This window comes from Monodon monoceros, unplaced genomic scaffold, assembly GCF_005190385.1.
Source record: "Monodon monoceros isolate NGI ecotype Baffin Bay Population unplaced genomic scaffold, NGI_Narwhal_1 Super_Scaffold_19, whole genome shotgun sequence".
NCBI lineage: Eukaryota > Metazoa > Chordata > Mammalia > Artiodactyla > Monodontidae > Monodon > Monodon monoceros.
Genome location: NW_021703775.1, coordinates 34589149 through 34661237, shown reverse-complemented (window position 1 = coordinate 34661237; position 72089 = coordinate 34589149). Strand labels below are relative to the sequence as shown.

General features: G+C 45.1%; 2 long non-coding RNA genes across 2 annotated transcripts in view; both read right to left on the bottom strand.

Annotated features, from left to right (window-relative positions):
- LOC114900516 overlaps positions 1–8521 on the bottom strand; it is a 73990-nt gene extending 65469 nt beyond the window's left edge. Inside the window, exons 1-2 of the long non-coding RNA XR_003794856.1 lie at positions 8458–8521; positions 2745–2841 (exon numbers count right to left, since the gene is read on the bottom strand). This is a non-coding gene — a long non-coding RNA (uncharacterized LOC114900516). The remainder of the gene's footprint in view (positions 1–2744; positions 2842–8457) is intronic.
- Positions 8522–18628: 10107 nt separating this feature from the next.
- Positions 18629–57095, bottom strand: LOC114900517. The gene is made up of 4 exons (XR_003794857.1): positions 56928–57095; positions 48629–48770; positions 26681–26742; positions 18629–18687 (listed from the first exon to the last, which is right to left on the bottom strand). It is a non-coding gene; the product is annotated as an uncharacterized LOC114900517 (long non-coding RNA).
- Positions 57096–72089: the final 14994 nt, after the last annotated feature.

Sequence of the window (72089 nt, the reverse complement as noted above, 5' to 3'; positions counted from 1 at the left end):
GAGGGAGGAGGCCAAGGGTGTTTGAAAGTTTCAGCATTAGTCCTTCAGGTCAAACATCTGTGTTTCGGCTCTTGGGAGAGAGGGAGGAAGCGTGAAATCGCTAATTCTTAAACTTTGTGGGGTCACATTACCCGTATGAAAATTCGAGACTGTCTCCTCAGAAAAATGCATGTACACACCAAAATCCACAAATATCTTGGAAAGTTCACGGACCAACTTAATTAAATTGTGTTATCATTTGGCTTGAAGTCCCAAATGGTCACTGTGGTTTCTTAACATTTTATGAGAGAGCATTATCAAGCTTAAAGAAGTCCTCCAAGGCCCTAAGCTCATTAAGGGCCAGGCTTAATAGAGGCCAGTCGTAGACTGATGTCACAGCTTGTAGGCTCCATTTTCTTTCTCTTTTTTTTTTTTTTGGATTTCTTTGTTTCTGGGAATATGAGGATCTCCTACTCTAGAATGACGCCCCAGGGATAAAAGCAGCCACATCCACCAGGGCTGAGAAAATACCCGAAGGTTCAGCCAGAAGCACAAATTACCCAGATTGGAAGATAGGGAAATGAAAATGCATGAGGCTCAACTGCACAAACTTTCAAACGAGAAAATAAAATTCCTGATTTGAAATCTCCTTGGGGAGCAGAGTTCTTTGCTCTCTGATGGGAACAAAAGGTTACCGCCTTGCATAGTGGATGTTTTCTCCTTAGAGCGTGGGCGGCTTGTTGAGAGGCTTCCTGAGGCCTCTTGGCTCAAGTGCAGGGAGCGAAGCGTGAGTGGAAGGTGGAGTGAAGCGTGGAGGGGCCCCACATGCAGAGACTGGATTGTTAGGATGTGTGCTGTCACGCGAGGCTGCCATCTATGACACTCTTAACCCTTTCTGCTTTGCCCAGAGCTGCAGCTCCCGGGGCAGCTGGTGTTCATTGTCTCAGAAGCTCTGCCCCTTAAATCAGTGGTTCTCAGCCCTAGCTGCGCATTAGGACCCCCTGGAGAACTTTAAAACTACTGCTGCCCAGACACCGCCATTTGACTGGTCTGGAGTGGGTCCCAAGAGTCCCTGGAAATAAAAGCTCCCCGGGTGATTCCAATGCACACCTAGGGCACAGAATCATCACTTTAAAGTGTTGCTTGAAACTATCAAAAGTTTTCTGAGGAGCTGTAGAGAATTTAGAAACTTAATAATCAGAGAAAAGCTAAAAGGACTGTTCCTTTAACAAACATGACTGCCTTAGAGATGGGAAAACCATGTCATCAGAGAAGCCTGACCAGGAAAATGGGCTTGTGGGTCTGACATTCATCCTCCTTTCAGTCCTTAAATAACAGATTCTGATCAGCTTCAGTAATGAAACTGAAGTTCTGTTAAATACTTAATAAGATGAGAGTTTCCAGAGAGAATTAATTAAGAATGAGTTTAATACTATTCCAATTAGGTGTGGGCTAAATAATGCACTGCATGATAATTCAAACCAGAGATCAAGTAGGCTATGGGAGTCCCTCTGGTCAGGGAGGGGGTTACTGACAGCTCAAAGGTGGGGAAGTTTGGCTGTGCACATTACTTGGCAATAAAATCTAGTGAATTTGCACTTTGACAGGGTTTAATACTATTCCAACGAGGCTAAATGTCACTATTCTTCCAACTAGATTATTCTTGTTTTTAGGAAGCAGATAGAAGATTAAGGGTGACCCCTGGGGACTGTTCAGTCATATGTCAGAGCAATCAGTAAGTTGGAGGTTTTAGTTTGGGTTCCCACAGACTCGTGCTCCAAAACAAGGATTCCAGGACAAGTAGTTCATTTGGAAGGTGATCCCAGGAAACATTGGAAGGGCAATGGAGAAGGGATACAGGGAAGGAAAGAAAGGCTATAAAGGATACGTAATTAGGTAGTTACCACTGAGGGCAACATGCAAACATGCCTCGGTCACCCCAACTGAGATGCAAGGAAACTGGGCTTGTTATCCACCAAGTCCCTATCCACCATGGGTTGAGGGCTACTTCTAGAACATTAACTCTCCTCTTCTGGCTCCCAGGCCTAATGTGCTCCCCTGGCCAGGCAAAGGCTCTCAGAGACAGAGTGGCAGGTATGCGAAATAAGCAGCCTTTGGTGTGTAAAGACAATATGGGCAAGGCACTGACAGTGTCTGCTGCAGTGGATGAATACTGAGAGTAAAGCTGTTATTCATCCATCGATCCATCCATCCATCCATCAACCCATCCAACAGAGTCATAATCAAATGGTAGACATATACAATTCAGAATAAGGGCTGGTCACATAAACTCTTACAGATTTCTGTACAGTGGTCTTGTGGAGAAGAGCCAGGAGGGTATACCAGTCCACCACATTTCTTTTCAACTGCCTGCCAGTCTCCCAGCCCACCTGATCATTAAATCCAGGAAGAATTGTTTCCTCTGACTCTCCAAAAATCTGGTGTGCCTAAAACTTCTTCCTTCTATCACCCACTCCCATTCCAATGCTCAAAACTCAATGACAGGGTAGCAGGTGGGATACCATTAGATCTGGCCCATCAGAGATAAAGGGAGAAAAGTCACTTGGTAAGAGCCACCGACACTAAAGGAGATGAGAATTGCCTGACTGAGCTGGGGCTGGGTCCCCTGACCTTCTTGCCATTATTAACTGCTCTGCTCCTGTCAAAGCAGCCTTTTGCCGTGACCTCCAGACCCAACTAAAAGCATGAATTCTTTAACAGCTATCTGATATTTCTTTCTACTAACTGAGTAAAGTGATTCTTACCAGTAAGAAGCCAGAAGTGAGGCAGAATCCAGGGTCATTGCAGGCAGAGGGGAGGAACCATCTCGGGTGAGTGAAATTCAAATGCAGTCATTTTATCCTTTAACAGAGCCAAACAGAAACACCTACTAAATCTTCAGGCTTTAAAAAGTAACAAATGCTGTGCAGAATCAAATAATCTCACTCCATCCAAGGTCTTCCTTTCTGCAGGGCAGGGTTTGGGGTGAGGCAGGGGATAGGGAAGGATGCAGTGGAGGAAAGTGAGGGCCAAGAAAGGGGGAGCTTAAAGGGGGAAGGGCTGGCACCACCTGGCACAGAGAACCAGGCTCCTGTGTTTGCTCTGCTCATCTCAGGAGGTGCCATCAGTCAGACAGACAGCAATTACCCCTTCTCTGAGAGTTCGCTCATATCTTAATGGTCCGCCTCTCAAATTCTCTGCTCCATCCCTTAAAGGTAACAACACACTGTTGTGTGGGGGACAATGAGGACCTTTAAACCATAACATTATCTCTTTTTCTTACTTCAGAATGCCCAGAAAAACGTCAATTAAATTTCTAAGGTTTTAAAAAATACTTTCTATTAAAGACATACATTAAATACATTACGCTTCCTCCCAACTTATGATTTTTTTAGAGACAAAACTAATGTAGCCCTAGAGTCTTACCCAGTTCTGGCAGACTTTAAAAATTCTCTTTATGGCCTTTTCTGGTTATAAAAATAATTCACCTCATAAAAATTCAAACCAAACAGAGATCAAGAAGACTGTGGGAGTCCCTCAGGGTCAGGGTTGGGGGTTATGAACAGCACAAAGCCGGGAGTGTCTGCTGTGTGTGTCACTTGGCAATAAAACCTCGAGACTTTGCACTTTGACGGGGCACTAATGTCAAAATGGCTTCATCACACAGGCCTCTTTCAAATGTCCCACCTCCTGGGGATGGTGAGGTGGAGGCAGCAGGCTGCTGGCCCGTCCTATTATACAAATCATGTCTTCTATTAAAGACATACACAGAACACGGTTCCACCCGTGTTCACTGAGTCCCCAGCAACGAGAAGGCATTGATGAGCAGGGCAGACAGGAGACAGATTTCTCCAAGATCTCGCCTCTCCACGGCCGGTGGTGAAGGGAGATAGACCTAAATAAAATAGCCACACTCTTCATGCACAATTGTAATCAGTGACAAGAAGTGCTGAGGAAAGGAACTTGGTTCTAAGAGAACATGTAACAGAGGACTCTGCCCTAGATGGGGGTTAAGGAAGACTCCCCTGACGAAATAATGCTGAGATTAGAAGGAGGCGGCATTAACTAGAGGAAGGGGTGGGGCAGTAGGATGAGGAGCCCTAGGCATTGCAGATGGCAGCAGTGCAAAAGCCCTGTGGTAGGAGGGGATCTCTGCATTTCTAGGGACTGAAGGAAGGCTTGTGAGGAAGAAAGTGGTGGATAATGCAGTGGAATCAGGCAGTGTTTGCTAGTCAGGCTAGGGGTCTGCGAAAACTCAGGAGGGTTTAAGCAGGATTTGCGAGCATGTGGGCCAGTGGGGGATAGAGGCATGCTCACGCTAGTTGCAGTTGGAAAGTGGACGGGGCAGGGCAAGAGAAGTGGCAGCGTTGTTGATGGGTGTAACCCCAGCTGGTGGGCTATTGCAGTTCTCCTGGCCAAAGCAGCCGGACATATGCCTCCAAACCCTCTTATAGCCAGAAACACAGCATTATTGCTTCTGCGACTGGCTTCCAGACACCAGTCCACCTCGCCAGCCCAACTGCATCAGCTCCCCCGAGGGAGCTTCCTGAGCTCCTGTAACATATCGATTCTTATTTAGTAGGTCTCAGGAAGGCCTGGGAATCTGGAGTTTTAAAGCTTCTCCAGGTGACTCAGATGTGCGTCCACAGTTTTTCAAGTTTTCTCCGCAAAGATTTGCTTGGGAAGATGGTGTTGAACCCTGAACTGAGCACTGGATGCTAGTTCAATTCCACCACTCCTAACAGTGTGACCTCAAACAAACGGCTTCACCTCATGAATCTCAATTTCATCATCTATAAAATGGGGGTGATCATTTTCTTCTTGTGTGCCTGGTGGGTAAGGGGTGTTTTGAGGATCTAATGAGATGATGAATTTGAAAGCATAACACAAATACCTGATACTCCCTACCTGCAAACAAACAATAGTTTTCAGTGTGGAAAAGGCATTCAGATTTTATTATTTGGTGCTTTGGCCCTTTTTTTCTCTGGCTACCTTGTGTAGGGGAGGGCTGTCTAATGGTGCTTCGTTCCAAATGCCCCCTCCCAATTCACTGAGGAGGGGGTGCATCTCCCTCCCCCTTCCTTAAGGATCTGCCCTCCTTCTAGGCAATGGCCACTGTGTCCCCTTTCACATGCCCATACGCTCGTCCCCGCAGCAGCCAGTATTGCTGTTCCCACTGCCTTTGGCAGTACATCAGCTAACGGTTGCTACGTGCCAGGCACTGAACTAAACTCTGTACACATATTATTAAAAATTGTCCCTATCACCCCCCTTAAAAGACGAGGAAACTGAGCTGTAAAGAGGTCAAGTAATTTACCGAAGGTCATGTGGCCAGGAAAGCAAGGAGCTATTTGAACCGATTAAACAATCTGTTGTACCATCATTTGTAGGAGGGGTCTGACCATTAGGCTCAAACTTCACCTTTGCCTTTCTTCCAGAGGAATAGAATGCTATCAGGCAATGGTGACTCCTGGGGTGAGTGTAGATCCAACCTTGAGCCTCATTAAGCAATGGAAATGCTCATAAGGTTGTGAGCCCCCTGGGGGCAAGGACACCCTCATTCATCTTTGTGTGAATGGCACAAAGCAGGTGTTTGGTAAAGTTTGTTGATGAATGAAGCATTGGCAAGATGACTATGGGGGAAGAAAAGCATTTATCAGTGTACTGCTAGCTTCCAACACTTGGTGTTGAATCTGGAACAATAACAATGTTAACTTAAAAGGTAAGTGGTACTTTACAGTTTACACAATGTAGCAACATAATATTTATCCCGTGAGATGATTTTTATCCCCATTAGAAAGAAGACAAAAGTGAGGCTCGGGAGGTTAAATGACTTGCAAGGCTACAGTGTGAATTGCTGCAGAGAGCACCAGCATGGAAGTCAGGCAGACGGATTATAGCCTCGATTGCCCTAGTTACCATGTGGCTATGTGGCACTGAACTATGTATTCATGCCCTAGAATCCCCACATTACTCATAGGTAAAATGGAGATGTTTATAGCATCATTTACATAGTATTTTCTTGAAGATTAAATGCGATCATGCATAAAAGCACCAGGCGCATAGTAAGTGTTCAGTAAAACTAGCTCTTGCTAGTGGAGATAGAACTGGTGAACTCTGGTCATCTGACTTCAGTTGAATGTTCTTTGCCCCAGATTTGAAGTTTGTGGCCAGTATGTTTATATTGAACAAATACATGGCAGAATATTATAGAGAATTTATGAAAATATTTACCAAAAGAGGTGGCATTTGCATTGATGAAAACCAAAGTAGTAGGACCCTCAGGACTGACCAGTGCTGGGTATCTTTGACAAACTTGGGTCCTTATTTTGAAACTAAAAAAGATGGTCCCCTCTGCTTATAACTACAGTGGCCAGCACAGTGACCCTGGCTCATCGTTACCAACTAATTTCAGTAGTTACATGAGGCATCACTTGAGAATGGAATATCATTCATTCATTCAACAAACATTTATTGGGCACCTATTGTGTGCCAGCCACTGTGCTGGGAGTCAGGATGCGATGGTGAACATAAGAGGCCAAGTCTGCAACTGCATGAAGTTCACAGTCTAGTACGAACACTGGAGAGGTTGCTCTTAGCCCTGGAGAATCTTGGGACCCAAAGAGCCACACCCCTGGTGGAACACGGGACCTCTTGAGCAGGCGGTGACCAGGGTATGTTATGATCCATCTTCTCTTAGTGGTAAAGCTGTGAGCAAGTCTCAAAGCCCATTTCTTTTTGGAGGAAGCACAGGTAAGAACTGGTTATAGAAATAAAGCAGAGAGGAGAGGGCCTTCTTTGAGTGGGGTCCCAGGACCCATGAAAACCTCTTCTGATGGCAGATATCCTCTGGCTGGAGAGAAAATCCCATGCCTTATCCTGATCTAATCTGACTGTCCTTTTTTTTTTGCGGTACGCGGGCCTCTTACTGTTGTGGCCTCTCCCGTTGCAGAGCACAGGCTCCGGACGCAGGCTCAGCGGCCATGGCTCACGGGCCCGGCCGCTCCGCAGCACGTGGGATCTTCCCGTACCGGGGCACAAACCCGTGTCCCCTGCATCGGCAGGCGGACTCCCAACAACTGTGCCACCAGGGAAGCCCTTGATTGTCCTTTTAAATGTTATCCCAAAGGATGTGTATTCTTGACTGGATGGGACAGGGAAGGAAGCCCCTTTGACCTTCCATGATGAGACTTACTTCCCTTCAATGTAGATTCACAGAGAGCTGGTAGCTTAGTAGAGAGATTTAAGTTATCCAGAATTAACAACTGGAAACATAAACAACATTTATGGTCTTAGCCTCTTAGCTACTGATATAGAGAAAACCAGAGTTAAAACACTGGTTTACAGGTCCTCTTCCTAAGCAATGTGTTTATTTCCAAAGAAAATGTGTTCTCATTTCCAGACCCTATTTTCTGAGTGTCCCAAGCCTAGCACTGGAGCTGGCAGAAAGGACCCAGCTACAATTTGTGTCATGCCTTTTCATTTGTACGAAAGGCAGGGACTTCCCTGGTGGCGCGTGGTTAAGACGCCATGCTCCCAATGCAGGGGGTCCAGGTTGGATCCCAGGTCAGGGAACTAGATCCCACATGCATGCCTCAACTAAGAGTTCGCATGCCACAACTAAGGAGTGGGCAAGCCGCAACTAAGGAGCCAGACTGCCGCAACTAAGACCCAGCACAACCAAATAAATAAATATTAAATAAAGAAAAAAGAAAGGCAAATGTCTTACATAGGACCTGCCTCCTAGAATCAGCTTGGGAATCAAATGAGATCATGTATGTAAAACACTTAACTCAGTGCCTGGAATGTTATAAAACATAACTATTTGTAGTGGATCTCTGATGTTGGTCTGCCTGACACCCATCTCTCCTTTGGGGAACAGTCCCTCTCCCATTTCATATGGCCTTGGTAGGCGTGGAACCCAGACTGGGCTGATCGTGGTACCCCTTCTCCCACCTGTGGCAGGAGAGAGTTAGGCCAACATGCAAAAAATGTGCAGAAATGAAAGCTGGGTGGACAGAGAGAGGGTCCTGGCATACTTGGGACCAGTGTTGGTCCCTAAATCCGGGTTCCTATGCAATAGCTCCTTATTCAATTCCATGAGCTTCCCTGAGTCAAGACACAAGGGTGAGCAAAAAGTTCCCCTTTTGCTTAAGTTGGGTTTCTATAACAAACTGTTCGGATCATGAGGTTGTGAGGGCATGAAGCTGTAAGCCCGAACGACAGGAGGATGGGGTGAGGCACCGCCCTTTCAGGTGCCCACAACTGAGAACTGAGAATGTTCTTGGTACATTCCCGGGGTCTTAGTCACTGATGTTTCAGCAGGCTGCAGAAAGTCTCCTTTCATCTGCCTCTCACCTGTCCTGGATGAGTCACATCACTTGACTCACCACCGAAAGTCACCCTTCCCTTCCGAGTCTCAGAGACAACAAGTAAGCCGAGAACTTGAACTGTGTCTTAGTGATGGGGACCCCTCACCTGTTTAGATGAGGAAGGATATCCAGTGGTCTCTGTAGGTCAGTCACAGCCCAGGCCAGGGGCTGGAAGAAAAGCAAAGTGGGCATAATGAGCAGTGACATTTAAACTGGAAAACAGATATTAATACCAGGGCACTTTCTGTGTTTTAGTCACCTTTGGATCCCCGGTGTGAGTGCAGTATCAGGTACTTTATTAAGTTCCCTATTAAGGTCTCAGTAAGCGGAAGGAATCTGAGCATGCAAGGAACATGTCTTTAGTTCACTCCGGTTATAAGGCCACACTGCACAAGGCCCTTAAGGGGTGAGTTGAAAAGGCTTGAGACCTGCCTCCTGCCTTTAAGGAGCTCCATCGGAGTGAGGGAGGTGAGGAAATTGATGCACCGGGGGAAGTCAGTGTATCATGGAAGATAAGGTTCCAAGTCCACGGGGTGGCGCTCTCTACTGAGAGGTTGGAAAGGCCGGGAGAGTGGGGTTTCTGCTGGCATCAGAGGGTGAGTGGGATTCCAAAACGTGGAGAATGAAGCAGAAAAGATCGGGCAGCTGTGGGTCAAGGGAAGCAGGAGCTGTAGACCTGCAAGGTCAGGGAGATACAGCTGAACAGATAAAATAAGAAGTGTCCTGGTGGGCGTAGGGGTCTGTAGCATTAGGAGGTGTGGAAGGGTCAAGGAGCAGCTTCTGCTCGCCTATTCAATTTTGTTGACAAGGTAGCATTTGACCTTGACCAACTGGAGGGATGCAGTGGGGAGGGGTGCCCTTGGTGGCAATGGAAAGGTGTGGGCAAAGTGTGGTTCCTGACATGCAGCATCCAGGAACTTGTTAGTAAGGCAAATCCTCCACCCCACCCCACATCTGCTGATTCAAAAACCCCAGGGGTGCGCCCCTGCTGGGTGTGTTTTAACAAGCCCTCCAGGTGACTCTGATGTCTGGCCTAGTGCGGTCAGCATGCAGAGAGTGTCTGAGGGGGCCAGGCAGGCAAGGTGGGCTGGCGTCCGATTGCAGGATCCTAAATACCAGATTCTAGAATTAGGGCATTTTCCCTGTACCATTGAGAAGCTACTAAAAGTTTGTGACCATGAGTCATTTATTCACTCATTCATCCAGCCAATATTTATTGTGCACCTTCCATGTGCCAGGCCCCATACTGGGCACTGGGACCCAACAGAAAACACGCCCATGTTACTTCAGGCCAGTGTTTTAAGTGCGAGCTTATCTGTAGACGAGATTGCTATTGCCTGTCTTTTTTTAAAATCTGATTTACTAACGGAACAAACACCTATTACGCTCTCCAGAAACAACTCTGCTGCTTGTCTCTGCCAACAGAATTTGTTTGGCTAAACATTTACTAAAGTTTCAAACACTAGTGATGGGAACTGATGGAGAGAAAACAGCTTTCAGATATAAAATAAATAAGGCCTGGGGATGTCATGCACGGTGCGGTGACCATAGTTAGTAATGCTGTGTTGTATATTTGAAAGTTGCTAAGAGAATAGATCTTAAAAGTTCTCATCACAAGAAAAATATTGTAACTATGTGAGGTGAAGGAAGTTACCTAGACTTATTGCAGTGATCATTTCACAATATATACACATATCGAATCACTATGTTGCACACTTAAAACTAATACACTATTATATATCAATTATATCTCATTAAAATTTTTTTTTTAAATAAAGGGGTGGGGTCAGTGGGAGGAAGCATTTTCCTTCAGTCTGTGCTTCCTGCCAGAGAGCTGCATTTTACTGAGTTCTCAGATGGACCTGCAGCCTTGGACTTTTGGACCGTGAGGGCCAATTAGCTCCAGGTGTTCCAGGAAGCTGTGTGCCCAGAGGGTGGGGTGGCGAGGGGAGGGGAAGAGAACGAAGGCGGCAGCTGTTGGGGACTCGGTCCTGTTCTCCCACATCAATTCTGCTAGTTGCTCTCGAGGAAACTGGAGCTTGATTTCAAAGGCAAACAGGTGTTTTCATCTGAGTTCAATGAAACAGCTAATGTGCTCTTCTGGAAGGTCAGACATCCTCCGGACAACTTTCAGTCCTCTTTACTGTTTGGACAAGGGCCAAAGTGGGGGTGAGGATGGGGAGGTTGGAGCGCCTCTGGCGTCCCGGTCTCAGGCCACAAGGCTCCTATCGCTTCCCACCCGGCTGACTGAGCCTGGTGGGCATGGCCCTCCACTCGGGAGAAACCAGCTAAGGCGAGCGGCGGTCGCACCAGGTGGCAGGGGACAGGATTCGGAGGTGTCCCAGGGCTATTCCAGTTTGAGCTTGGGCTCTCTGGCCTCTAAGAAAACAAAGACGGCTTTCTGATCTTCCCTAAACCCTCCGTCTCCCAAGTCAGCACCCTTGTCAGGACCTCGGAAAGATTCCAGTTCCTCTCCTACCCCAATAAAGCAATAATCGTTCACTCCTTCCACTGAGCAGTCCTCAGTTCGCTCCAAGTCAGAGCAAAGGACCAGGAGAGAGAAGCTGAGAAATTTGTGTCCAGCATTGCCAATGCCACCAGCCCTACGTCCAGTTTCCTTGTCCCATGTGTGATAATACAACAGCAGCTTGATGCAAGGCCCCCTCCTCATTTGCTTCCTGGGGATTGTTTATTGGAGACCAGCATTTCAAAGAGCGAGCGCCAACTTTAACATATCCGTAGGCAGTGCACTGTCAACCCCACGGTAGATCTTTTTTTTAAGAAATTACATTACAGAGGGGTGGGTGGCAGGGAGGAGAGTGGGTATTATAGCTGCGGGAATTTTTTTTTTAAAGACCCAGTTTAAAAAAATCTCAGACTTAATTTAGTAAATTTCAATTACAAGGAGAGTTACTAAGCTGAAAATCATTTGCATCGTATCCTTAATTACCACTTCATTTGTACCTGAGATCATCAATAGAGATTCTTGGGAATGCGTAGTCAGAATAAGTGGTGGATTCTAATGAGGTCTTTGTTCTTCCTGAGTCTCTCTTAGGAAGCTCTTTCCTCCCTCTGTGCAGAGGCACAGCGTTTTCCAAACTGGGTGGAGACGCCTTAAATTAGAAGTGGAGCGTGTGAAGAAATCGAGAGGTTTTCAAGCTGGCTTCACCAGGGGGAGAGAGGATGCCACACCCCACCTCCGGCTCTCTAACAGCTCCTCCTCAGGGTTTTATTCCTCTCCCCTTGAATGCATTAGTTCTGCTGGGCTGCTGTGGACGCATTTGCTCCTGTGCTGGCCACAAACATCCATCTTTATTAGCCGGCAACAGAGCAAATAGCCTTTCTGGGCCTTCCTCTTGCAAATAATGGATGTGCTGCCATCGATCTTCCTGCTTCTGTTTTTCCTGCTTCCTCTAAAGAAAGTGCATCCAGCAGTCCCTGGCCACTGGGTCTTTATTGGAAAAGCTGTTTTCCAAGATCAGTTAGCTCTAAAAAAGTGATGAGCCCTCAGAGACTGCGAGAATGTGTGTGTGTGTGTGTGTGTGTGTGTGTGTGCGCGCGTGTGTGTTAAGATACACTTTGTAAGAGACGTCTCTCTTTTTGGATGGCGGGGTAGGGGGGCAGTAAGGAAAGGGCCAAGTGAATAACAATCTCTTAACTAAATCCTGCTAATGCCCACTGTTCGTTCCTTCATATGCTACCCCCGACCCTGCAGCCTTTACAAAGCACTTGTTCATCTATTACCTTGTAGGTAATTTAAAAATTGCCCTCATTCTACAAATGAGGAAACTGAGGCTCAGAGAGGTTAAACAACTTGCCCAAAGTCACTCAGCTGGGGGTGACAGACTGAGGATTTAAGTCCAGCTCTCTTAATCCTGTGCTCCTTCCAATACCCCAAACCACCTCTCACGGGCTGCCGGCAGCCTGGACATTGACCCCATTTGTGGAGGTCGGCGTTTGTATCCTGCTACAGTGTGTTTCCCATTTAAACTTTATTTCTGAATCTGTATATTTAAGCAACAATTTTGTTTCAGAGGACTCCAGAGAGTGGCCTTACTTAACCTTCCTCTGGAGGTATGTGTATTTGGTGGAGAGTGGTGAAGGGGGTGGGGGAGGAGGGGAAGGGAGGAGCCAGCAGGGAATTTTCTCAGTTTTCCACTGGATGAGGCCAAGACCCAGGGAGGCAGACAAATCCACGATTCTCCTGGCATTCTGAACGTTTGCCAAATCCCTGCTCTTTGCTCTCATTATTCCTCTGGGCTGGTTCCAAGTGTGGCATGCAGTCTGTGGAAGTGTTTGTGTTGGGGTTGGAGGCAGCAGGACTGATGCTGTGAGGAAGGAGGGTGTTAACACCAAGAGTCCAGCCAAGCCTTGGGGTCACAGGGACTGGTCCAAAGTAGGAAGTGTCCTGTGAGCTGGAGGGGTGTTTGTCTCCTGCAGAACCTCCTGGATACAGTAGCTTCCTCTGCACTAGCTGGCTACCCCCTCATGGTGCAGATGGAATACTCTGGTGAAATGAACAAAAGATTTGAAACTAAATAACTGGGTTCAAATCCCACCTCTGCTTATTAGCTGACAGATCCTGGGTAAGTCACTTAACCTCCCCAAGGATCAGTTTTCTTACATATAGAATGAGAATACTAACATCCACTCTCTGGGCTGTGCTGAGGTTTAAATGAACGATGTACAGCAAAGAGCAAATGGTGGCTTTGATGAGTAGATGGTTTGAAGCAGCCAGGAAGGGGGAGGATAATAAAAGGAGACTGCTTGTCCCACAAAGACATTAGCAAGGGGTAGGAGTGGGTTCAGTGATGAGACAGCTTGCAAGGACTTGTGTAAATAGCCCATATGCTGGCTCTGGGGGAACACTGAGAACCTAGTTTGAAAAGCATAAAAGTCATAAAATAGCACCAGTATTTTTTTCCTTAGTGTGAGCAAAAATATTCAAGCAGACAAACCCAAGCCAATCTTCTGGGAATAAGACTCTAAATATTACTTGAGAGTCACCTCAGCTTCCTTCCAAGAGAAAGACACCCCCATTCCTTCACCCCACACCCTCATCTATGACGCATTAGAATTGTAACTTTTCAGCTTCTCCCACCAAAATCATAGACCCTCGTCGTGGGCTTGAGGACAACCCTGTGCTCTGTACTGTGTTTCCTCAGTTCAGTCCCTTTGGTGGTTACAGTCAGTTTCCAAAACACCCTATCAAAGGAGGGGGACGCACGTCAAGCCCCACAGTAGACACTAGGTGGCGCTGGACCCCATGTTATTCAGGCAGCTAACACCGCATCCCTTTCTGGAAAATTATTTCTGCAGTGAGGTCCTCTCCTTCCCAGAGACGTGGGACGCTATTTCAGTTTATGCCACAAGCATAAAGGGCCACCAGAAGATCGCCCCTGGCTTTTCTGCTAACTGGGACAACTGTCCGGGGTGGCTGCAAAAGGCAGCTCCCAGCCCTGAGGCTGGAGACCCAGCAGTCATTTGCTGAGCTATATATATAACTTGTTAGGAACAAGAAGGTCTTTTCAATTTCGGCTCTGCCCAGAGGGGCAGGAAGGAAAAGAACTTTCTCCCTTAGGAGGAGGTGGGGGGAAAAAAAGAGGCAGATCCATGATGCTCCTTTGTGAGCTGCCCAGAATCTGCCCTTCCCTCTGGGAAGGGAGCTGAGGGACTTCCGACCCTGACCCCAGTCCATTACATTCCAGGCCCCACCCCCTCTCAGGGTGAGACCATCCATCCTCAGTGGCCCCAGGAGCTGAGTTATGGGTTTATTTTCTGTCCAGGGATCTAAGCTGAGGTTGACATTTAGTACCCGCTTAATTTCATTGCACTGACCCTCATATGTATCAAGAGCATACTGGCATCCTGATTGCTGTTATCACAACGCTCTTATGAACAATAGCAATAAGTGGCAGTTAGAAAGTAATTTCCAGTTTTCTAAGCATTATAAGCACTCTTTATACCCACAGAGGCAGGTGAGTTTCATTTTCTGTTTGCAGATAAAGTGACTGACACCCCGGGGTCTCACTGGAACTGCTGACACTGATGTTGTCTCTTTGAAACAGTGATGATCATTGTTGCTTATTATCACTTTCACTGTTATGTTCCCTTCCATGTGCAAGGGGCCAAACAGAACACTTGCTTAAAGACAGCTTTTGGCTACTGGGTTTCTGTTTGGGTGGTACTACCTGGGCAAAGGAGGGCTGAATGTGGAGAACCAAAGAAGTGGGGTGAACACTGAGCAGACCCTTGACTTCTTGGACGAGCAAGAGTTTCCTTCGGTGGAGGTGGGGCTCTGCAGAGTTGGAGGGCAAATGTGTTGGGAGGGCGGGTATGTTGGCAGTGCTGTTAAGAAGACAACTGGGGAGTCCCCATCAACCAGCCAAACAGCACATTCGTGGGTACCTACCATACAGAAAAGAAACGGTGTGCCTCTGTGAGGTCACAAAGACCTTTAAGTCTTTGCCTCCAAAGAGCTTGTGGTGCACTGTCATTGGGGCATATATAGCATGTACAGATAAAAAATTAATGACTCACAGAAGTCCTAGAGAATATCCTAGCTTGGTTGTGCAGGGCTTCCCTTTGGAGCTATGAGAAGGGAAGGGGTTGGCAGGGCTGGAAGGAGACGGGAGGAAGGGACCAGCTGGGACTCCTGGTGGCCTGGGCTGGACCTTAACATCTGCATAACATGGGGCTTTTGCCCCCAGTTCATGTCCAGGCTATAAATATCCTGCTGGGGTCAGAGTGCCTGGGTGATGTTTTGTACCTTCCAGATGCCTGTGTTGTGGCCTCAGGAAGTCAGAGGGAAGTCACCTGGGGCAGGTGAACTTTCTACCTTCCAACCCTCCTCCCTACAAGGTTCTGTTCCCCAGGTCCTCGAAGGTGTGGGTGCAGTTCCAGGCCCATCACCCCCACTTCCAGTCAGTCCTGGCAACTCTGCTCCTGACTTTCCCCTTCTTCCCTGCTCCCCCCACCGCCTCCACCCCCAACACCACTGACACAGTCCAGGCCTCATCACACCTGGTCTGAAGGGCTTTCCTTTTAAAAATAAACAAAATGATTTCTATAGGAAATAAATGCACATGGAAAGGAATGCACATGCATAAATCTGACAAAAACATTTACAGTAAAAGTAAGCCTCCCTTGCACGCCTGGTCCCCAGCCTCCCAGGTCCTCCCTCAGAAGCAGCCACTGATCCCCTACCTCCAGTCCACCCCCTTCTCTCCCTACCGGCCCAAGCCTTGTCCAACCACCCTTTTCTGCTTTCCAGAATCTTGCTTTTTAAAGCATAAATTGATCCTGTTTTTCTTTGTCCTTGGATATGTGAAAATGCAAACTCCTTGACCCAAGCTACAAGCCCTTTCCTATCAGGCCCCACAGACTTCTCCAACCTTCTCCTCACCCCCAGCCCCACTCACAAGCTCTGTTCCAGCCAGGCCCAAGCACTTGCAGTGGCCTAAGTCCATGTTTTCATCTGGCACAGTGTATACTTAAAAATAATTTTTAATTTACTTTTTTGAGTAGGTAATACTAATACACACACATATAATATCTTACTTCCCTAAGCACCACTATTCACTAATTTCTTGTAGTTCCTTCCAGATAATTTTTATGCATATTCCTCTCCCTTTTTTTACTCAAATGATAACATGTAATTGACACTTTCTACATCTGTGTTTTAAAAATTTAGTAATAATATCCTAGAAACCTTTCTATAGCAATTCATAAAGAGCTTTCTCATTGTTTTTCATAGCTCTGTGGTAGTCAATTGCTTGGATATACTCTAATCTGGCAAACTTTATTGGACCAGATAGTCAAGGATAGTCAGGACAAGAGAGTCAATATTTGAGGGTTTGTGGGCCATCCAGTCTCTGTGAAAACCACTCCCCTCTCTGCTCTAGTGTAAAGGAAGCCCTGGATGGTGCGTAGACAAAGGGGCCCGGCTGTATTCCATATACCTGTACTTATAGATGCTGATGTTAGAATTTTATATGATGTTCATGTGTTATGAAATAGAATTCTTCTTTTGATTTTTTTCAACCATTAAAAAAATGTAAAACGATTCACAGCTGCAGGCCCTACAAAAGCACGAAGAGGGCCAGTTTAATGAGAGTTCGCTGACCCCTAACTTAGTTAACCAGTTCTCAATTAATGAGCATTTAAATCACTTCTAACCTTTTGCTGCAATTTATAATCATGTACGTATGTCACTTTATATGCATCCAAATACTTCTCCCTGTAGGGTCAGCTCTAAGAAGCAGGGTTGCTGGGTCAGAAGGTGTATGCATTTATTTTGATGAGGATTGCTAAATTACCCTTTTAAGGGCTGTACTAGCGGACATGCTCACCAGCAATGGATGGGAATGTCATGTCTTCACAGCCAAACTTGGGTTTTTGCCAAGCTAATAGGTTAAAAAAATAAGAGGCATCTCAGCACACAGCCATTTGTATTTTTTTTTCTGAGTGTTGTCTTTTCATATCCTTTGCCCATATTTTTATAAATCTTTTCTTTAGAGGTTTGTTTATATTTTCATGGTTTAAGGAGATTAGCCCTTTGTCTGCTGAGTTGTGTATATTCTTTGCAGATTTTCACTTGTTTGGTACGTTGCTTATACAGGTTTGCTCGTTTGTTTGGTGTGCACAAGCTCTAATTTTTTTTAACTTTTATCAGCTGAGTTTATCAGCTTGTTATGTTACAGCCTGTGGTTTTTGAGTCATAATTAGGAATAATTTTCCCACTCTAAGATTATAAAATAATTCTCCCATGTTTTCTCTTGGTACTTGTGTGGTTCTCTTGTCAACATTCAAATGCTGAATCCATTTGGAATTTATTCTGGTATATGGTGTGAAGTATGGCTTCAACTTAATTTTTTTCTAGATGGCTACCCAGGAATCTCAACACCATTTATTGCAGAGTCACTGGATTTGGAATGCCACATTTATCATATATTAAATGTATTTATAGTCTTCATAAAATATATATATTCATTGGTCTGTCTATTCATGTGCCTTGAAGGATTTTTATTTTGTTTTACAGATTTCCTTTTTTCTTTCTTTGGGCCACTCTGCGTGGCTTGTGGGATCTTAGTTCCCCGACTAGGGATCGATCCTGGGCCCTAGGCAGTGAGAGTACAGAGCCCTAACCACTGGACCCCCAGGGAATTCCCTATGACGTTTTTAATGATCAAAGTGCTATAGTTTGTTTTTATGTTTGTTGATCTTGTCCAGGATTTCTCAACCTCAGCACTATTGACATCTTGGGCCAGATATCCTCCTTTGTTGTGGAGGGCTGTCCTGCACATTGTAAGATATTGAGCAGCATCCCTGGCCTCTGCCCACTAGATACCAGTAGCAGGCGTGCACACACACACACACACACACACAGAGTGATAAGCAAAAAAAGAAAGAAAGAAAGAAAAAAAAGTTTCCAGATGTTTCTAAGTGTCCACTGGGGGACAAAATCACCTCAGTTGAGAACCACTGGTTTAGCCATTCCTTGTTGCTTTTTTTTTCTTTTCCATAGCTTCCCATTTCTTCTTGTTTATTTCACCACAATGATCCCTCTACTTGGAATGTCCTTCACTTACTCACTTTTCTCTCAGCATTCAGCTCAGGCCCTCAGGAAGACTTCCTGAACCACCCTGCTCCGTCCTGTCCCCACCCAACCCGGTGTGACCCCCATGAGAATTTCCATGAAATTTGTTTGTCTCTTGCCCCTGACCGGGCTGTCAGCTCCTAGAAGAGAGGGGTTTTGTTCCTGCCTTTATCTCCTCTGGCACATAGCCTCTTGCACTGAGCTTGGCACAGGGTAGGTGTTCTATCACTATTGTTGGATGAATGGGTAAGTGGATACTTTTTTACCCACCTCTCACCAACAGCCACAAGTTCAGTCAAAGCAGATGGGTGAAGGATGGGATCTGTTACCCAGAATGCATCCCTGGTGCTGAGAACCGGGGTGGGGAAAGCTTGTGTGTGTCCAGGCACACTAGTCGATGAGATGTGTGCAATTTCCTGTTTAATACCCTGCAGTCCCCAGCTACTAAGATGCACTCAGCTGCTTAGGAACAGGAAAAGGAGAGCTGGGGACAGCTAGCCTTGGTGCTTTCCTGGAAAAGCTGGATAAATAGTGTTGACAACATGAGCCCTGGAGTCTGACAGCTTATGTCAGATTCCTACTCTATTCACTTACCAGGTACTTAAGCTCTTTAAGCCTCAGTTTCTTCATGAGTGAAATGGGGGTAATAATAGTACTTACCTCAGAGGCAAGCAATGCCCCCTTTGGCTGGCTGTTTATAGTCTGATGAGTTCTCCCAGTTCTCTTGCCCTGAGCACCCTGGTGAGAGGAGAGGGACGAAACGATTACTCCGAGGTACAGGCCGGACCATGTGGGAGCGAATGATGGTGTTTGGGGGCCCCTGTCTGACTTTTCTCTAAGGCAAGGAGACTCTAGCACTGATGTGGGCCTCAGGAGCCAGGAAAGAATCAGACACTAGGTAGGAAGTCTCCCCCTCAAAAAGTTGACACCACAAGCATTTACCCAAGATCTTTTTTTTTTTTAACTTTTTATTTTATATTGGAGTATAGTTGATTAACAATGGTGTGATAGTTTCAGGCGTACAGCGAAGCCCAAGATCTTAAATGAAGTGAAATGATTCAGTTCTATGCATAGGAGAAGATAATGATAAGTAGAACCTATCAAGTTAAATAGATTAAACGCCAGACACTGTGCTCACTGGTTTACATACAGTTACATAACAAACCCCTACACACCTTCCTCTCTCAGAGCAGGTCTTCATCTGGTGACAGGATGGGGTGGAATTGCTATTCACAGCCCTCCTCCCCCATCATCGAGGCATGGACATATATACACTACCAAACGTAAGGTAGATAGCTAGTGGGAAGCAGCCGCATAGCACAGGGAGATCAGCTCGGTGCTTTGTGACCACCTGGAGGGGTGGGATAGGGAGGGTGGGAGGGAGGGAGACGCAAGAGGGAAGAGATATGGGAACATATGTATATATATAACTGATTCATTTTGTTGTAAAGCAGGAACTAACACACGATTGTAAAGCAATTATACTCCAATAAAGATGTTAAAAAAATTTTCCTTATTTATTCTAGCCCTGTTTATCTCCAACCTAAAAGCTCTCTCCTGGCTGCCACACCCGGCTCTGTGTAGGCTAAGCTGGAGCTAGAAGCACACTGAATGAATCAGATGTGAGTACAGGCTCTAGTCTTGATTTTAGAGGCTTTTAACTCCCAGCCGCTCATGACTGTGCTGCATGGCCCTGCCTGCACCCTCACACCTGCTGCCTACAGTACTGTAAAGAGCATGCCTGCTGCTGGCGAAAACAGGAGCTCCAAGAGAGAAAACAGACATTACCCAAAGAACACATGCTTCTCTTTTGCATTTCTTCTGATGCCTGCTCAGAACCCATGAGTGCTGAGAAGATATTGCTGATGGGTTTACCCTGGACTTAGTTGCATTGCTATGGATGTGGCCCATAGAGGCAGTGGGGTACATAGGTCTCCTTTCAGAGGTTCTTCTAAGAAGGGAAATGGTGTGCCCCATTTATTTTGTTTCCACCACAATCTTTGTCCAGGCTGTCTGTCACCTTTTCCCCCAGAATCTACAGCCCTTTCAAGGATCTCTGACCCTAACCTCTACCTGCCTGTGACACTGTGATTTATAATACGAAATATATATTTGGTCTTTGACCTTCCATCTTTACTTAGTGAAACTTTACCTGGTGAATGCATCAAATAGCATGTAAATGTCACTTCCTCAAGAAGACCTGCCCCCAGTTGGTCATTACCAGCTCTCATGGCTCCAAGTACCACCACACATCACAGTTGCAATTTTATATTGTTTGTGTAATAATTAATTAATGTTTTCTCTCCCAGTCCATGAGGGCAAGTGGTTTCTTTTTTTTCTTACCACTTATCCTCAGAGCTTAGCATAATGCCTGACACATAATAGATACCAGGCATTTATTAAGTGAATAGTGAATAACGGGTAGTATAATCTAGTAGATAATGCTAATATTTATGTGCCAGGAAAGTTCTGAGCATGTTAGAAATACTACGATCTTCCTAACAATCTATGGTTTGGGTAGTATTACCCCTACTTTACACACAGGAAAATTCACCCATGATCCCATAACTGGAAGAGGCAGGATTTGAACCCATGGAGCTGGCTCCAGAGTCTGAACCTTTAACCACTATGTTGTTCTAGCCTGTGTTGTTCTCCCATGTTTTAGTTAATCCACAAATTTCATTTGGTTCTAGGTTGTTATTATATCATGCCTTGTACCTCTTACTTGCAATGAATTGTACTCCACTTGACGTGACATTAGATAATTTCCTTGACAAAGTGTTTTATCTGCCAAATAGCACTGTAGTAATATGCATCCTGTGTTTTAGCAAAAATAAATTGTACGTATGAATAAAAATTTGGTAGCAAACCTGTGAATGGACATCACAGTACATGTGTTGAGAACCACTGGTCTACTGGCTGATAACAAATCTTTAGTGTACTTATTCATCCCATTCTCTTTTATGGATTATAGATAAAATCTTACTCACCATTCCCCTGAGAAAAATATGTTTTCCTGGACTTGGTGGCATGCTTCATCTTTCTGCTCAGCAAACCTTTGATCCGGAGGAGAAGCAAGGTCTCCTATCCCTAATGTCTCAAATACCCCCTCTCTGACATTCGCAGTGGTCCACCTCAAAGGGCAAGGCCAAGCTTGTATTCAGAGGTTTTGATTTCTTTACAGCTGTGTTCCTGGTTCCTTGGTACTTTGCAAAAATCACCCTCACTCCCTTGCAGGAAAGTACCAGGAACATTAATCCAGGGCTTTCTTGGGTGACCGGCACGTTTTCACTTTTCTAAGATGGAATTGGAAGTGGCCTACCATCCCTGGTAAAATATTTTTTAAAAGACGTATTTTTAGCAAGGTGCATAAGTGTGTATGTGTATATATGTGTATGCATATATATAGTATCTATATTTTATACATGTAAATTAACAGACTAGAGATGGGGATAATCTCTGTCAAGAGTGCTTACCTCCAGAGGCAGAGGTAAGAGTGAAAGAGATGATGAAGGGGAACTTCATCAGATTTTGGGAGGTGGTTTGCTTCTGAACATTTGGATCTTTACAGTAAGACTATATTTACATATCAGATAATTAACTCCTTTCTCCCAAAAGAAGAGAGACAAAGAAAGAATTATTATTAATGCTGAGGAAGGGAGGGAAGTGAGGAGGGGCAATCAATGAAAGGACTCTCATTTTTGACTCTGTATACTTCCGTATTATTTGAACTTATGCATCAGGAACACACGTATTTCTTGTGCAGCTATTTTTTTTATCATGCAAAGGCTCGTTGATTCACTAAACAGCTAATATGTTTTACTCTTCACTCGATGCTGAACACTGTGTTCTGTACTTGATCTGCTGTAATCCATGCAATATTCCATGAGTGACATACTGTCATCCCATTTTATAAAAGAGGGATTTGGAGCCCAAAGACTGGTTAGGTCATCTGCCCAATGGCCCACCTAGGTAGCAAAGAGCAGGCTGAGAGCCAACCAGCTCTGCCTGATTCGATGTGGGTCATGGTGGTGGGTACCAGCAGGAATGAGGCTTCCCTGCCTTTATGTAAGTGGAACCTAGTCAAGATGGAAAACATGAGAGAAAGGCTAAAGAAATGAACAGACTGAGGAAAATAAACAGAGACATTTAGCAGAAAGAAATGCTCAGAGAAATAACCCTAGTAAACTTGAATGACAACAGAAAGACAGTCAGAGACGGTTTGGTGCCCCCAAACACCCGTAAACATTTTCATTTGACTCTGCACACCCTAGAAGCCTCACGTCACACGGCAGCTCTGTCCAGACGATTCTAAAAATAGCCCGACAGAATCCTGTGGTTGGAAGAGACTGTGAGAGGTAAATGAGTCCATCCCCTGCCTGCAGAAGGGAGTAAGTGTTCTCCTTACAGGAAAACCGAGGCAAGAGTAACTTAAATTACTAGATCAAAGTCACTTCTCCACCCCACCCGCTAAGTCAGCCAAAGAGTTGGAGCTGGGGTCAAGGGCACCGATAGCCTCACGATTCAGCATGTGGAAAATACACTCATACCACAGCTCTTTACAAAGGAAACGTACTGTCCACCCTCTTTTCCAGCTGTAAAACATCTGGCTGGCAGGGGTGGGGGGTAGGTGTCAGCTGGGAAAATGAAAAGGAGTCACTGTAATGCCCCTTCTCCCAAGGCAGCATCAGGAGGAGGAATGCGGATGGTGTTAGGGGCTTGGGGCTCAGAAGGAGGTGGGCGTCAGTTGTTCTTGCATTGTTGGTGTCATTCTTTATTCCTGTTATCTACCTCGTCAGGATGCGGTTCCATTGGCACACCAGATCAGGCTAAGTGTGCCATGAATGATTAAAGGCCTTGAAAGAGATTAAGGGAATTACATTTGTATGTTCCATATAGCCAAAGGCTGAAGGACAACTGCAGGCAAGCCTCTGAATAGCTTTACACGTGAAAAATAAGAATAACTGAAGATGGTTCCAGGGCTTAGCACTTTAAATCATGAGGATGTGATGCAGAGACAAGTTCTCTGAGGGCAAGTAGCTCCTCAGTCATGGGCATTGAGGACGGTTGATGGTTGTGTAGGATTTGAATGAAGATACAAGTCTGACAACATCGATCTGGGAAGCAATCCATAGGGCCGCCTTTGGGCCACTGTGGTTAACTGGGTCAGGACTAAGGTGAAGCTATCACCTCCAGTGCAAAATTTAAGGGGACACCAAAAAACTCAGTCATGAAGAAAAATAATATTTCAATGCCATATATATTTTTTTTTTTTTGCTGTATGTGGGCCTCTCACTGCCGTGGCCTCTCCCATTGCGGAGCACAGGCTCTGGACGCGCAGGCTCAGCGGCCATGGCTCACGGGCCTAGCCGCTCCGCGGCATGTGGGATCCTCCCAGACCGGGGCACGAACCCATGTCCCCTGCATCGGCAGGCGGACTCTCAACCAGTACGCCACCAGGGAAGCCCTAATGCCATATTTTTAAAAAATAAAAATTAATGCAAAAAAATCCAAGATGAACAAAGGCTATTACGGGGCCGTAATATATTGGAGCCTGAGGCAAAAGGAAAAATGTAAGTCCCTGGCTTCAGTGGAAGCAAACTCATGAGAGAATTGTCATGTTTGACAGTTTCTCTTGACTAAGTGACAATCTTAAATAATTTTAAATTAATTAAGCAGAACTAAAATCAGAGTAAATTCTGTTGGGGTATAAATCAAATATTCAAACTTAAAATAATGTGAGTTTTAATGTACCTACTTTCCAATCTTTCAATATTTTTTCAACTACTTTAATGTTCTGGAAAAAAGTAATAATTAACAAGTACATATGGGGGCACACAGCTTTCCTTCTGCTTTGGACTCCAACACGGCCCCCATGGCTTGGGTGGTAAATAAACCACATCCGCTGGTCTCCATTTGGAAACGGGGTGTGTCTGTGTCAAACCTGGGTAATCCTGCTGATTACTACTCCCCTGGGTCTACAAAAAACCCTTTGGCTCTCTGGGGATGCCCTTTAGCATTGGGGATTCAGGAAGTCATCTCGTCCCGTTTCACACCTTTCTATAGGCCACGAGATTATTGGGAACTGGGGAGACATTATCCCACCCTCACTGCTTGATGTGTGGGAGTCTCTGACCTTTGGGGAGGAGTCACCTTGAGTCCAAGGGCACACAGCACATCCTTGATACAGAACATATGGCTAGTACTTCTGTACACCAAACAACTTTAAGAAACACCATTTGGAGGTTCTTGGCCAGAAGAAACTTTCTGAGATAATGAGGTTTTTCTTATTCTTTTGCCTTAAAACATATAATATGCTCACGTGGTTCAAAATTCTAAAAGAAGTAAAAAGGTAAACATTGAGAAGCCTTTCTCCCACCCTTGTTCCTCACTCTCCTCCTCGCGTACAAATAGGCAATAACTTTTAGTCATTTACTGGCAATTGCGGCTTCTTTAAAATTAGTATTTGAATAGGTTTTATGAGTTAGACTGGGACCCACCCAGCTCCTTCTGGATGAGACGATCTAGCTGGTGACGAGTACTGAGCAGAGTCACATTTGTCACATATTGTGTATGTGGTTGACACTGGCAACATGGAGCCAGCATCTTTTCAGGTGCCACCGGAGCCCACAGGCATCCAGGCCTCTCTTCCAGACTGGCACAGCATCTAGTGTCAGTGCTACTGGATACCCCAGAGCCAAGCCAATGGGGAACAGGTCTGAGGCCGTCAGCATGGTTGGCATCTTGGTCTAATAATAATAATCCCCAAAGAAAAGGGTATCAGTGTTTCCTAGAAACACATGACGGAGTTTGTAATCTGTCCCCATTGAACCGCAAGCAAGCTTCTGCATACTCAGGATTACACGCATCCTCGCAATTGGAATGACATTCCAAACCACAAACACAGCTCTTTGTTTTTGTGGTCACCATGTACCCTCAAGATATCAGTTGCTCCCAAGGTGACTGATTTCCTCTGTTCTCTTGGTTATGGTTGAGGAGGTCACTGGGAGAGTAGGAGGGAGGAACCCTCTTAGAGCCAGGGTCCCACAAGGCCCAGAGTTGGAGGGTAAGTGGAAGCCAGGCTGGAAGAGATCTCAATACCAACTGGGGAGAAATGCTGACTGAACCACCAAGCCACGTTAGCTTTATAATGTGCGGAAGGCGTCTTCTCCTCACGCCTCTTTTGGCCACATCCCTACTCACCACTCTTCTCTAAAAAGTTGTTGCCCACTGAGACACCCTCTAGGGCCTGCTGGCAAACTTTCAATTCCTTCTGGCTTTCAGCTGAGAGGCCCCTCCCAGACTTCTCCACTCATTCCCACCCTTCACAAGGCCTTGGAAACTTTGTTGAAAACTTGGGTGGTGTGTGAACACCCAGGTGCCACAGTAAGTCCTGAGTAGAGTGAACCCCTCTGCTCTCTCTGAGCCCTCAGTCTAATTCAAATTTAGGAGGACACAGAGACTACAAGGTAAAGAAAAAGCAAGCAGAGTTTGTGGTTCCACCCTCGGGCAGCATTACCTAGCCTAGAGCAGACATGTTTTTTGGTTCAATTCAACTAGTGTTAATTAATGCGTTCAAAAAGTGGTGATCGGGCTTCCCTGGTGGCGCAGTGGTTGAGAGTCCGCCTGCCGATGCAGGGGACGCGGGTTCGTGCCCCGGTCCGGGAAGATCCCACATGCCGCGGAGCGGCTGGGCCCGTGAACCATGGCCTCTGAGCCTGTGCGTCCGGAGCCTGTGCTCCGCAACGGGAGAGGCCACAGCAGTGAGAGGCCCGCGTACCGGAAAAAAAAAAAAAAAAAAAAGTGGTAATTGCTGAGGAGGCAAATTTAAGAGTAAGAACCCTCTGTTGAGGAGGAGGGACAACGAGTGGTAGCCAGTGTTCAAAGAAAAGGAAATGTCTCTGGAAAGACAGGCTGTGAAACCATGACAAGGATCAAATGCCTAAATGCTGAAGGAAATCCACGTGAAGGAAAGAGAAGCTGCAGGGTGCGTTCTGAAGGGAGATTACCAGATGAAGCAAGATCCCAAGCACTGTCCCTATTTTCCTCAGAGCCAGGCAAGCCTCTCCCTTCTTTCATTTGTGCAATGCCTATTTGCACCTACTTCACTATGGGCACTCAAGAATTGACACAAATAATGTATTTCTCTGCATATTTTTTCTGTCTCCCTGGATATCTCTTCCTCCATTTTTGAGAAGAAACATAAAGAAACAGCTTTTTCTCTGGAAGACTGATCTCATCACCAACAGTCCATTTCCAGAGATATACCATATCTCAGGACATATCTCGTGTGCTATGTCCCAGGAACACTTTAACACATTTTCATAAATAATTGTCACATGAATTCTCAAGGGTTATTGGCTATCCTTCTGTCAGTGAGTGGGGTAAAGAGTAGAGCATTCTCTCATAAAGTTAGACAAAAACAGTATCTGGGTGTTGCTTTGGCTCTCCTGACTGTTGTACTATAACACTTGCTATACTTTTTCTAAAACTCTATGATTTTGAGGTCACATTGATGGAATGCTCCTTTGTACGCTTGCTGCTGTCTGGAAATATTTGTTTTCATCTTATGGATTAAAGAGAGCTCAGAGTTCTATAGTTTAATAAGTTCGACCCAGATAGTGATGAACAGCTCATGCTTCACCCATACCATTCTGATATAATACAGGACATCCAAATATGCCTTTTGAAATTCTGATTAGCTCAGGGCAGGAGAGTTTGAATCACTTACCTTACATTCCACTTGCTGTTAGAGGAGATTTCTCCCAGGTTCACCTCATATACACACACCACCTGGTGGGAAAAGAATCAAGAAATATTTTCCCTCACAGCAAAGTTGAATAAATGTTAACTTCCTTCCTTTGCACGTGAACAGTTAGATATCCCTCATCTTACCAAATGTCAGCTTCTCCCTCCTACGGGACAATCCCCCTCATCTTCCCAAGGTCTTCACTCCGCAAGGAGTGAAGTCCTTCTTTTTCTGCTGCTTTGATACCTCTCTCTCTCCTGAATCATTCCCATTCACAAAGAAAATACACATGAAAAATTCCCATCCTCTCATATCCCCTGGCTACAGCCCCACCTCCCTGTTTCCCATCGTACCCAAATTTCTAGAATACTTCTCTGCCCACTGCCGAAGCCTCTGCCTTCATGGCACCACTGAAATGACCCGTCTCGGGGTCCCCAATGACTGCCCAAGTGCAATGGTTGTGTTTTTGTCCTAATCTTTTCTTTTTTTTTTTTTTGCGGTACGCGGGCCTCTCACTGTTGTGGCCTCTCCCGTTGCGGAGCACAGGCTCCGGACGCACAGGCTCAGCGGCCATGGCTCACGGGCCCAGCCGCTCCGCGGCATGTGGGATCGTCCCGGACCGGGGCACGAACCCGTGTCCCCTGCATTGGCAGGCGGACCCTCAACCACTGCGCCACCAGGGAAGCCCTGTCTTAATCTTTTTTGATCTGACCATTCCCTCCTCCTGGACCCTAGCTTGGCTTCCAGGTCAACCTATCTGCTGGTTTCCTTCCTTCCTCCCTCCCTGCCTCCATCTGCTTAGCCTGTTCCATCCAACTTCATATGTTGGTGCAAATGGAGGGTTTTGTCTCAGCCTCTGTCCTCCTCTACCTATGCCCTCCCTGGGTCATCTCATCAGTGCCCAGAGACTGAAATTCCCTCTTTATGCTGTTGACGCCCAAATTTCTACCAACTGAGACCTCTCCAGTCCAAGGCTGGCTCACAGAACTACCTGCCATGTGGCTTCTCCTTGGTCAGTGTCTCAAGGATGTCTCACAGCCAACCAATCCAAAACCAGGGCTGATCTGCATTTCTGAGCACTTGAAAATTAAAGGAATTTATTCTTGTCTTCATCCTGGGTGATAATGCCTGCTGCTAAAATCTGTGTGTGTGTGTGTGTGTGTGTGTGTGTGTGTGTGAGAGAGAGAGAGAGAGAGAGAGAGAGAGAGAGAAGTGTGGTTGGGTGTGTGACCTAGAGTTCTATCCTCACTCACCATGTGCACAGTATCCTGATAGGCAGCTATGTGTCATTTTCCCTGGGTTTATTTCTATTGGACTATTTAGCCTTTTCCTACTAATTCCATGATATTTTGAATCATGACCTCCATGCCCCAATACCAACAAAAGTCCACTTCCCACATATTTCCTGGAATGTTGGAAAATGTTCTATAAGCTATGATGATTGCCTTGCTGGGACCACGGGGCCAGGTCATGCCCTTTCAGTGGGACTTGAGAGAGGGTTTCCCTGAAGGAAAGAGATGTTCTCACTGCCATTCAATCACAGAAGAATTAGTTCTGTGCCTTAGAGGTAAGTTAGGGAAACCATAATCTCTCTGGGTTCAAGGCCTGAGGACACTGAAAAGGCTAGTAGTGGGCAGGTTCCTGAGTTACACGAACATAAAACAACATTTGAAAGCTTTTTTGTGTGTCGTCTTACTCACTTGTCCATCTCCCACCGTGGCTGTCCCCTAAGGTCCTAACTCATCAACCATGAAGTTTCCAACAAGGGGGATTCTCTGGTGCAAGACCACATAAGAGGGGCCGTGAAGCTCTGGCCCATAGCTCTCCATCCTGGTATGCTGGAATTACAGTGGGAGCTTTAAAAAGTGCTAAGGGCGGAGACCTTCCCCAGAAACTCTGATTTACATGGCCTGGGTGTGGCCTGGTTTTCAGTTTCCCAGGTGATTCAGATGCACAGCAACGTTTGAGAGCTCAACTCTGGGCCACGCTGGCACCAGCTTCACAAGGTTTTTCTTCACCATAGATGATTTCTAGCAGTAGGATTTCAGCTCCAGAGAGCCTTGGGCTTGCATCTATCACATGGTACCTTCCTGTAATGTTCAGTGTAGATTTCTCTTTCCCAGTAGACTGTGAGTACTTTGAAGACTGGGGCTGTGTCATTGCATCTGCTTCTCTATGTCCAGTATACCATGGCGCTCAATAAATGTTAGCTCAATGCATAGGTGCACGTCCCAAGTAAGGTGAAGTGGACGGTTGCCCCCAGATACCATGCCCTGGCATTCAAGTCCACCTTCAGAGACCCCACACCACCTGCTGCACATTGGGTGTGTACTTTGTATCACAGTACATTCCAGACTCGGTCCCCAGGTTCCCAAGCAGGGCAATCTGTGTAGAATTGCTCTGCTGCTGCCTCCTCCACAGGGCAGGAAACTCACCACAGTAGGTTAGCTCCCTATTTGCTATGGCTGGGGACTGTCAGCCAAGAACGTTTCATCAGCCACTCTAAGCCTGCTCTCCCACTGGCCCAGGAATGTGTTTCCCTGAATGCTGGAAGGTCTGCAACCAAATGGGTGGTTCTGAGAAAGCTCCTAGATGCCGTGGAAGCAAGTGTTCCATGAGGGATGGTTTCTCTTTGGGATGTGTCACTGGTTTGACATTGTCACCTGTCATTCTCTGAGTCTCAGGATGACATCATCTAGCTCAGGTCTCTGGGTGTGGTGGGAGGTGGTGCTGGCATTGTTTGTGTTTGGTTTTAGGCAGCTCCATTCCTTGGGACTGAATCTTTCAGAATGGGGTGTCTTAACCCAGGGCTGATAGATGGGTCTTGGGGAGCAGGGCCCATGACTCCCTGAAATTGTATATGGGGTATTGCATCTGTAGGCTTTAAGCACATTTCTCTAAAGAGAGAGCCCTCTAATTTTCTTCAGATATTTTAAATTGTCCATGAAACTGCAAAAGTTTTGGCCCATGAACTTCCCACTGTCTTCCCCACAGTTTTAACTTTCTGCTGTTCCTAGAAGGCCTTGAGCGGGTAAGTTCTAACATCATTCCGGCCCAAGGTACGGAATGAGGTTATCTGGGTTGGACCAGCCTCTGTGGACACAGAAAGAGACTATGGGTTACTTGGTTTTCTGAGAACGTGAAAGGTAGAGGAGCATATTAGTGGCCATCTGTCACCCTCTATCTTGAACATTGATGAGTGTGTGAGAGAGAGAGACGGTGTGAGAGAGTGTGTGTGTGAGAGTGTGTACGAGTGTGAGAGTGTGTGTGAAAGTGTGTGAGTGCATGTGTGTATGAGAGTGTGTGGGTGTGTGAGACTGTATGTGTGTATGAGTGTGTGTATGAGAGTGTATGAAATTGTGCGAGTGTGTGAGAGTGTATGGGTGTGTGAGGGAGTATGTGTGAGTACGTGAGAGTGCATACGTGTGACAGTGCGTGTGAGGGAGTGTGGGTGTGTGAGGCAGAGTGTGAGTGTGAGAGAATATGTGAGAGAGTGTGTGTGTGAGAGGATGTGAGTGTGAGAGCGAGCGAGCGCTGCAGTCCTTCTCCCACTGAGCATGCGTGTCACACGACAGGCGGCCGTATCTCATGTGCCTGCCTTTCCGTGTTCACAGCCCTAGTTTTCCCGGGCTGGAAATCTCCTCCAAGACGAACCTGCTGCCAGCAACACCCCCATCCCTGCCCACCCTGAACTCCTCACACAGCGCCCCCGCCCCATCACCCGGTTCTCCAGGTCCGGCTGGGTTTATTTTCAGCAGGACGCACGACGCTCCCCTCCTCCTCCCCCTCCCCCTCCCCGGGCAGGGGCCGCGGATGAAGCGAAGCCTTGTTCCCACCGCAGAGAGTGGCCCCAGCGCTCGGCCCCATCTCCTCCGCGGTGGAAACAGTGGCCGGCGGAGGACTGAGGCCGGGAAGGCAGCGCCCGACTCAGAGAAGTTGGGGGAGGGCAGCCAGTGCTGGAAACGCCAGGCCTGCTCCCTCTCTGCTCTGGGCCCACCAATGTCCTGGGGAGAGCGCGACGCTGGAGGCCTCCCTCACTGCCTGGGGCGGGCAGGCGGTCGGGGGACATCAGCCTCTAACGTGGCCTCTTGGCTCACAGCCTTGTATTCCCTACCCGAGGGCTGGCAGCCCTCCCTCCTCACGTCCCTGGTGCTGGGGTACTAAAAAGGCAGCATGGTGCCAGGGGGCACTTTTCTTGGCAGATGCCGGGCCCTGAATTCGGAGAAGTAGGTCTCACGTGAGGAACATGGAAATCCTGGGCTTTGTTATGAAACTGACTGTGGGGCCCGAAGCCTTGTATTCTCTCCTTGCCCATAATTTTCTGTGTTTAAACCCCACGCATGTATGAGCACCTACTTAGGTACATAGGGTACCGTAGCTGGCGCCTGCCCTCAAGGAGACTGCAGTGTACTGTGGAACACATATCTGCACACAAGAATAACGACCATCATTTCAAAACGGTAGCTGGCATTTAGGAAGTGGGGACCACACCAGATATATGTGCTTCGCACGTTACACGGATGACCCGTTTTCATCCTCACAGTACACCTGAAGTAGGTACTGCTGTTATGAGAGTTTACAGAGGGAAGTAAAGCTCAGAGAAGTTAAGTGACTTGCTCTAGGTCACACAGTAGGTAAGTGGCTAAGCCGAGCATCAAGTCCAAGTCCAAGCCCAAGTCCATCTCCAAAGCCTGTGACTGAACCACTGCTATGAGCTACCCCCATAAGGATGCCAGGCAACCTGAGCAGCCCCAAGAGTGGCACAGACAGTATGTGATATGGGCATTCAGAAGAATGAAGAAAAACGGTGATAAGAGGAAGGGGACAGAGCAGAGTGGGAGGGGGAATTATAATTCTGGAAAAGAACGCCTTGGACTCTGCCCTGAAAATCCATTAGTTCCACTAAAAGCTTGATATTGAAAGGGTGCCTGTGGTGATCTCAAAAGCTGTGCCCAATCTCTCCACTCTGACAGGCCATCCCAGCCACCAGTGTGGGAGCCCCTTGTCTGCTCCCAGGCCCCACCCATTGCAGACGATTCCCAGGGGCTCTGAGTATTCTGATGATGCTCCAATGCTCCACCCCATCCTCCCAGATCCCTCTACCCGGCTGTGTGGGCTTTGCTTTTAACAACCTGCACCTGTGGCTTCCTTAAAGGCCCGCCCTTGGGCTAATGGAGCCACTTTCTCCTTCAGGAGCCGGAAGCCCTGGGAATGTGTAAACCCCATCCCCAGGGTCACCTGTAGCCGTGGGTGACTGTAGGATGAATGCTCGGCAGCCTTCCCTAAAGGTGGTACAGACACTGAGGGGCGATTTCCACTCCGGAGCTCCTCGGGGCCCGGCTGGAGCTGGGCTTCATTGCAGGTCATATCCATACCCCTGCCCTGCCTACTTCCCTGCTCCCACGAGAAATTTCTCGTGCACACACACATCATCACGTGCGCACAAACCTCATCTCAGGGTCTGCTCCCAGGAACCAGACTTAAGACAGTGTGGCTGTGAAGTTCCAGCAACATCTCTGGGGAGGCCAAGTTGAGTTGAGCTGACCGGACACCACGCCAAGCCTGAGGCTCCAGGGACATCTGTGGGTCAAAGAACCCCTAAAGGAAGAGGGAGAGCTTCCGGAGAGCAGGGCAGGGACCTGGACCGACTTTCACCCCTCCCACAGGAGCGCCTGTCTACGACTGCACATGGCGACTTCTGGGGTGGCCGTGGGCCTTCCTATCAGAGATGGGACTCTGCTCTCCTGCCCTGCTCATTCCCACGCCACACGCATGTGAGGGGCTCGAGTTATCGGGAACAGAGGAGGGGAAACAAGGTGACTCCTGAAGGATAGAGAAAAGGTGAGGGAGAATATTCTTGGGACAGAAACAAGATGAACACTGAGGAGGAAGTCCTCTTGGGTCTCCCATTCATCACTGGAGCTAGACCTGGGGCCACCGCCTTGCAGCCTGCTCACTGAAGGTCAGACCCCTCTAGGCCACCTGCAGAGCCCTCAGCCCACAACTGGGACAGACACTGAATATGAGCCTTTTCTTCCTTCAATAAATCCTACTCCTGCCAACCATGGCACACTAAGGTGAGAGGAGGTGGTGATTCCCACGGGGGTTACCTCACCTGAGGAGCCATGTTCCCTGAGTTTCAGGTACAAAGACTCTGATGAGAAGACACACATGATTAGGACTCCCTCTATGGAGATTCCACATCACCCCCTGCACACACACACACATGCATGCACACACACATGCACACACATGCATGCACACACACACACACGCACGCACGCACGCACACACACACCCTTCCTGTATTCTCTCAACCATGCGTTGACCTCAGTCAAGGCCAGCTGGGTCGAGGCAGGTGACCGGGCCTTGAGGCCAGTTGTAAAGTCAGACTTCGGGGTGCCTGCGTTTTCCTGCTTGAGTGAGCCCTATCTGGCAGCCTGACCCAGATAAACACCAGCTCAGGTCACAGGAAAAGTGGTGGGGTTGGGAGAAAGAAAGTGGAGCACCACAGGGCCTTGAGACCTGGCTGACAGTGGTGGGCCCCTCCCCTGCTCAAATCATCTCGACTCTCACTCCACATCTGCTCAGAGACTGTGACCTGCTGCCTGCAGAATGCAGCTGCCTCCCTCCACAGCCTTGCACAGGAGAGGAACAGCTGTTTCACCTCTGGGGAGGAGTCTCTCCCTTGGCCCCAAAGGGATGCTGTCTCCTGCCTTCTTCCTCATTCCTGCAGTTTTGGCAATTCTCCCTCCCTGGGTGATGCTAGGTGTGGCCTTCATTGGAGCTTATCCTCCACTCGTGGGTGTTTATCCATCATGAACCAGGAACGTGCTTCCTCCTCTCAGTCTGGGAAGGTCCTAAGGTAGTGTACAATTCCTCCTCCTTCGTCAGAACTTCCACTGATACTTCCCACAGCCAAACTCAGGCCTCAGCGTAGGCTGCGAAAATCTTCAGCAGGAAAGGTAGAGTTCCTAGTGATATATTTCCCTCCATTCAGGAGAAGCAGTAACTTCAGATTCTCTCTCAGTAATAACTCAGTCGACCCTTAGGGCCATTGTGGACTGTTGTGTAGGTGGCATACTGCACAAGTTTGCCCTGCTGAAGGGATGAGTGGAGGCTGAAACTCAGCCAGAGCTTTCTTTGCCAAGCCATAAACTCTGGTATGAGACTGCATCCTTTTTATTCCTTTGCACAAAACCCCTCTTTGCTCAATGGGCTGTGTACCTAGAAGGGACACCTTTTCCTAATTCATACAAAGGCTCCCTATAATCTAGCTTCTGACCTGGCAACCTTGCTTCCCTCATGCTCTGCCTAGAAATGTTCTCATCTTTGCAGTCTCAAAAGACAACGTCTTTCTCTTTTCATCTCTCCCCCTTCTGTCTGAGGTCAGTCTAATAGAATCAGAGACCAACAGTCTATCCCTGTCATTGAGAAAATAATGCCCACGTGCTTTCTCAGATTCTCCATCCTCAATGAACAGTAGCCCCAGCCGCGCTGGAGAGAACTGTCAATACTGGTTTGTCCATCCACTCGGCCTGGTCTTTCTTTTCCTCCCACAGTGTTCAGCAAGATCATTTCTTATGAGACTCTCTCCTGGGAAGGTGAACAAAGATGAACCTGAAAAGATCCCCCTGATCCTGCTGCAGACTTAAGAAATGGCAGGTGGAGTTCGTGACCAGCCTGGCTCCAATTCCCCTTTGCTCTCCTATGTAATACTTATTTCCCCTTGTCGAGTCTTGCCCTGCTAGGCTGTGAGCTGGAACTAAGCACTGCAGCTGGGGGCAGTGCCCAGCACAGAGAAGAGCTCAAACAAAATTGTAGAAAGTGCCTGCCAGGTACACTCCCCTCACCAGCTTCAGTCTGTCTGATGTAGTGAAGGCACACTTATATCTCAAGCCCAGTTAGAAAACAGGTCCATGAAGAAGTGGGCTGATTTCTCAGTGTGTCTTTGTCTTCTTGAGCTTGCTGTGCAAGCGAAAAAAGAACAGTTTCTCCTAACCAATGAATGCAAGAACTTTATGCTGGGGAGAGGGTAGAACAGAAAGAGTAGCATTTTGACACCAGGGCTCAAGTCTTCTTTGGGGATGAAGATAATACATGGCCTGTTTGATTCACGCAGCTGTAGGACCAAGTGTGGTGGAAACGCTCTGTTAAGCCCTAAAGTGCTGAACTAATGAGAGTTATTACTGTAGCTCTAATCCTTCTGCCCTCCATCCTGTCCTGTCACAGAGAGAATACTGAACCTGGAGAACCTCTATATTTGTAGAAAAATCTGTCTCCCAAAACATGATTGTTTTCTCCTCGTTAAGACTTTTATTAGCAGTTATGGGAAAGTTTCATGAGCTTGGCTTTGAACCTTCTAAATTAGCAGTGATTTTTCTGCTTCTGTCTCAGGAGGCTTCAGCAAAAACAATCAGTCTGGGTTTGTTCTCCCTCCTCCCTTGCAACTACAGCCCTGAACCTTCAACCCAGCACTTGCTCTACAACGTGACCCAGTGGAGCCCAGAGGATGTAAAACACCTTTGGGAAAGTGTGTTTTTCACAATCCAAATAGGCAAACTTCACCTGCTGAGAAACAATTTAAGTTGCTGTCGCTAAAGAGAAGAAAGATAAGGGGACTGAGGTTAATCACACATCTAGCCTTCTATGCCAGGCACTGTACTAGGTAGTTCAATGTTAACACATTTAGTTCTCAGACCAAAATAAAGAGAAGTGTCCTTATATTATATAAAAGGAAAGTGACGCTTCAGTTAAGTAGATTTCCTGAGGTTACATACCTGCAAGATGGTGATTAGGTTTTGAGACAAATGTTTTTGACTTCAAAAGTTGTCGATAACACACTCATCATACACAGAGTGGCGAGGCTGATTTAAAGATTTAAAAACTGGAATGACAAGAAAGGAAGCGGGGTGGGCTTGTGGAGGGGCTAAGAGCCTGGAAAATGACCATTACCTTAAAGGTGCCAGGGGTTTTTTAGCCTCTAGAGGTGGATACTTCTTTTCACCTTTGGCGAAGAGTACTCCTTGGTTTGGGGACTATCATCACCAGAATGGGCTTTCTGGTGCTGAGAGGCACTTGCAGGAATTGAGGAGAATGGTTTCATGAGAGACTTGGGGGACCTGGCTGTGGGCAGCTGCTTCTTGAACCAAGGCAACAAGCTTGGCACAGATAAGAGGAGATACCAGGGCCACCCCTCGGGGTCTCTGTCTATAAAAAACATATGGTTTAAAAACGTATTACTAAATTCACAGGTCCGTGTTAGATATAGCCATGTATCCATGAAGATTTAGAATAATGGGTAGGAAAGAGGTACTTCTGTTTGTGCTTATCGTTCAATCAGTAAAGCTGCTTACCTGAAGATTCTTTGTAAAGTTCAAGCACCCAAAAGGGTAGCAACACAATTATTTCTCACAGTTCCATGGCGCTTTGGAAACCTTTGTAATTAAACAGTACAGGTTTCTTACTTCCCTAATACTGTTGTTTAATACTGGTTATATCATTACTCATGGCGCTGCATCATTCATCATGCCACCAGCTGCCAGTCACTCTCTCAAAGGCTGTTCTGTGCTTCCTTGATGACGACCACAAATGGAAGTTTTATTCAGAGTATGCAGATGAATGTAAACAGTAATCTGTTCTCTAGTCATGTTAAATTATTGATAGGAATTTTATAGTGAAAGCACAGAAACACACTTCTGATTGTGCCTTATCTTAAACTCATTAGTCTAAATCACCGCGTTCCTAGAATGTGATCTCTTTCAAGAGAGTACATCTCTAAAGACAGCCTCTTCAGCAAGTGGTGATGGGAAAGTTGGACAGCCACGTGTAAAGCAATGAAGTTAGAACACACTCTCATACCATACACAAAAATAAACTCAAAGTGGCTTAAAGATGTAAATATAAGGTATGACATCATAAAACTCCTAGAAGAGAACATAGGCAAAACATTCTCTGACATAAATCGTACCAATGCTTTCTTGGGTCAATCTACCAGGGCAACAGAAATAAAAGCAAAAATAAACAAATGAGACCTAATCAAACTTATAAGCTTTTGCACAGAAAAGGAAACCATAAACAAAACAAAAAGACAACCTACAGACTGGGAAAAATATTTGCAAATCATGTGACCGACAAGGGCTTAATTATCAAAATATACAAACAGCTCATACAACGCAATAGCAAAAAAAAAAAACCCAATCAAAAAATGGGCAGGGCTTCCCTGGTCGCGCAGTGGTTAAGAATCCGCCTGCCAATTCAGGGGATACGGGTTCGAGCCCTGGTCTGGGAAGATTCCCACATGCCGTGGAGCAACTAAGCCCGTGTGCCATAACTACTGAGCCTGCGCTCTACAGCCCACGCACCACAACTACTGAGCCCATGCACCACAACTAGTGAAGCCCGTGCGCCTAGAGCCCGTGCTCTGCAACGAGAGGCCACTGCAATGAGAAGCCTGCGCACTGCAACGAAGAGTAGCCCCAGTTCACTGCAACTAGAGAAAGCCCGCACGCAGCAGTGAAGACCCAACGCAGCCAAAAATAAATAAATTTATAAAAACAAACAAAAAAATGGGCAGAAGACCTAAATAGACATTAAGAGATTCCTCCCTCCCAGCCCTCTCTTCCTCTCCACCCCCAAAATACTGGAGCAAGAGGAAATGTAAGACCAGGTCCACCAACCCAGCTCCTCTAATGAGATCCACAGTGAACCACCGACAATCTCCCACCAGCCACAGTCCTACTTTCATTTCTGTGTCCTTACCTAGTTTCATAGGAAGTTTAGTGCCTTCTGCTTTTGGCCACCAGAAAACTCAGAGATACATTTGCTACCAGATATCTCAGGTGTATAAGACCCTGTCGTCCAGAGAATCTATTCTGATTGGTCTTTTCCCTCATCCTAATTTTATTCTGCATTTATATTTCACTAAGCACTGTGCATTTCCTATAAGCCACGTTTAATCCTTTGTGGACTGAGGTGGGGTACGAATAAATAAATAAATCATAAAGCCTGACCTCGGAGCTAAACTGAAACCACCTACATGTCTTCTCTACCCCCACCCAGCAGGGGTGGCTGATACAACGGCTCCTTCTTCCTGCGAGTGCAGCTGTCTCTGGAGGTGATGCTTTCCAGCCTTCTCACCAGCACTTTGAATTTTCACTTATTTATTCATTCAACAAGCATCTATTGAGCACCTAAAATATGTCAGGTGTGGCGGGAGATAAGCAAGTCCCTTCTCTTACAGAATCTATGTTATAGGGTGGGGGAAAGAGACAAACAAGTGAGTGAAAAAATAAATCACATGACTTTAGATAAGTACTATAAAGAATAATACATCAGGGTAGGGCAACTTATTGTTTTAGCTAGGATGGTCAGGGAAGGCCTCTGGGAGGGGCGATATCTGAACAAAGACATGAATAAAGGGATGGAGGTGAGCCAGTGGATGTTCTGGGGGAAGGATTTTCCAGGCTTCGGTAACAGCCATGCAAAGGCTGTGTGATAACCCCAATGAGCTTGACCCATTCTGGGTGACACCTGACTGTCGTCACCCTCTCCTTCACTAGCATTCTGGTCTAAGCCACCCCGCACCACTGCAGGGGCCTCCTGACTAATCCCCCTGCTTCTACTCTTGCTTCTCTTCTGTCTGTTCAGCACACAGCAGCCGGAGAGATCTTTTGAAATTATAAATCAGTTCACCCCACTGCCTTGCTCAAAAGGTTTCAACAGTTTCCCATTATACTCAGAATAAATTCCAAACTCTTTACCATAGCATATGAGGACCTACATGACCTGGTTCCTCATCTCCTACCACTGCTACTACAACCACCATCAACACCACCACCATCATTATGACCATCATCACCACCAACACCAACAACCACCACCACAACTTCATGCTACACCAAAAAAAAGCCTCCATAATAATACTAGTTAATGTATACATGTATATATGTATATACATACAGAAAGCTCCTATAGTATGGCAGACACTATTCTTAGCACTTTCCACATAATAGCTCATTTAAGCATCACATTTAAAATACAAATTTATATATAATTTATATAAATTTAACTTACATATAAATGTAAAGCTTCACATAATAGCCCACTTAAGCGTCAACAATGCTGAGGGGAAAGTACTATTATTATCATCATCATTATCCTCACTTTTTTTTTTTTTTTTTTTTTTTGACTGCGTTGGGTCTTCGTTGCTGTGTGCGGGCTTTCTCTAGTTGAGGTGAACACGGGCTACTCTTCATTGTGGTGCGTGGGCTTCTCATTGCGGTGTCTTTTTTTTTTTTTGCAGTACGCGGGCCTCTCACTGTTGTGGCCTCTCCCTTTGCGGAGCACAGGCTCCGGACGCGCAGGCTCAGCGGCCATGGCTCACGGGCCCAGCCGCTCCGCGGCATGTGGGATCTTTCCGGACCGGGGCACAAACCCGTGTCCCCTGCATCGGCAGGCGGACTCTCAACCACTGTGCCACCAGGGAAGCCCACGGTGTCTTCTCTTGTTGCAGTTGCAGAGCACGGGCTCTAGGTGCATGGGTTTCAGTAGTTGTGGCACGTGGGCTCAGCAGTTGTGGCTTGCGGGCTCTAGAGCGCAGGCTCAGTAGCTGTGGCGCACGGGCTCAGTTGCTCCGCGGCATGTGAGATCTTCCCGGACCAGGGCTCGAACCCATGTCCCCTGCATTGGCAGGCGGATTCTTAACCACTGCGCCACCAGGGAAGCCCTAGCCTCACTTTATAGATAAGGAAACTGAGGCATTGAATAAATAGATAATTTGTTCATGGTGAACTAGCTATCAAGTGGTATAGCCAGGATTCAAACCCAAGTGGCCTGGCCCTGGAGTCCAAGTGCTTAACCACTACTCTCTGTGGCCATGTTCCTGCAGTGCAGCTCTACCTCCTAGGCAAGGGTTGATGGGTGCAGTACCTGGTCAGGATGGTAAAGGGAGGGTCATGGCCTCCTCACCCCTTTCCCCCATCTCTCTGGCTGGGATGTAGATATGGTGGCAGGCCACCGTGGAGAAAGCAGGTGAAGGCAATAACTGAAGTTTAACAAAGCAAGAAAATAGAAGGAACCTGGGTCCCCAACAAGATGGAGCCCTTCTATCCATCCTGGATTGCTTAGGGGAGAAAGAAATCAACTTCTGCCTGGTTTAAGTCTCTGTTATGTCATGTCTTCATTACAACAGCTGGGTCAATATCTGTAATAATAAGTGGGCAAATCAACCTAGAAAACAGAGGTTTGCCAGTGGCACAGCTGCCTGTCCGCGTCTCAGAAGCTGTGATGTGCCAAGGGGCCGATTCGGTCTCTGTATGAGGTCGGAGGTTTCTGAAGACCACTGCACCAGGCTGCACAAGCCAGACTCACATGCTAGAGGTGGGGAGGGGCCCATCTCCACAACAGGGTGCTAATGATTTTATTTATGTAGAACCATAAATGTCCCAGTAGTTTTTATGAGTGTAAAGCAGAAAATTATCAAACCAGAGCAAGGCTTCCTAAGCAAAGAGCTGACACTCCAAAAAGCAGCCTCATCTGACAAAACAGTGTGTGCGTATATTTAGAGAATGTAAGATCACAGGAGAAACTAGATAGGCAGGCTTTTTTTAAAATTAATTTATTTTTTTATACAGCATGTTCTTATTAGTTATCTCTTTTATACATATTAGTATATACATGTCCATCCAAATCTCCCAGTTCATCCCACCACCACCACCACCCTCCCACTTTCCCCTCCTTGGTGTCCATATGTTTGTTCTCTACATCTATGTCTCTATTTCTGCCTTGCAAACCAGTTCATCTGTACCATTTTTCTAGATTCCACATACATGCGTTAATATACGATATTTGTTTTTCTCATTGTGACTTACTTCACTCTGTATGACAGTCTACAGGTCCATCCACATCTCTACAAATGACCCAATTTCATTCCTTTTTATGGCTGAGTAATACTCCATTGTATATATGTACCACATCTTCTTCACCCATTCGTCTGTTGATGGGCATTTAGGTTGCTTCCATGACCTGGCTATTGTAAATAGTGCTGCAATGAACATTGGGGTGCATGTGTCTTTTTGAATTATGGTTTTCTCTGGGTATATGCCCAGTAGTGGGATTGCTGGGTCATATGGTAATTTAGACAGGCAGTCTTATCTGATCTGAAGGCTGGGAAAGAGAAAAGTAGAGTGAGGTGAAGGAGGCTAAGTTGAGTCGCAAAGTTTGAGCATGGTGGTTTGGGAGGTGCAAAGAAGGATTCAAATTGCTTTTCCAAATCACTTTTTCTTTTTTTTTTTGCGGTACGCGGGCCTCTCACTTTTGTGGCCTCTCCCTTTGCGGAGCACAGGCTCCAGACGCGCAGGCTCAGCGGCCATGGCTCACAGGCCCAGCCGCTCCGCGGCACGTGGGATCTTCCCGGACCGGGGCATGAACCCGTGTCCCCTGCATCGGCAAGCGGACTCTCAACCACTGCGCCACCAGGGAAGCCCTCCAAATCACTTTTTTTCATTGAAAAATCAATATAATAGTGAAAGAAAATTTTAAGCTTCTGTGATTTCACTAATCTTTAACGGAACTTTAAGAAGAATCTTTTATATATCTATCCCTTCAAGTCTTTGTACCCATAATTATCAATCTTATCTACAAATTTATTCAACTTTTAAAATTTCTAATTATGCTTCCCCATATTTCTACATACCTATTGCAGTTGTTGGGAAAGTCATTTAACTCAAAGAGCCTCAGTTTCCTCATCTTTAAAATGCAGCTAATAATACCTAGAGGGGTTGTTATTGAGGATTAGCTTAAGTAAAGAGGGTCAAACACTTAGCAGAGGGTCTGCCACACAGCCAGTATAACCCAGAAGCATCCCTTCTCCCTAGAGACTTAAAGTTTCCCCCAAAATCCAGTTCAAGGCCCCTGAGAGTTCAAAAAATCCCCTTCAATTCTGTGAATTCCTAACAATGAACTTCCTCAAGCTTCTCTCTGCCTCCATGCTCATAAGCTATTTGTCATCTGTTCACATCAATCCAGTAAAGGAGCAACAAATAAAAGCTTGGGTACATAAATCAATTATGGTATAATTGGCTGATGGATTACTAGACAGCAATTAAAAAGAACAGACCATTGTTACAGGGAGCAATACAGTCCAGCTCATGGTGGTAATGCTGGGTAGAAGATGTTAGACCCAAAATGACACATACTCTATGATCCCATTATACAAAGTTCCAAAACAGGCAAAACTAAGCTATGGTGACAGATGTCATAGTAGTGGTTACTTTAGGGGGAGGATGCATGGGTCACATTGCCAGAAAGCAGGGATCACCATGCTGGTTGCACACCATTGTAACGCTCAGCCTAGCACACAACACAGTTCCACGCTCCGGGTGGACACTTAGTGCTTGTGGAATGCATGAATGTGGATGATGACACGTTTGAGATGGACAGTCACCTCGAGTCTAGAGAAGTATCATCACTTTCAGGGAAATGGTCTAAGAGTGGCCAGGCTGGTGCCCTCAGGAGTGGTCTTTTTTCCTGGTCTACATATTGATGAGAACTAATTGTTGTGTATGAAAGTCTCTTGGATGTTGTGACTGAGTACAGCCATCTTAAGAAAGCAAAGCGGCCATAGGAATAAAGATGTGATCTCACTCTTTGAAAGTTCATTCAAAAGAAAAAATATACACACACATAAAGGAGTTAATCACAATGATATGAAGGAGAAAAGAATTTGGAGGGAAGAAATTCATCGACATGGCACTTAAGAGCAGACTCTGAGCTTCTCCTGGGACCATTAGGGTTGGAAAACTGTTCTGCCTGAGAAAGGGAGAAATGTTTGGACACTAGAGAGGAGATGGCAGAGAGGAGGGGTGGGGCCAGAGCAGTCAGTGCAAGCCAGGCATCCTGCGTTGGCATCTGGCACATAATTGATAGGACACTAGCTAGAGAAAAATCTGCATTGGCTGGTTGAAAAAATAAGTGACCTCTAGAGCCTTCCCATGAGTTATTGGTCCATTATACCTTCAGCCAGACCTTTCTCTGCCTCTTTCAAGGCCAACTAGGATAAGAGATCAGCATAAGATCTCATTATAATAGCTTACATTTTTGAGCACTTACTATGTGTTTGGCATAGTTCTAAAATGTTTCATATATATAACTTCACTTAATCTTCACAACACTCCTATAAGATAGGCACTATTTTTATCCTTGTTGTACAGATTAGGAGTTGAAGCACAGAGAGGTTAAGTCACTTACTCAAAGTCACACAGCTGGGGCATATTGGAGCCAGGATTCAATCTAGGAATCTAGAAACTATACTCTTTTCTAATCGCTCCTCCTAAAGAAAGGAACCAAATCTGCTTTCCAGTAATGCCATGGCACCAGCCAAGCATGTCCACAAGCTACTCCCACAGGTGAGATGTGGACTGTTCCTCTCAGGATGAGATGGGCCAGGAGTAGTCAGGCATTTGGGGTCAGAGATGGCTTTGTGGAATGAGTTGGAAATGCATAATATGGCTAAAGTCTTGGAGGACATTCCTGGGGGAATGTGGGGTATATAGCTCCTTGTTCCTTTCTTTCCTGTTTTCCATAGTCACCATACCAAAGCACCTCATCATCAAGGCCCCATTTCCCTCACTCTCAGCTAATGGCCTCACCACCTGTTCCACCAAGGAAATAGTGTATGAGCCCCTCGACCTCCTGCTCCCGTAAACGTGCCGGTATCTCCAAAGAGCCCTGGGTCCATGTGTGCAGCCTAAGAGGACGTGTCCCCTGTCTCCTCCAGGCTTCACCTCCACTCCTGTTCCTATTCCTGTTACCTCTGCAGATTTTCCGGCCTTGGTTATTTTCTCTTTGCCCTGGCTCCTTCTCCTCAACCAATAAGGCCGCCCAAGTCCTTCCCAACACTAAAAAAAAAAAAAAAAAAAAATCCAACCACCAACTCCTTTTAATTGCTGCACCTCATGAAGGAGGTCCACCGTGGTGTTTCTACTTCCTCAAACCCAGTCCCTCCGCCACCCGCTGCAACCTGGTTTCTGCCCACCACACTGTTCCCTTTACAAATTGTTCCTGTGCTGGGCATGGATGACCTAATCTTACTTGACATCCCTACAGTGTTGGCAGCCTCCTTTGCCTTTTGTGAGTGTGAATAATAGTGTGGCAGTAAAGAGTGCTGGCTCAGGAGATGGACTACCTGAATTCAAAGTCCAGCTTCTACCTGTGTGACCTTGGACAAGTGACTTAATCTCTCTGAGCTGCACTTTCCTCTTTTTTAGAGGTACTCATAATAATGGTAGGTACTCATAATAATGGTAGGTTACACAATCAGGTACCTTAGATTAGATGAAATGTGGTACCTTCCTAAATAGAGATTAATGGTGTTTCTCACTGTTAAAAGCCTTAGCGACTCTCTTTTGCCTGGAGTATGAAGTCCAACTAACCTTAGCCACAAATACAGGGCCCATTCCCATCTTCCCACTCTCTCCCCCAATTCCACTGACACCAGATCACAGTGATGACCCAACAAACTACTCTCGCCACTGCAGGGGGCCAGTTCAGAAGGGAATATGGGGGGATGCTGTGCTGTGGCCTCTTTTACAGAAGTCAGCAAGCTGGACCTGCGTTCAGAGCTTTACCCCTCCCTGAGTTATGGCTTGAAAATTATTTTTCAAAAATAAATAAACTATTAAATTTTCAGATTTTATCTTACAAAGATAGGACAATTTTGAAATTAAATGGCATTTAAAACTAGGATTAAATATGGGAAATAAAGAAAAAGAACATGTTTGGGGAAAATAATGTTATTTCATACATGTGTAAGTATTGTTCAATATGCAGATATTTCAAACCCATATTTAAATGGTTTCTAAATTTTGTAAAAGAGCTGATTTCCACAAGAAATGTAATACTTAATTCAAGTATAATTTTTCAATAAAGATTTGTTATGATGTTCTTAAACTTGGTTGTTGTTTTTGATTAGTTTGTTTTTTACTCTTTATTTTGAAATAATTATAGACACAGGAAATTACAAAAATAGTAAAAGAGGTTTTATGTACTCCTGAGGTTGGTTCTTAACAGATGCTAGAAACCAATATAATAAAAAATGTCCATACATTGAAAAGTTCAAAGAAAATTTACTAAAGAGGGGTTTTATGCATTTTATATATATTCCTGGGATAAATTCCACTTGGTCACAATGAATTATTAATTTTATGTATTGCTGCAGTCCATTTGCTTATATTTTGTTAAGGATTTTTGTGTCTATGTTCACAGGTATACTGGTCTGTCATTTCATTTCCTTAGATGCCTTTGTCAGGTCTTGATATCAGGGTTATGCTGACGTCATAAAATGAATTTGAAAACTTTTCCTTTTTCTCCCTTTTTGAAAGAGTTTATGCAAGATTTATATTTTTTTCCTTAATCAATAATTTGCAAGTGAAATCATCTAGGCATAGGGTTTTCTTTGTGGCAAGCTTCTTATAGTGAAATTCAATTTCTTTATAAAACATAGATTATTTAGATTTTCTCTTTCTTCTGTGTCAATTTTGGTAAGTTGTATTTTTCAAAGAATTTGTTCATTTCACCTGTTTTCAACTTTATTGGCATAACGTTGTTCATAGTATTTCCCTATTACCATTATAATGCCTGTAGGATTGGTAATGATAGCCTTTCTTCCATCCCATATATTGGTAATTTGTATTTTCTCTCTTTTTAAAAAATTGATCAGTCTTGCTAGGGGTTTATAAATTTTATGAAACTTTTCAAAGAACCAATTTTCAAGTTTGTTAAAAATCCCTACAGTTTGTTTTCTAATATATTGATTTTCTGTCTTTATATTTTTTTTTCTACTTTCTTTGGGTTTAATTTCCTTATTTGTTTTTCTTTCTAAAGTGATAATTAACTTTAAACCTTTCTTCTTTTCTAATATGATCAGGTTAGTGCTATCAATTCCTCTCTAAGCACTGCTTTACCTGCACCCTATAAATTTTGAAATGTAATATTGAATTTTCATTAACATTCAATTTGAATATTTTCTAATTTCTCTTAAAATTTCTTCTTTAATCCATGGTTACTGAGAAGTATGTTATTTAATATCCAAATACTTAGAATTATTTAGTTATTTTATTAATTTTTAATTTAATTCCATAGTTGTCAAAGAACATACTCTGTAAGATTTCAATCTTTTGAAATGTATTAACATAAAACAAGTGTGTAACTTACTTTATAGAAAGTGGAAAGTGGCCATCAAAGAGGTGTAGATAAAGTGCCATGGGAGTTAGACAAGGGAGAGGGAAATTCCAACTAAAGTTAATCATGGAAGGCTTATGAAAGGAGGTGGCATTTGAGCTAGGTCTTGAAGAATGGATAGGATTAAGAAATAAGGAGTTAGAGGAAGGAAAAACTACATTTAGACTCAATTTTCCTTAAAAGGAGAAATTATCTTTTATGAAACCCAAGACCTCAGAGCACTGCTGTGAAAGTGACTACCAACCTATTGCCCCAATATTCTCCACTAAGTGTCCTTAAAACACCTGTTCCAAAACAACCACTTAGGTACTTGGAACTCTGAATCTGGCCACCTCCTGTGTTAGAAACTTAAGCGGCACCACATATTTAAAACTAGCAATGATAACAACTAGATTTCATAACTTGAAAAGTATTTTTCTTTTCATTTTCAGGACTCATCATTCTAAGATTTCCTTTTACGCCCACAGGTCTGGGAGTGTAAGAAGTAGGATACACTGGGAAGTCATAGCCTTTTCCTTTTGGGGAAGTCTGGAATTCTCAATGGTATCATTGGAGAAAAGCTCTACTTGTCACTACAGTCATGTGGCAAGAGTCACTCTTAGAAGTGTCACTCTTAGAAGTGTCACAGGAAAGAGGCAAGTGCCCTGTGGGGATCTATGTCATCTGAAAGTAGCTCCTGGTCAGAGCTCTCTGGGTGAATGAGGCAAATAAGTTTAGGCCTGAGTCCATTATCCTTCAGCCAAGCAACATGTAGGCCACCTTTCAGCTCTGCAGGCATCTTGGGGGCTTACAGCCACCATCTCAGAGCTCAGGGCAGAGATGGTGTTCTTTCCTACTTCACACGCCCTAGTCTCCAGTGTAGCGTTTATGGAAGTCCATCAAGTGATTGAGCAGGGCCCAGCTGAGCCTCCGTCTTCCCTGAGCTCTGCACTTTGCAGGCGTGGCCTTTACCCAGCACTGCCCTCTCAGAGGTAAGATGCTCGCCCTTATCTTGATTCTTTCTTGGGGACTGAGCTCCCAGTGTGGCCAGGTTGGTTTGGGATATTTTCTCAGATCTACTCTGACGTGTTAACACCCACATTCTTGCCTGAAGTTAACAATCCTGCCAGCCTTGCCAGACATCACGCACTTGCCTGTGTCACAGGTGCGCTGCGGGGGAGGGGGTTAAGGGCTGACCTGGGATAAGTATGAGCCCTTGATAGCGGATTCTCAAAAGACTGAGAAGCTACACCAGTCTATCAAGAACTTCAGTTCCGGACAGAATCATTTAATGTAATTCCTAGCAAGAAAAGCATAATCCAAAATCAGGTTTAGGGTTAGTCCTCTGTGGGTCTGATGAAACCTATTGGAAAAAATCAGCTTTCTGTTTCATTTGGTCTTGCTGAAGTCAGTGTCCTCTGGCTAGAGGCTGATTTTGGACACACTAGCATGCCTGCCCACGTGTGACACATTTCAGCCATGTGTTTACGATGAAACCTGCAGCAAGGTCCCCACCTCTAGTGAGCGGCCCCTCCATGACATTTGCAATTCTAAGGCTGTAAGAGCTCCCTAACCAGGATGGTGGTGAAGATGAAACTCTTCCCAGAATGCTTCTCTTCAGAGGCAACCGATGCTTTCGTGTCAGAGACACAGACAAAATGTGAGAGCAGAAAATGCCTCTTCCTCATCTCCAGTGATGGCATCTGATTGATTTTCAGGCTGAGTGATCCTGACAAAGCCTGCCAGCTCAGTTCTTAACACTGGACAGAAAACAGGCATCTGGTATCTCACCATCCAAGCGCGGAGCTTGGATGAACATACGGGAGCCTCTGGGCTAGAGGTCCCACAAGGCTGTTATGCCTGGATGAATCTTAGAGCGTTTAGGGACAAACACTTCAGTCTTGAGTCTGGTGCCTTCTTCCTGATGCGTTGCTTTATGTTACTAGTCCCCCCTTCAACTCGTCAATGACTTCCTTACCTACTTCTCCGTGTTTTCCTCTCTCTTTGCAGAGGAGGCTAATATTTGAGGACTTCAAGATTTGGAGGCTTTTAGACTCAGCCTGGAAACTGGAAAGAGGCCCAAGTGAAAAACAGAAATGCCTAATTGGGCCCTGTGGTATATGTTTGTCAAGGGAGACGAGGAGGGAATGCTGAGGACCCGAAAGGCCAAGAGAGGGCTCCTTGTAATGCCTCCTACAATTTTTGATAACACATTTATATGCCAAGACAAATGCTACAGAAAGGCACGTTCCAAATGTAATGGGTTTGACAAGATGGGGTAATGTCAATGTCATACTTGGTTGAGATGTTTCCAGTATCTTCCCAGAATGTGCCCAGAGCAATAACTATTCCAACAACGTCATTGAAACAGAAGTGCCCTGGAGTACTCCACCCTCCACTTTCGGGGTTAGGCTTTGTGTGTTATCATACATTCCTGACATGTAATAGAACTCCCTCCTTGTATATAAGATGCTTGGGCTCCAACATAACTGGTTTGCATTTAAATGCGCAAATATGATTATATAACCTTGATTCAATTAGCAGGTCTGACTTGACTTAAGCCTTGCTCGGGAATGAGCCAAACAGTCATCTAAATAATAATTAGAACAAGACAAACCAGGCTTTCTGGTCTCAAGTGTTGAGGACTGAAGGAACTTCGGAGTCACCAGATGGAGTTGAGGATGCAGAGATCCCAAGACTATGCTCACTCACCTTTGAGGTCCAGGGTTAATGATCTGGGGTTCACCCACAGTGGCCAGCAAGGGATCTGACAATTGCTCCCTCTTTCCAACTCAGCAATGATAAAATGGAGCCCAGAAGAGGTGATGTTGCCAGGCCAGGTTTATTCCATCAGCTGAAAGCAGGGTGAAGACTTAAGTTCAGCACAAAGGGCTGTAGAGTTTATCTCATTCAACCTCCCACCCAGTATAAGAACCTCTGACTGTCATCACACCTCTGCTTGGCCTCTGTGAACAACAGAAAGCCCACTACCTCCACCAGTCTTGGATGGCTCCAACTATGGTAAACTCTTCCTTGTTTTGAGCCCAAACCCACTTCCCTATAACTTTCATCCAAAGATCCTTTTATCCTTATCAATGTCATTTCTTAAATTCCTCTATTCCACTCCTTCAAAATAGATCCTGGATCTTAAAAAACTTGCTCTGCTAAGGTATCAGCAGCTTAGACTTGTGGTTTCTTATGAAGCCCAGTCATGGGCCTGCCTTGAATTTTGAATGTTTCAGCAGCCGTACCATTGAACACTACCACAGCCCCAGACCTGGCAGGGCTCAGGGGAATTAAGGAATCCAGAACTTTGCTGTATAAAGTCATTTGAAGACTAGAACAAAATTGGAGAGGAAAATAAAATAATTAATTACAGCCTTTGCCAACAGAATGACATGTGTTGATGAGACAATCTGAGTTGTTTTTCTGAATAGATTTTTGTATCAGTTTGACAGTGTCATTTATGAGTGGTTAAGGATGATATAGTGTGCCTTTCATAATATTAGACATGGATCCCACGGAGGGCCAGTTTGTGGAAGGGGAAGCCAGATAACCCAGTACCTTGATTAGATTTTCCATTTGAAGAGACTAGAATTCATCACAGTTTACACAATGCATGGCACCTGGGAGGCTAGGACCTGTGTGCCTGTCTGCCTTTGCCACCAGACTGTGAAGTCCTCGGAGGCAGGAAGCATGTCCCCTTCATCACTGTACCCTCAGGGTTGGCACAGGTGGGTTCTCAGTAAAGCATCTCTGGCCCACAGCCTCCGTGCGAGAAGGGCTTCGGCTTCTTAGGTGGGGCAGGTGCTGCCTTCAGATTTGGATTTCTCACCACAGGTTCACTGTCAACCCAGAATCCCTTTGCTTTCCACCTCTAGTTGTAAATTACTTAGAAAAACATGTCTGGGAATCCCATTCTGACATAAGGGGGGTGCGAAAGCCAGGCCTCGTGTGCTGGGGTGCTGGTGAGTACCTGCCGTGGATGGTGAACTGGGTTCTGACACTATACTCCTGTCACCTCCCCCACCTTTTTTTTCCTGCCTCCCTCTGCTTCCTTCTCCACACTCAGTCCATGGGGCAGGAGAGAAGCCACAGTGGTCCTGGCACGCCCCAGGCCTCAGTCCTGTCTTTGCAGGTATCAGACAGAGACCCTGGCTTCGAGACAACCAACTTAGGGTTCAGCTTAGTCTGGGCCTGCAAGCCAACCAGGGAGAGAACGTCTATCGCGAGTCCCTCACCTATAGACTAAGGGAGAAGGGTCACTATGGGACTACAGATGTCCTCAGAGGGTCTCTTTGCTGGCCTTTGCTCGGAATGACCCTGGTGCGTGGTGTCTGGGATGACCCCAGGATGGCTGGGTTGAGCCTGCCCTCTGAGAATGAGTGCGGTCGGAATGAAATGGGTGACCAGCTCCACTTCTCATTGTTCATCCCAGCCAGAGGAAGCGTCGTATGAGATGGCTCTGGTGGCATTAGCCCCCAGTTAATAATCTCCTTGCCTCATCTGCAGAATCATGGCCCTTTACCCACCCGATCTCCCCAAGTCTCTTCCTCCACCCTGTCTCCACTCGTACTTTACCCTCAGAGTACCTACTCTTTATCCTCAAACACACCATGCTCTTTGACACCATCGAGACTTTACTGTCCCTTGTATCTAAAAGAGCTCTCCCCAATCCTCTCCCAGCTGTCTACAGCCACCACTGATGTCACCTTCTTGCTGTAGCTTGCCACAACAAAGCAAAATTCATTCCTCCCTCGTCCAAATTCCCACAGCAGCACTCTGTCTGCCTATGTTGCTTGTCATATGATATGAGAGCATTCGTTCCCGTGTCTGTCTCATGGTGGTTGGACAATGCACTCTTTGGCGGAGAGGGATCATTTCGTATCCCTATGAACATCCCTGGGGCCTGGAACACGGGAGGCGCTCCAGGGATGTTGTTGGAAAGTGATGAGAGCAGCAGCATTGGAAGATATTTTTTGTGCTCCAAGGGCCCTGGGAAGCTCCTCGGGACCAGGAACACAGGACAGGCTCCTGAGTGACAGGATCTCTCCTCCCTCTCTTACCACATTCTCCAGAGGGGCTCAGCTTGGGTCCTGCAGGAGACAGTCCATCAGTTCTAGTGCAAGGAGGGTGTTCTGGGGGCAGAGTTTGGTTTGGGGGCTCAAAGTGTCCTTTGAAGGAAATCAAGGTTGTTTCTCAAATCCATGAGGATGGCTCCCTAAGCAGGAGGTACACAGAGATGGAGTTGCCACTTACGATCTGGCTGACTTTGAACATGTTACGTAATCTCTCTGAGCCTCAGTATCTTCATCTGTACAGATGGGGAGATAATCATACCTCACGTTGCCGTGAAGATTAATAGTTCCTATTTATTGGATTTACTGTAGCACTGCGGGCTCTATAAATATCAGCCGGTGAGAAAGCAATAGAGGCAGAATCAGAACCACTACACCACATGAAAAGGACATGGAAAAATGCAAAAGACTACACAAATGTTACTACAGTTATTTACTGAAAGCGCATTTAGACTTCAAAACCTTTGTCCTGTTAGGAACTGAAACTGGAAAAAAAGATATTTTTCCTGAGCCATGCTAAATAGTTGTTATAGGAAGTCCAAAGGTGAGGGGATGGAAAGGACGGCTAGTTGTCCACCAACAAATTGTGCCTCACCTTCCACAGGCTTAATTACTTCTGGGAAGTGGCTACCGAGCCAGGGACTACATTTCCCACCCTTCCTTGTATGTAGGTGGGACCATGTAATAGGTTCTTCTAAGGAATGTGATCAAATGAAAGGTGTCACTTGCAGGTTAAGATGGCTAAGAAGAGGGTGTGAAGAGCCAAAAGGTAAAAACAACCCAAGTGTCCATTAATGGATGAATGGATAAACAAAATGTGGTTTACACATACCATGGAATATTATACAGCCTTAAAAAGGAAGGAAATTCTAACAGGTGCTACAACATGGGTGAAACTTGAAGACATTATGCTAAACAAAATAATCCAGTCACAAAGGTACAAATATTGTATGTGTCCACTTATATGAGTAGCCAAATTCATAGAGACGGAAAGTAGAATGATAGTTGCCCGGGGCTGGAGGAGAGCAGAGAATGGGGAGTTAGTGTTTAATGGGTATAGAGTTTCAGTTTGGGAAGACGAAAAAGTTCTGGAGATGGATGGTGATGATGGTTGTACAACAATGTGAATGTGCTTAATGCCACTGAACTGTACATTGAAAAATGGTTAAAATGGTAAATTTAATGTATATTTTATCACAATAAAAAAAAAGAAGAGGATGTGATTTCTCTACATCCGCCAGTTAGATGCAGAGGACTTTCAGGTCCTAGGATGGAAAGAGCCACATGATGGAAATAGCCACATGACAAAAAGCCACTTGCTGACTGGGAATCTGGCACTGGAGTCTTACATGAGTGATAAGTAGACTTCTAATGTGTTAAACCACTGAAATCGGGGTTTAACTGTTACAGAAGCTAGTGGAATGCTGACTAACACGACCTGCGGCCGATACTCATGGCTGATGTCACAGCATGATACCACTGCAACACGGTCCCCTGAGAACAAGACACGGTCCTCTGAGAACAAGACGGAGGATGCCTTCAGAGCTTGGCTTGGTTTGGGGATGAGTAGATCTTTGTGCTGAGGGCCCATCTCCAAGTTCAGCAGTTCTCAAAGACTGAATCACAACCCCTTGGCTATGAGATGGATTCCAAAGACTTTGTTACTAAGGAAACCCAGAGGAGTTTGTCTCCTTGAAAGACACATAACTCATTCAGTGATAGGAACTGGCTGTGGGCTTGGGCTGTAGGAACGCAGAGGAGAATGGAACTGTGGTCCTCAGTCAGCCAGGGACAGACATGGGAACCTGTCCCCATATGCTGTCCTGGCCCAGCCTGCCCAGGGGAAGTGGCTCCCTGTGGCTCCAGTTGGGCAGTAGCTTTAGCTGAGCATAGCATTCAAGGGGCCAGGGATTATCCTGTCTTGGGCTCAAAGGAAAATTGCCAGTGGGACCTGCACCAGGGCTGCTGGCTGTGCCACAAACTCCAGGATCAGCAACAAGAAAAGTCCCAGCCTCAGGGTTAGAGGAAGTGTGAGCAACCAGGACAGGCTTTGGGGCTCAAACGAGGTCACGGAATTACAAACTGGCAGCAACAGCAGCAACCGTACAAGCTGTTGCCCAGGCTCTGGCCCCTCTGGCTTTGGCGGCCACCCAAGAGCCCTGGGTTTGGCAGTAACTGAGGAGCCCCCAGCCTGAAGGCATGCATCTGAGGTGGCACCAGTGGCCCAAGAGACCAGGTGTGACCACTGGGTTCCAGGTAATCATCCTGGGAACCTGGACTTCTTGGGCTTATCACAGGACAAGTGACCTGGGGAAAGAGAGAAGGTCATCCTTACAATAGAGGGGATGAAGCTGGAGCCAAAGTAATAGAACTGATGAAAGAGATGCAACTTCATTTCATTCTCAGTTTTGCAAAGAATTTACTGTTTTAATGAATTAGAGCAATTCAAGTTTACCATATAATGCCAATACTCTTACATGCATTCTTCCTGAGCTCCTAAGCTGGAGAGGAAGAGATGGAATGCGGGCTAGAGAGCCAGGGATTGCACACAAATTTGACGGTTGTGTCAAAATCTGGCAGTGTCTATGGGGTGACTCATGCAGGTAAAGGTCATGTGAGTTGTGTTAAAATAAAGGTTGAGAATGATCGTGTTTTCTAGATTTTTTTCAAGGATTCAATGTTTGTTAAATGCATGCATGCCTCCCTGTCCTTGTCACCATAGCTTCAAATCTCCAGAATTCTCTCCATAGTGGCCATCGGCACTGCTGTTGACTCTTAGCTCTTTTCAGCTTATCCTAGGCGTTCACCATGTGATGTGACACCAAGCTCTGAGGCATTCAGAGATGACAAATGGCACAACAGTCAAAGAAAAAAGTGCCGACCCTGCCTTCCTCTGCATCCCCTGTCTCTTGGAGTCATCCCCCCATTTTCCTACAGGGTAGTGTCTGTTTCTTTCTCCACCTCTGGGCTAATGTTTGCATTTTCCGTCACTAAGGCCCAAGTGGTGTGGAAGCACCTTGCCTATGGTCTGAGCCTTATTTTTAAAAAGCAGTTATGACTTCCCTGGCATTTTGCACATTCTTATGCAACCTCAGCCTGGGCCTTATACAAAAGCCCACTGATAAGCGTATGAAGCCAGCCTTTAAAATGGTGCCAAGGCTGCCTGGGTCCCTTGCTGCTTCCTGGGAGCTGGTCCCAGGGCCAGTGCTGAGCACCAGGCCTCCCGCCTGCCTGACCTGGGCAGGGCCCAGCTGAGAACGGAAGCCCTTGGGAAAGGGAGGCCCATTGACTTTTGCCAATTGGAGGCTGAGTCAGAGCTGCCAATCTGGAATCCCAGTCCCACAACATGACGACGCTCTCCTCACCACTCACTTGCCAGGATGACCCAGCAGCCCCTCTCCGGCTGTCAGCGCTCACCTGCATGGGAAGCACTCACTGGGTCACAGGAATATTTTCCCATTCCCTTCAGCACCAGGGTGGGGTGGTGGCTGTGGTGACTTGAGGTCATTCAGGGCCCTGCCTGCTCAGTTTCCTCTGTGCCTCCTGCCCTCCTGCTGCCACTGGGAATGGGCTGAACCATTCCTGACACCTGGAGTTGAGCAACACTGCAGGGATGCCATGGGAGAATGAGGATAACCAAGGTGGGCTCATCATGCCTCACAAAACGCAAAGCATGTGAACCCCAACCTAAGGCCCACTTCCATGAGAAGACTATTGCCTTGGGTGGGAGGGGGAGAGTAGACTTATGTTCTTGGGATCACCCCTGCTTCCTAGTTTCTGCTTCTGCTGGATTCTTTCAGTTCGAGTCACTTTGCGACCTGCGTGCACTGTCCTGGGTCTGCACCCAGATGTGGAACTCAGGCCCTTGCTTCAATTTCCACCAAAACCAAACCAACCACCCATGGGAGGCCTTTGTGTGTGTCTGCTGAGGTTCTATTCAGACCAAGGGGGTTTAGGCTGCAGCAATTCAAACGACTTCAAAAGGAATTTTTGATCTTTAATGATCCTCTTTGAGGCTGCCCCACCTCCGGAGATTTTTCACTGGCCAGACCACCCCACGTTGCTAATCAAGACCATGTTTCTCAAAAGTGTGGTTCATGAGCCGCCTGCACCAGAATTCCCAGTGTGGAAGTGGGGTCTGTTGGGGGGAGAGTGTGTGTGTGTGTGTGTGTGTGTGTGTGTGTGTGTGTACATGTGTGCGCGTAAGAGAGAGACAAGGGAAGTTTGTATTTTGGCTTGTTTGTTTGGATTTTGTTTTTTTGTTAGGACTCCTGTTTGTAAGGGAACCTTTACCTTTGGGGCTGTTTTCCTATATTATTTACAGTGCCCACTCCCTAGAGTGGGACCACACGCACAAAATCCAAAGCGTTGAAAGGAACAATGAATACCATCTACTTCAGGGGTCTTCAAGCATTTTGCTTTCATATCCCTCAAAAGAATCGTGAGACACTATGCACTCCCCTCAAACATTTTTATGTTGGTATCTGTTGGTATCTAAAATTTTTCATCTTAAGTTTAAATAACTGCAAAAGATTAAAGCCCATTGTAAATGTGAAATATTTTAATAGTTTAAACATTTAAAAATTACTATTGTCACTCATTTAAATGTATCCAAATAGAATTTAAACACTAAAGTAACTGATACACTCCATCATCCTTTTAAAAATATCATGAATGCTCTCTGCTTTAACAGTCAGAAATTTTACATTATTTCTTTATCTCCTTGAATTTGTATTTCCATTTCTCTTCCCCATAGAATTTTACCCTAATATAGCATAAATTTATGATTTAAATATTTTATTAATCACCTTGTCATAGTTCTCTTAAAAATGTATACATTATACTCCAATAAAGATGTAAAAAAAATTAAAAATATAAAAAACCAAAAATGAATACAGATTCAAATTTAATTTTTTTCCTTTTCTGTGGCCATAAAGCTCTACAGCTGTGCTGTCCAATACTGTAGCTACTGGCCACATGTGACTATTAAAATTTTTTTAATTAAATAAAAATTGAAATTCGGTTCCTCATTCACACTAGCCACATTTCAGGCATTCAATAGCCACACGTGACGTATGGAAATTATATTGGATGGAGCAAATAGAAAACATTTCCATCATCACAGAAGGTTCTATTGGACAGCGCTGGTCTACAGCATGAAGATTTTCTTCCAGAATGAGTTATCATTACAATTAGTAGTAACACACAATTCATCAAAATAACATAAATATATCACACAATTATTAAATATTTTGATAAAATACTATTATCCCAAAGAATTTTATTAGGAAATACTTGTCTTAATGAGAAAGCATTGGTGCTGTTTTATCCATATATCCATGGATGAATACTACTCTCTCTAGAATGAGAGTGGGTTCAGCCTCAATTCTAGCTTAAATGTTTCACTTTTAAAAATATAAGTGCCAAGAAAACTTGTTCAGAGTGGAGGGATTTTATTGTAGTGGTATTATTTGATTCTCTGAACTCTTTCCGAGTTCATGCATAATGACAATATTATTATTAATCATTTATCATGTGATACTATTAAATGTTCATTAGCTTCTCCTCCACCTTTGTTAAAATGATGGGATAATATCTGATTTGCAAACGGATTTGTAATCCTATCTTTAGAGTAATTTACTTTCTCAGCTAGAACCAGTACTTTGAATTGTTTCTTTGGTTGGAGTCTGGAGATTTTTACCAATGACAAAATGACAGGATGGACCACATCTTTCTTCTGAAAAAACATGGGAAAAGGACACTTTGAAAAGAGGAAAGGGGAAAGGAGAATAGCTCAAACACAGGAGTATTCTCAGGGAGACGAGTTTCAGTAAAGAGGACATCTGGAAGTGAGCATCTAGAAATTAATTCTTTAATAGAATCTGTATTGGAAACTTTTAGTATGTGTTCATGGACCCTAGGAATATGCTTACCCCAGTTTAAAGACCACTGCTCCAGGAATTCCAAATGTTTTTCAATTTAGCTCTCACACTCTCCTCTCTTGGTCTCTATTTTCCTTTATCCAAATATATGAATTTGTATATCACAATTAAAGGCTTATTCTTTTTTCTCTCTCTTTTTGTTTGTTTCTTTCTAATATTTTATACCTAAAAAAGAAATAAAGATACATATATATTTAAATAAGACATATATACATATATAGTATATAATAATAAGCATAAGCTTATCTATAAATTTATATGTATATAACAATTAAGCAAATACCTATGAACCTACCACTCCACTTAAAGCCAAATGGTCCTAAGGAAGTAGAACAATACCAAATGACCCGAATGTCTCAGTTTCCCTCCTTCTGGGCACATGATCAGATGGCACTTCCCCACTCCGTTGAAGTTACACATGGCCATGTGACTTGCTCTGGCCAATAGGATGTAAGCAGAAGCAACAAGTGCCTCTCCTGGATGGCCTTTAAGAGCCAGTGCATGCCTTGTCATGTTCCCTCCCCCCACCACACTTACTAGAGACACACCAATTGGTGGAGTCCCTATTAGCTGGCCCATAATGAACCTCTGTTGTATCCAACCCATTGAGATTTCAGGGGCTGTTCATTACTGAAGCATAACTAGCTCATCATAACTGAAACAGAAATATCTCTGAAACTTCATGTATATCCTTTGGCAGTGGTATTCCTTTCCCTCTTCCCCAGAGATAAACACTATTCTTGCTTTTCTTTAAGGTTTTGCCATATATTTTTATCACTGAATAATATATTTTATGTTTTTGATCTCTATAAATATGAAATCATATTTTATTGTTTTTTGTAAAGTATTGTCTGTGAGATTCAGCAATACTATGAATATTTCACAATTTATTTATCAATTCTACTATTTATAAACATTTAAGTTGAGTTTCTTTTTGCTGTTATGAATAATACCACTCTGAACATGCTCGTATATATCTACTGGGATAGAAGTAAGAAATGTTCTCTGGAATAGCAGAGAACCTCTGGGAGCCCCTGAGATGATCTCACCGGGGGGGGGGGGGGGGTGGGCAGGGGAGGTCTGTTAAGTCAAAACTATTTTCATAATAATACAAAAGGGTTTTTTTGGCATTTTTACTCTCAAGCTCTCATAAGTAAATGGTGGAGTTTTCCACCGCATGAGATGTCACAACACACAGATGCAGAAGCAGATATGAGAATTCCAGCTGTCTTCTATTAAGTCAGATTTGCAAGACTATAAAACAATGCCACTCTTCCCACTGTTTTGTTTTAGAAAATATATTTATTTTTCATAAACGTTATTTGTTAGTGTGTAATGAGTTATTGTTACTTTTAAATGAATTAATAAGTTTTTGAATTCTTAGGTTTAATTTCTAATATGGTAAATATTGGTCGATATAACCCATCCAAGCAAAAGTTATTTGGGGTCCTGAACAATATTTCAGAGTGAAAAGGGGTCCTGAGACCAAAAGGTTTGAGAATTGCTGCTCTAGGACAAATAACTAGGAATGGAATTTCTGGGTTGGTTTTGCATTTTCGTCTTCCCTGTATAACGTGACAAGTTCTCCCAAGTGGTTGTACCAAGTCACCTTCCCACCAGCAACACCTGAGAGTTCCTATAGCAGCATAGACGATCCACCTTCTCAGAAAGCCTCGTGAAGGGGGTGGGTTTAAAAAGCATCCACTCCTCCCCCTCTGCCTTCCCCTGCCCTCACACAGGTTTTCCAGGTGGGCTTCCCAGGTGAACCAGATTAACAGTCCACTCCCTGAAAAGAGGGGGCTCCCTTGGCTCTGGAGGCCACCGTGAGGCTCTGAAGTCAAAGAGATTATGAAATGCCCCAACCCACCAGGGACAGCTGTGGGTTGGGGTTCTGGACAGGAGAATGAATTATTGCAGACTATCCACTTAGGGTCTCGTTGGAACCATGTTGATTTTACACCTCTGTGCAATTATAAATGTGTAACTCCTTTCCCCCTCTTCATCAAGGCCCCTTGCTCCCCCTCAGAGCTTTCCTTCCCTGAGTTCACCTTGCCGGAGCAGTCAGCCAAGGCAGATTGTCTGCATGTCTGTATCCCTTACCCTCCCCAGCCTAAAAAAGCCCTGAAGAGGCCATGATTAGCTCTGGCTCTAATGGGCTGGAAAGGAGCTTCCCAGGAGAGTTTCCCAGCCTTGTCCTGGAAGAGAAAATCTAGAAGGCATGTTCATGCCTCAGAAACACGAAGAGGTGGGGCTGATTTTTGCACTCCGTTATTCTAAAGCATTCTCAGGCAGGGACCATGAATAGTTTATAATAGTCCTTCTTTGAAAACAAACACACACACCTGGGAAAAATTGCGTTATTCCCAGCCTAGGAAGTAGGCTGGCCTGGAAGAATAAAAACCCTCTTTATTTTCAGAAACATGTTTACCTCCGAACAGGGTTTTTAACCAGGAAAATGTTGCTGGGTTGTGTCCACTCCCTTCAATGCCCTCTTCCCTCTGCCCTTCCCACAAATCCCCACTTCCGTCACAAGTTGGCAGGAACTTACTGTTCCTCAGGCCTGGGCAGCATGCCAGAGCCCTCCCATTTTCCGGAGAGATTTCTTCTATTTCTAAGTAGAGTTGTTTAAAACCGGATGCCACATGGAGCCCGGACTCCTTGCCCTTCAACCCCCCTCCCAACCGCTGGCCCCACAGAGCAGGCCCCTCCTCCCTTCACTGTTCTTGACTTTGGAGCCTGACAGTGTAACCACAGCCAAGCCTCTTCTGTGGAGCGGGCAGGCGCAGGCCCCCGGCCAATGGGGGTAAGCTGCCAGAGGAAATCTCACTGGGCAGTGAGGCTCCCGAAAGGCCTTCCAGCCACCTCTTCTCTCAGGCCCCTCATTTCCTTCTCCCCCTGCCTCACTGTCCTAGAATCCTGAGGCCAGAAGAATTAGACCAGCTCATCTAGCCCTCAGACAGAGCCAGACTTAAGCCAGCACAGATAGATAGTCCAGTTGAAAAAACAACCAAAGGAGTACCTACAGCCTTCATTCATTTTGTTCCAATACACAGCCATTCATTCATTCATTTTCTGTCCAACAAGATATCTACCATGTACCAGCTACTGTTCACAGTATTTTGCTGTCGTGGATCTTATGCACTGAGAGATGTTACAAATTTAATACAAGGAAAGAAGGAACAGGAAGTCAGCAAAATGATAATAAAGAGAATAATTAGAAGGTTGCTCAGTCCCAGAGTATGAAAATATCCTTTGACCCTGTTGCAATCTTATAGGTGCATCCAGGGCTCACCAGGCCTGAAGCCCAGATCTAGCAATCAAGAAGGCCGAAAAACCTGCCCAGAGTGTAACGGCTAATGGGAGTGGGAAACTGGAAGTGGAGCTTTGAATTTCCCCCAACACATGTATGGACGCGAGCCATCTGAAGCTTAGACGGGTGGGCCCTGGACCCAGCAGTAGCAGAACCCCCTGCTCACGTCTGGGGGGCAGCTGGCAGTTAGAGGGTCTCCCCCAGACCAGGGGAGGGGCCCCTGACCTCCCTCCCTGGTGCTGCTTTTCTGGTTGCTACAGGAACTATGAATCCATTATACCCACAGGTCGCCCATGACGATGGGTGGGGGTGGGGGGGACCCAAAAAGAAACAGCCACTGCCTTCCTTGAGAGCTGTGGTGGTGTCTACGTCTTTGCAAACCAAATTCAGTTTTCCACAGTGAACTAGTCATCTGTGTGGGAGCCTTTACGACTGTTCCTGATTATTGCTTCTTGGGTAAGGCCTTCAACATTTTGCTTTCAGTTTCCAGCTTTTCTGTCACATGGATAGTGATCTATAAGTACACATTCATTCATTCAAGGAGCATGCACAGTGTGGCAACCATGTGCCAGGCCCTGTGCAGGATGCTGAGAATGCTTTTTTGGAGGAGGAGCATGGGCCCTGCACTGAGGATTGTAATGGGAGACGCAGGCACCTAAGAAATGCTCTCATGGAGGGACTAGTGAGCTGAGTGTCTGGGACAGACAGGAAGGCACTCAAGTGTCCCTGGGGAGGGGGGAGATCTGAGAGTTCATCCAGTGTTGGTTGCACTGTGCTAGGCACTGGGATCTCAACAGGCTTAGCTCAGGAGGGACAGTGAGCTTATTCGAGATGAATGAATAGAACTTTCCAAGGGAGGCACCTGATGGGGAGGGAGCCGGGAGCTGGGTAGTCAGAGTGAATAGCTTGTGCAAAGGCTTAAACAGGAAAAAAGGCTAGGTTCACAGCAGGCCAAAGAGTATTTGCCGTGTGGGGGTGGGAGGTGGCCTGACGAGGAGGAGGGTATGTATGGAGGAGGTGCCAAGGAGAGTTTAGACTTTGTCCTATTATAAGAGGGAACTATGGAAGGCTTTTAAAGCATGACATGATCAGATCTGAGAGATACACTCACACACATACATACATACATATATACTACACACACACATATACACATATAGATATCTATAAAATAAACTAAAATATCTATTCTAAATGTATACACACTTGAAATACATATTGCATATATTTCACCCCTATAAATCTAGATAAATCAGTTACTATGCTTTTCTTCCTCTATTCACTCTCTCCTTGTCAGTCAGAGGCCTGCACATTGCCCAGGAGAATTACGATTCTCTTAGCAGAAATATAAAGAGAAAAACACAGTTAATATTCATTTGGGGTATTTTTCCCTTTCTTCCAAACGATGCTCTTGAGAATCAATAAGGAAGGCTCTAGGGAACTGAATTTGGAAGAGGAGGGGAGAGAGGGGTGGGCAGACGACAACCCTCCCAAGGGGGCCTCCTCCTGCCCCGCCCCCCCACCCCCCCACCCCCACCCCCACACCCCCCCCCCCCCCCCCACCCCCGCCACCGACGTGGGGGATGGCACAGAGGGAGGCTGGAGATGCAGGCGGCCTGCGGAAGAGTCCGCATGACATACTGCCAGTGCCTAGCATGTTGAGTACTGGGGGCGCAGCAGAAATGATGCCCGCACCTGCGGCCGGTTCAGTGTCTTCCCACCAGCAGATCTCCACGCCAGGGCAGAAAGGGTTGAAGTTATACATCAACAGCTGGCTGAGCGCTTTGGAGGGGGGGGGGGGTCACATAGTAGTGGGAGGGGCCACGCCGCAGGGGGAGGGGCCCACCCCAGGGAGGAGGGGCACGTGGGTCCTGAAACTGTTGAGCTCCGTCTGAACTGGCTGAGATGACGGTTTAGGACAGCCCTCACTGCTCTCCCACTCCAAAAATACCCCAGAAGTATAGTCTCTGAGACGCCACACAAGAGAGGAAGGAATGGTGGGGATATACCGCCTATCATTAAAATATTTTTTCAGGTGACTTACAAAATCTACCCACTGTAAAAAATCTTTTTAAATTTGATAAAGAAATAAGGTATAAGGAGAAAATGGGGGAGAGATAGAAGAAAGGAGATTCATGTAGAAGGAAAGTCAGTACTCAGTTATTTAAACTGATCTTATAAAATTTTCAAAAGTAGGCTCTAAATTAGGTTGTGAGCTTCCTATGAAACACAGCAAAAATGAAAATGTGAAAGTTACAAAATTGACATTGCACAAAAGATCAAAACCCAGTTCCTCAGGAATACTCTACTCTTCTTTGTTCTGAGACTCTAGTGATCTTTCTCCTCCAAGTCCTCATAAAGGGCAGTCTTCCAGTGCCCTCAACAGCTTTCCAGAAATCCAAGCAACACTAAGTTTCTACGGCAATTTCCGTAGGGTCACTGAGGGTGACAGATATTCCAAAGCTCAATTTAGGACAGCAATTCTGTCAGGTGATAGAGGAGGAAAGCCAAACACATTTACCCATGGTATTAGACTTACCTGATGTGGATCCACGAATAAGTTCTACATTATCTAAAGACTGGACTGCATATCTTTCAAGCAATCCTCTGTAAATATTTGTTAAAATTTGAGTCATACATAATTAGAAGTTATATTATTTGAAAAGAACCCAGCTAGAATAATTTTCTATTACTGATTAAAAGCAAATCATTAATCTTAAAAATCAATCTAACACATATCCAAAGAAACACTAGAAAGTCATTAACGATTATTTTCTATATCATAATTTTCACGAGCTGACAAATGTCCGTAATACTACAGTTAGATAAGAATTCAGTAACAAAATATGATGTATAGCATGAAGCACTGGGAAAAGAAAAGGAAAGATATATTAACTGGTTACTTCTAAGTGGAAAAATGCGTATATAGATAGAGAGAGAGAGAGAGAGAGAGAAGAGTAGAAGGAAAGTATAAATGTTAACTGTCTCTCTCTAGGTAGTAGACTCCTACCACTTTGCTCTTGCATAGTTTGGGTTCTCCTTACTCCTAAGACAAGGATTTGGGTGCAGGTAGTATGTTTAGAGATAATCCCAGGAAGCACTAGAAGGGAAGTGGGAAAGTGAAACAGAGAAGGGAAGAAAGCCAAAAAGCAGCGCATTGGTGAGTGGGTTGCCAGTGGAAGCAACTGGAATGAAATCCCCAGGGACTCTCTAAGAGGCCGTGTGGAACATACCTCAGTGCTGTCTGGCACTAAGGGTCAGACAGCTGGGGTATTTACCCACCCACTCTCATCCCCATTGTTGAGGATTGCTCCTGAGGTGTTAACTCCCCGGTACTTTCGACCTGCCCTGTGTGGAGGCCAAACAGGACCCTGTGGCCTCAAGAAGATAAAGTCCTCCCAAAGGTGACAGAGATGCTGAAGAAAGGAAGTCACTGACAGATAAGGGAACTGTGCATTAACTGTAGGGGACCTCCAGGACGGATTGAGGAATATGGGCAGATGACAGACACTGCAGTTTCCAAATTTTCTTCGTATATTACTTTTGCTATTGGGAAAATATTTATAAAAATCAATTTGTCAGAAGATATCTGTTGGCACCTGTTATGAGAATTAAATAGCTGACCATGACTCTCCTGAACAATGACAATCCCATCTCTGTCCGAAGGTGGGCTGGGGCAGTACAACTGAAGGAATGAACTTTGTCTCAACAAATATGCTGGGACCAATCCAGAACACAAACCAATGAGAAGTCAAGATCTCAAACCTTCACCCATGGAATACTAGCCACACTGATGTTGGCCTAAACTTTGTTCACATTAAAAGTTGCCAACTGTCCACTAGAGCCATAGAGCTCAGCCATGCATTCATGAAGCGTTTAAACTTGAGTTTCCAAGGAAAGATGGCTTTCACTTTATTTTTCTAAATTAATTAATTAATTTGTTTATTTATTTATTTTTGGCTGTGGTGGGTCTTTGTTGCTGTGCATGGGCTTTCTCTAGTTGCGGCAAACGGGGGCTACTCTTCGTTGAGGTGTGCGGGCTTCTCATTGCAATGGCTTCTCTTGTTGTGGAGTACAGGCTCTAGATGCATGGGCTTCTAGAAGTAGAAGCATGTGGGTAGTTGTGGCTTGCGGGCTGTAGAGCACAGGCTCAGTAGTTGTGGCGCACAGACTTAGTCACTCTGTGGCATGTGGAATCTTCCTGGACCAGGGCTCGAACCCATGTCCCCTGCATTGGCGGTGGATTCTTAACCACTGTGCCACCAGGGGAGCCCTGGATTTCACTTTAAATTCATAATCACAAACTTCAAATGGGTGCCCAACACTGCCTGGCAGCATGACTACATCTGTTCTAGTAAGTTCATCTTCCCCATTGTTGCAGTCATGAGAATGCCTCACAGGGAGCATAATTAGCCTAAGGCCCCAGCAGCTGTGCTCTGAAATCCATCACTGTGTTGATGCTAAGACCACCTTCCCAGGTGCTGCTTCCCAATGGCTGAGCTCAGCAGGGACAACAAGGAAACAGGGAACTCCTCTGATGGCCAATTTTGGCTTCCCATTGGCCTACTGAAACTTCTCTAGATTTCATGGCAGTCTAGTACACTTCTACCCACCCTTCCTTTCCTCTCTCTTCACTTGGAGTCAGACCTGCATCACTGTCTGACAGCTCTCCCATCCTCTTCTGGCTCCCTCCCCATTTTCTCTCACAGATGGTTCTACTAATAAAATCCTTCTAAGAATAAACCCACCTAAGGAGACAAAAGACCTGTATGCAGAAAGTTATAAGACACTGATCAAGAAAGTTATAAGACACTGATCAAAAGATGATACAAACAGATGGAGAGATATACCATGTTCTTGGATTGGAAGAATCAACATTGTGAAAATTACTCTACTACACAAAGCAATCTACAGATTCACTGCAATCCCTATCAAACTACCAATGGCATTTTTCACAGAACCAGAACAAAAAATTTTACAATTTGTATGGAAACACAAAAGACACTGAACAGCCAAAGCAATCTTGAGAAAGAAAAACGGAGCTGGAGGAATCAGGCTCCCTGACTTCAGACTATACTATAAAGCTACAGTAATCAAGACAGTATGGTACTGGCACAAAAACAGAAATATAGATCAATGGAACAGGATAGAAAGCCCAGAGGTAAACCCACACACATATGGTCAACTTGTCTTTGATAATGGAGGCAAGAATATACAATGGAGAAAAGACAGCCTCTTCAATAAGTGGTGCTGGGAAAACTGGACAGCTACATGTAAAAGAATGAAATTAGAACACTCCCTAACACCATACACAAAAATAAACTCAAAATGGATTAAAGACCTAAATGTAAGGCCAGACACTATCAAACTCTTAGAGGAAAACATAGGCAGAACACTCTATGACATAAATCACAGCAAGATCCTTTTTTACCCACCTCCTAGAGTAATGGAACTAAAAACAAAAATAAACAAATGGGACCTAATGAAAGTTAAAAGCTTTTGCACAGCAAAGGAAATCATAAACAAGACGAAAAGACAACCCTCAGAATAGGAGAAAATATTTGTAAATGAAGCAACTGACAAAGGATTAACCTCCAAAATTTAGAAGCAGCTCATGCAGCTCAGTGTCAAAAAAACAAACAATCCAATCCAAAAATGGGCAGAAGATTTAAATAGACATTTCTCCAAAGAAGATATACAGATGGCCAACAAACACATGAAAGGATGCTCAACATCACTAATCATTAGAGAAATGCAAATCAAAACTACAATGAGGGGCTTCCCTGGTGGCACAGTTGTTGAGAGTCCATCTGCCGATGCAGGGGACACGGGTTCGTGCCCCGGTCTGGGAAGATCCCACGTGCCACGGAGCAGCTGGGCCCGTGAGCCATGGCCACTGAGCCTGCGCGTCGGGAGCCTGTGCTCCGCAACGGGAGAGGCCACAACAGTGAGAGGCCCGCATACCGCAAAAAAAAAAAAACTACAATGAGGTATCACCTCACACCGGTCAGAATGGCCATCATCAAAAAATCTGCAAACAGTAAATGCTGGAGAGGGTGTGGAGAAAAGGGAAACCTCTTGCACTGTTGGCGGGAATGTAAATTGATACAGCCACTATGGAGAACAGTATGGAGGTTCTTTAAAAACCTAAAAATAGAACTACCTTACGACCCAGCAATCCCACTACTGGGCATATACCCTGAGAAAACCATAATTCAAAAAGAGTCAGGTACCACAACGTTTATGGCAGCTCTATTTACGATAGCCAGGACGTGGAAGCAACCTCAGTGTCCATCGACAGATGAATGGATAAAGAAGATGTTGCACATATATACAATGGAATATTACTCAGTCATAAAAGAAACGAAATTGAGTTATTTGTAGTGAGATGGATGGACCTAGAGTCTGTCATACCGAGTTAAGTAAGTCACAAAGAGAAAAACAAATACCGTATGCTAACACATATAAATGGAATCTTAAAAAAAAAAAAAAAGGTTCTGAAGAACCTAGGGGCAGGACAGGAATAAAGAAGCAGATGTAGAGAATGGACTTGAGGACACGAGGAGGGGGAAGAGTAAGCTGGGACGAAGTGAGAGAGTGGCACGGACATATATACACTACCAAATGTAAAATAGATAGCTAGTGGGAAGCAGCTGCATAGCACAGGGAGATCAGCTTGGTGCTTTGTGTCCACCTAGAGGGGTGGGATAGGGAGGGTGGGAGGCAGATGCAAGAGGGAGGAGATAGGTGGATATATGTATATGTATAGCTGATTCACTTTGTTATACAGCAGAAACTAACACACCATCGTAAAGCAATTATATTCCAATAAAGATGTTATAAAAAAAAGCAAAAAAATAAATAAAATAAAATCCTTGCATGTTTACTCCTGTCTTGGCATCTACTTCTTGCAAGACCTAGACCAATACAGCACTCTCTAAACTGGCTCTTTTCCTCCCTTCTTCTCTCTTCTCAACAACTCCCTTCTCTTCCTCCTAACAGCTCATGTCCTGACTCCTGCTTCTTTGAGACAATGGAAGACATCAGAGCCTAAATCCACCAGCATCTCCTTCCAACCCAATATGTGAGGAGGAAGTATCCCTCCTCCTCCCAAAGCCCAGTCTTTCCAGGGGCACTCGTGATCTCATCTTGTCCTCCCCAAGATCTTCAATCCTTCATGTCTCTCCTCCCTCTCCTGCAACACCAATCTCTTCCTCACTCTCTGCTGTCCAACCCCTCTGGCTATTGCCTCATCCTTTACTCCTCTCCTAAACTGTTTTAAAATTTTTTTTTTAATTTTGTTTTATTTACTTTTTTATACAGAAGGTTCTTATTAGTTATCCATTTTATACATGTTAGTGTATAGATGTCAATCCCAATCTCCCAATTCATCACACTACCATCACCACCGTCCCTCCAGCCACTTTCCCCCCTTGGTGTCCATATTGTTCTCTACATCTGTGTCTCAATTTCTGCCCTGCAAACTGGTTCATCTGTACCATTTTTCTAGGTTCCACATATATGCGTTAATATACGATATTAGTTTTTCTCTTTCTGAATTACTTCACTATGTATGACAGTCTCTTAGATCCATCCACGTCTCTACAAACGACCCAATTTCATTCCTTTTTATGGCTGAGTAATATTCCATTGTATATACCTACCACATCTTCTTTATCCATTCATTTGTCGATGGGCATTTAGGTTGCTTCCATGACCTGGCTATTGTAAATAGTGCTGCAATGAACATTGGGGTGCATGTGTCTTTTTGAATTATGGTTTTCTCTGGGTATATGCCCAGGGGTGGGATTGCTGGGTCATATGGTAATTCTATTTTTAGTTTTTTAAGGAACCTCCATACTGTTCTCCATAGTGGCTGTATCAATTTACATTCCCACCAACGGTGCAAGAGGGTTCCCTTTTCTCCACACCCTCTCCAGGATTTGTTGTTTGTAGATTTTCTGATGATGCCCATTCTAACTGGTGTGAGGTGATATCTCATTGTAGTTTTGATTTGCATTTCTCTAATAATTAGTGATGTTGAGCAGCTTTTCATGTGCTTCTTGGCCATCTGTATATCTTCTCTGGAGAAATGTCTATTTAAATCTTCTGCCCATATTTTGATTGGGTTGTTTGCAAAACCAAATTTTTAAGAGCCAATATTTACACATCTTATCTCCACTTACTCACTTCCCATTCACTCTGAATCCACTTCATTTTTGTCTCAGCAACCACTGCTCTAGTGCTCTTGCCAAGGGCAATGCGACCTCCACGTAGGCAAATCCATGGAACACTCTCCTATCTTCATCCCACTCAACTGTTCAGCAGCATTCAGCACAGTTGACCATTTCTTCATTCTTTAAACCTTCTTCTCTTTTGATTGACACCATAGACTCCCGGTTTCCCTCCTACCCTGCTGGCTACTCCTTCTCAGTCTCTTTTCTTGATCCTTCCTCTTTTGCCAGATATCCAAATGTGGTGTCTTCCAAGGCTCGCAACTCCTTTCTCTGCCCTTTCTCCCTAAGTGAGCTCATTCACACCCTGGCTTTCAAATCCACTAATATACATATGACTGTCAAGTTTATACCTCCAGCTCTTACATTTCCCCCGATCTTCAGACTTGTTATAGCCATCTGCCTATTCCACATCTCCACTCAGATGTCTAATGGGCATCCCAAATTTAATAGATCAAGAGTTTTTTATTTCTCTCCCCAGATATGCTCCTCCCTGGCCCTCCTCTTCTCAGTAAATGGCACCACCATTCACCCTGGTTGTATTAGTCAGAGATCTAATTCCTCCCTCTTCAACTCCAAACTATAAGGAAAGGCAGATGTGTTCCTCTTTTTGTGTATTTCTAAGTTTTATTCATTACCTGGACTTTCCTTTCATATATGACTGAATCTTTCCATTTCCTTGCACTGTAAAGCGAAAGGCTCCTCAGAGAGTGGGGCCTGACTCTGGCAGTCCTCTGAAGGTTACAGAGTTAGGCTCTAGCCCCTTGGAGGATACCACATGCTTCTATAGGGGTCCTCTGTTGTCTAAGAATCTAAGGCTGAAAACCATGCACAGAGAAAAGCACAAAAAGTGGTGTCCCTGAGTATTGGAGACCTGTATCCCACTGAAACCAGATTAGCAACCACAATGCAGTGTCTCAAGGTTAGGGTGGGTGGTTGCTGTTTTACGTGTTATTGGTTGCTGAAAGAAAAGGTGGAGGGGAGAGGAATCATCAGCAAAGCTTCCATAAAATAGGGATCAAATCATCATCGCCCTTGGCAAGGGAGGAGGAGGTGAATCATAACTGTCACATCAAAAGTCAACCCCTCTTTAATCCTCCAGCCTGATCCTAAGTCATGATTTTTAAAACTGCAACAAGAAGGGCTTAGTGTAAATAAGTGTTGAATGAATTAAATTACAGGTGAAAAAAAAACTAAACATGCTTGAATATAAATCCCAGAGAAACAAATGCACACGTTCATCTAGAGACATGTATAAGAATATTTACAATAGCTATATTCATAATAACCAAAAAGTAGAAACATCCCAAACATCCATCAGTAGGAAAATAGATAATGAAATAGTGGTCTGTTCATGTAGAGGAATACTGCACAATGATGGAAAAGAATGAACAATGGATACACTCATCAGCATGGGTGAATCTCATAGGTGTTCGGTTGAACCAAAGCAGTCAAACACAAAACAGAATGTGGGGCTTCCCTGGTGGCGCAGTGTTTAAGAATCCGCCTGCCAACGCAGGGGACACAGGTTCGAGCCCTGGTCCGGGAAGATCCCACATGCCGTGGAGCAACTAAGCCCGCGAACCACAACTAGTGAGCCCACATGCTGCAACTACTGAAGCCTGTGCGCCTGGAGCCCATGCTCCACAACAAGAGAAGCCACCACAATGAGAAGCCTGTGCGCTGCAATGAAGAGTAGCCCCAGCTCGCTGCAACTAGAGAAAGCCCGTGCACAGCAACGAAGACCCAATGCAGCCAAAAATAAAAATAATAAATCAATAAATTTATTTAAAAAAAACCCAGAATGTGGCAGACACACTCTACAGGACCCCCCCCCTCAACAAGTCACATCCTTATACAATCCTGTCCTTGTGATTTCAGGCAAAGCCTGTGACTTGTTTCCAGCAAATACAATACAGCAAAGGTAATAGGATGCTGCTTCTTTGATTAGGTTATAATATATGTCACAATTGATGGGATACCACGTCTCCCATGATTATGTTACTTTATTCAAGACTCTGTCTTTGTAAACTACAGAGAGAGCTTCTCCCTTACTTCCATGAAGTAAGCTGTTATATTGTGAGAGAGCCTGTGAGAGGGCCATGTGGCAAGGGACTACAGGTATTCTCTAAGAACCGAGAGTGGCCTTTGGCAAACAGTCATACAACCACAAGGAAGTGAATTTTGCCAACAACCTGAATGAGCTTGCAAGAAGTTTCTTCCCCATCAAGCCATCAGATGAGAACACAGCCCAGCCAACACCTTGATTGCAGCTTCGTAAGATCCTGAGCAGAGAACCCAGGTAAGCTGTGCCCTAACTCCTAACCCACAGAAAATGTGAGATGATAAACGTGTGTTGTTTTAAACCACTAAATTTATGGTTATTTGTTATACCACAATAGACTACTAATATAGAAAATATATTGAATCATTCCATTTTTATGAAGTTCAAGAAAAGGAAAAGCTAATCAATGGTAATATAAATCAGAATATTAGTTACCTCTACAGTGAAGGAAGGATAATTAACTAGGAAGGAGCAAGGGTTACTTTCTGGGATGCTGAAAATGTCTATATATTGATCTGAGTAGTGGGCACATGCATATACATGTAGACAAAAATTCATTGAGCTGTACACATAAGATTAATGCTCTATAAACACTTTACTGTATATATTATATTCTCTGATTTGAAATTTTAAAAAATAAGAAGAAAACCAAAGGAGAGCAAGAATTCTGAAGAAGGATCCCTTCTGAAGAAGGTGTCCATCCGTTCACCAGTCTTACATCCAGTTGAGCCTCCAGCGAAGAGGGGTTCCCAGGATTTGGGTTCTAGTATATTACCTCAGTCTTCCCCCAGCTGAGGTACACTTCCCTGCCCCACACTGCTCCTTCGCTAGTTACAAAAGGAAGCCATTGCAGAATTCTGAGCAAAACTTTAAAAGCAGGCTCATGGTATTAATTTAATGATGAGGATTCTCCTCCCCACTCCTCTGAAAGATTAACCTCCACCTTTTCATGGGGAGCGGGGCAGCGAGGATAACTAACTGTGGAATGTCGGCTCAGCTACCAGCACAGGCGTGACACTAACCTTCCTACGTGGGGGATGAGAGGAGAAGAGGGAAGGAATACAGATGAACTCCATACCAACAATGCAGTCAGGGTCACAGCACTTCACCCTAGAGGTATGTGCCCAAGCCTTTCAAAACTCTCCGCACCCTCGCACCCTCGGGGAAATATCTCAGCCCTGTGATTCCCACAATCAACCCTGGTCTCTGTCCCAGTATCAAAGCAGGTGTGGATCTACTGTAAAGCTAACGAAGCTCTAAAATCCGGGGACTCTCCTTGCACTGGCTCCTCCATGGCTTTCGAAGGGCCCTAGCAATGGGATCATACAGCCCATATATTTTTGTAAAATTGGCAGTATATATGTGTGTATACCAATTTATATGGTGTATGTATATAGTATAATATACAATATTATTAATGTATAATATATAACAGTTGTATATATAGTGTGTATATATATATTATATATCATTGATACATATAGTATGTATATTATATACAAGTCACAGGGTCCACCTGAAATATATACTATATAACATACAAA